Here is a 72,089-nt window from a genome sequence, read left to right as displayed (position 1 = left end):
AGAGGTCAATGCTAGGAGAACACAGTGTGGATGGGGTGACGGGCATTTGCGAGGAGAGCAGCTTAGAGATTGGGCTATCGGCTGTCGTTAGGGGAACATAGTGAGGATGGGTTCACATCCTGCTGGTATGGCATCAGTCTCCAAGGCAGTTTCTGAGGAAAGACCGGGGATGCGTTCACAGGCCGTTGCGAGGGGAAGAGAGTGGGGATGGGGTCACAGGCAGTTGCTAGGAGGACAGAAAATGTGTTCACAGGTCGTTGCGAGGGGAACATTGCAGGGATACGTTCACATGCCGTTATGAGGGGAACACAGTGTTGATGGGTTGACATTAGTTACCAGGGACAAGGGGAACTGCTCGGCCAGGGGCAGTTGATAGGAGAACATAGCGTGGATCGTTTCACATGGCATTGCTATGGAACAGTTCAGGGACTGGTCACAGACAGTTTCCTGGAGAACAGATTGGGGAATGTGCCAAAAGTCGTTGGTGGTTGAACAGTGCGGGGATGGGTTACCCGGCTGTTGTTGAGAGAACAGTGAGGGCCCGTGTTTACAGGTTGATGTTCAGGATACAGAGAGGAGATAGGTTCGCAGGTCGTTTCTTTAATAACAGAGTGGGGATGGGGGTCACTCGCAGTTGGAAGGATTACAGTCGGGGATGGTCTCAAAGGCTGTTGCTAAGACAATAGCATGAAGATGGGGGTTATAGGCACTTGTTTGAAGAACAGAGCGGGAACGGTTAAAAGATAATTGCTTGGAGAACAGATTTGGGATGGTTTCACACAGCGTTACTAAGTAGCAGACTGGGTATTGGGTCACAAGCAGTTGCTAAGAGAATGGATTGGGGATGCAGGTCAAAGGGTAATGCGAGGTCACCAGAGTTGAGATAGCTCCGCAGAAGGTGCCGGGAGAACAGAGTGAGGAAGGGGTCACAGACCGTTACTAAGCGGGCAGATTTGAATTTGGTCACAGGCAGTCTCTAAATGTACACAGGGGGCATGGGGGTCACAGGCAGTTGCTCGTAGAACAGACCCGGAAAGTATTTATAGTCCGTTACTCAGGAACAGTTCAGGGATTGGGTCAGAGACAGTTGCTTGGAGAACACCGCCGGAATGAGGTCAGTGACAGTGACTGGAAAAATAGAATTCAGATGAGGTCACAAGCCGTTGCTAAGGTACATGTGTGTGATTGAGACACAGGTCATTGTTCGGAGAAGAGAGTGAGATAGTTTTCAGGCTGTTGCGATGAGAACAGATTGGGTCCGAGGTCACAGTCCTTTACTCGGGGTGACAGGCAGTGTTTTGGAGAACAGAGTTAAGCATTAACATGCCGCATGAGGAGAACAGTCGTGGGGATTGGATTGGACATCCACTCCCTGTACACAAAGTTCCACCGCGACCAACGTCTCCAAACCCTGCATTTCCTTCTTTCACTGCATCTCAACCAGTACCCTTCCACCGACACCGTTATCCACCTGGCTGAACTGGTTCTTACCCTCAACAACTTCTTCCAATCCTCCATTTCCTCCAAATCAAAGGGGTCGCCATGGACCCCTCATGGGACCCAGCTATGCTTATCTGTTTGTCGGATACGTGGAATAGTCCATCTTCCACAGTTACACCGGCACCACCCCGAACCTGTTCCACCGTTACAGCGATGACTGTATCGGCGCTGCCTTGTGCTCCCACGAGGAGATTGAACTGTTCCTCATTTTTATCAACAACTTCAACCCCGACGTCAATTTCACCTGGGCCAGCGTAGGAAACCACGTTCTCCTTCCTGAACTTCTCCATCACAGTCACTGGCGACCATCCAACCACAGACATGTATCACAAGCCCACTGACTCCCAGAGCTGCCTAGACTACATCTCCTCCCACCATACCTCCTGTAATATCGCCATTTATTATTCCCAATTCCTCCAGCTCAGCCGCATCCGTTCTCAGGATGACCAATTACACCTCAAAACTCCAGATGGCCATCTCCTTCCACGATCACAACGTCCCTTCCCACGTAATTGACGATGTTCTCAAACGCATCTCCTCCAGTTCATGCACCACCGCCATTGAACTCCATCCCTCGCAATGCAACAAGGACAGAACCCGCACTGTTCTCACCTTTCATCCCACAAACATTTGCATCCAACGCATCACCCCCGCCACTTCCACCACCTCCAAACAGACACCCCCAACAGAGACATATTTCCCTCTCTATCCCAGTATTCCAAAAAGATCATTCCTTACACGACTCCCTCGTCAGGTCAACACCACCCCCACCCCCAAAACCAATCCACAATCCATTCCTGGCATATTTCCCTGCCACCAATGGAACTACAAAACTTACACCCACACCAGTCCCCTCACCTCCAACCCAGGCCGCATGAAATCCTTTCACAACCGTCAGACACTTACGTGTACCTCTGTCAATGTCATTTATTACATCCGTTGCACCCGGTGTGGTCTCCTCTAATCAGGGGGACAGGATACCTTCTTGTGGATCTATTCAGAGAATTCCTCTGGGAAGAAGCTGTTGTTAAGTGAACAGAGGGGAGGATGAAATAAAGGCTGTTGTTAGGAGTAAAGCTCAGGATCGTGTTTAGAGATAGTTGCTAAGATAGCAGATCATGCGTGTGTTTATAAACCTTTTCGAGAGAACCGAATGAGAATGGAGTTTGACATCGTTGCTCGGGGAGTAGACAGAGGAAGGTTTCACAGGTCTAGGAGATCCGACTCTGTTTGGTGTTACAGACTGTTGCCAGAGGAAGATAAAGTGGATAGGGACAAAGGCCGTTGCGAGGGCATTGAAGTGGAGATGGGATCACAGGCTTTTGCGAGGGATACAGAGAGGGCATGGGTGGACATTTGTTGCCAGGAGAAAAGCTTGCATATGTGTTCAGAGACATTTGCTGGGAGAACAGATTACAGAGGCGGTTTGAAACCATTGCTAGGAAACAAAACGAAGATGGGGCGACAGGAAATTGTTCGGAGAACAAGGAGTAGTTGGGTCATAAGTCATTCGTAGGATAACAGAGACGGAACGGTGTTGCAGGCTGTTGCTGTGGGAACGGAATGCGGATGGATCACCGTCTGTTGCTGCGACAGCCGGGTGGGGAAGGGTTCACAGCCCGTGGCTGGGAGAACAAGAAAGAGGATTGCGTCACAGACGTTTGCGAAGGTGACAGAATGAGAATGGTTCAAAGGCCACTGGAAAAGAACAGATTGAGAATAGGTTCACAGGACGTTTCTCGTGGAACCGAGTGAAAATACGTTCACAGAATATTGCTGGGGGAGCAGAGTGGGAATGGGGTCACAGACCATTGTTAGGGAAACAGAGTGACGTTGAGCAAAAGGTCATTGCTTGGGGAACAGAGTGGCGTTGCAGTTACAGGCCATTGCTGAGAGAACAGTCTGTGCATGTGTTCACAGGCCGTTCCCAGAAGAGCAAATCGAGGAATTGGTTCACAGACTGTTACTCAGACAACAGAATGGGGGTGGGTTCACAAGTCGTCGCAGCAGAACAGAGATAGGATGGGGTCACAAACAGTTACTAGGGGAACAGAGTGGGGATTGAGTCACAGATCGTTGCTCGGGGAACAGAGCGGTTATTGGGTCATAGGCTGTTGTTGGGGAAAAGAAAGAGGACGGTTTCCAGGCCTTTGCTGGGAGAACACAATGAGGATGGGCTAACAGACCGTTACCATGGGAGCACAGTGTCGATGGAGTCACAAGCAGTTGCATAGGAAAAAGAAAGTCGGATATGGAATCACAAGCAGTTGCACGGGTACAGTGTGGACATGAGTTCACTGCCCGTTTTTTGGAGACCAGTCAGGAGAATGGGTTCATAGGCCGTAGCACTGAAAATAGAGTGGGGATGGGTTTACAGGCATTTGCAAGGAAAACAGTGAAGGGAGAGGATGCTAGGGAAATAGAGTGAACATTGAATCACGGGTAATCGAGAGTGTTTAAAAGTTCACAGGCTAATGCTAGTTGAACCGAGTGCAGATGGGGCCATTGGCTATTACTACCAGAGCAGCGTAGAGACAGTTTCAACAGTCGCTACTCAGGGAAAACTGTGTAGTTGGCTTCACAGGCCGTTGCTCGGAGAATAAAATGGTGTTGGAGCCATAGGCTGTTGCGAGGTGAGCAGGGAGGGGATGGAGCCACACGGTGTTGCTAAGGATGGAGTTCTTTGCTATAGAACACAGAGGGGATAGGGTCACATGCAGTTGTGAGGCAAAAAAAGGAGGAGACAGGGTCACATGCATTTGCCAGGCAAGGAAAGTGGAGTTGGTTTCAAAGGTCTTTGCTGGAAAACAGAGTGGAGACTGGATGACAGTCAGTTGCGAAGAGTTAAAAGCAAGGATGTTGTCAAGGCAGTTGTCAGGAAAACAGTGAGACTGAGGTCACAGGTCGTTTCTAAGTGAATATTGTAGGAATTGTGTCCCAGGACTTTGCTTGTGGAACAGAGAGGGGATGGGTTCCAGCCCGTTGCTCGGGAAAACTTCGAGGGGATGTGTTGACAGGTTATTGCTCTCAGAACACAACTGGAATGCGCTCACAAGCAGTTCTGAGGAGGTCACAGCAGAGATGGGGTCCCAGACAGTCGCTAGGGGAACAGAGTGGTGTTGGTTTCACAGGCCGTTACCCGGGGAACTGTGTGGAATTGTATTCACAGGCTGTTCAGACGGTTTGGTTGCTCTCTCACTGTTTGGTTTGCTCTCTCACTGGGATATATGTGAATACACTAATATGAATGAAGAGTAAGTCAGTTCAGCAAATCTGCTGGATTTTTTTGGGGACAGCGTGGGGATGGTTACGTTCCATTGCTAGCACAGCAAAGTGATAATGGATTTAAAGGCAGTTGTTCGGAATACAACATGGAAATGGGGTTCTCGGCCGCTGCCATGGAAACCAAGTGGGCATTGTGTCACATTGTTGGAGAAACAGGGCAAGGATGTGGTTTGCGACAGATTTTAGGAGAACAAAGTGCGACTGGGTTCACAGTTCATTGGTCGGATAACAATTGGGGGAATGGGCTGACAAGGCATTGTGAGGTGAACACATGGGGATGAGGACACAAGCCATTGGGAGGTCAATACAGTGGGGAAATATTACTGGCTGTTTCTATCGCGAAACAGCAGGGTTGGGGTGGCAGTCAATTGCTAAGAAATCACAGCGACGATGGGTTCATAGGCCATTGCTTGTGGAAAAGAGTGTCAATGTAGTTACAAACCGTTGCTACGAGAACACAGTGTGAATTATTTCTCAGGCCGTTGCTCGGGCGAGAGTAGGGATGGGTATCACAGGCCGTTCCGAGGGGAACCGAGTGTGGAAGGGTTCACTGACCGTTGTTATCGCAAAGTAGCAGGTTTGGGGTCCCAGGCAGTTGCTCAGAAATCACGGTATGGGCGCATTCAAAAGCAGTTGTTTGGGGAAAAGAGAGGAGATGCGTTTACAGATCGTTGCTGGGAGAATACAGTGCGAGTGCGTTCACAGGCCGTTTCTCGGACAACAGTGTGGGAATGGAGTAAAAGAATGTTGCTATGGGAACACAGTAGGACGCAGGGGGTTGTTTGAACAACAAAGTACGAGTGGGTTCACAAGTGGCTTCCAGCGGAATCGAGTGGTGATTGAGACACAGGCTGTTGTCAGGAAAACAGAGTGATGATTGAGTCAAAGATCGTTGCTTGGCGACCAGAGCGGAAATGAGTTCACAGGCTGATGCTAGGGATCAGATTGCAATGTGGTTGCACGCCATTGTCAGTGGAAGAGAGCAGGAATGCAGTTAGAGGTCGTTGCCAAGAGAACATTTAGTGAATGGGTCCACAGGACGTTGCTAGAGGAACAGAGCAGGGTTGCAGTTACAGGCCGTTGCAGAGAGAACAGTCTGAGGATAGGTTCACAGGCTGTTCCCAGGAGAGCAGTTCGGAGAATGGAGTCGCAGGTCGTTGTTCAGACTACAGAGTGGGGTGTGTTTACAGGTAGCTGCTCATATGACAGTGTGTAGATGGTATCACAGGCTTCTTCTAAGGAAACAGAGTGGGGATTGATTCACAGGTCACCGACAGCAATACAGAGCGCGGATGGGGATGCATGCAGTTGCGAGGAGAACAGAGTGGGGCCGCGTTCGCAAGTAACAGTCGGGGTGATGGATTCACAGGCCATTGCGAGGGGATAAAAGTGAGCATGAGGTCACAGGCCATTTCCAGGGAAACAGAGCAGGGGTGTGGATACAGGAAGTTGCAGAGAGAACAGATTGAGAAGAAGTTTACAGGCCGTTGCTCGGGGAAACCCGTGAAAATTAGTTCACAGGATGTTGTTGGGGAGCAGAGTGGGGATGGGATCACAGGCCATTGCTCGGGAAATAGAGTAGAGAATTGAGTCACAGGTCGTTGCTAGGAAAGCAGAACAGGTATGCAGTTAGAGGACGTTGCAAGAAAACAGTCTGAGGATGGGTTAGCTGGCTGTTCTGAGGAGAATAATCGGCGGAATGGTTTCACAGGACGTTGCGAGGACAACAGAATCGGGATGGGTTCACAGGCAGTTGCTGTACACATGGTGTGAATGGTGTCCCAGCACATTTGTAAGGAAATTGATTGTGCATTGTGTTGCAGGTTGCTGAAAAGTACAACAGAGTGGGGATGGGGTGACAGGCAATTTGGAGGATAGCGGTTGGGTGTATGGATTCACAGGTCATTGCTTGGAAAACAGTCGGGGGGTTGGGTTCGAATATCGTTGTGAGTGGAACAGAGTCGAGATGGGGTCATAGGCCATTGCTTGGAAAACAGAGTGGGCATTCAGTTACAGGGGATAGGGGAACAGAGCAGGGAAGCGGTTACAAATCATTGCTGAATGTACTGTCTGGGAAACGGTTCACAGGCCTTTGCAAGGACAAGAGAGTGGGAATGGGTTCACCGAAATTTGTTCATAGAACAGTGTGGGGATGGATTTCCCTGGCCATTGCAAGGGAAGCAGCGTGGTCATAGATAGCACAGTGGAGCGGCATTGGGTTACAGACCGTTACAAGGAGAACAGAGTGGGTAAGGGTTCACAGGCTCAGCTCACAGTCGGGGGATGGGGGCCACAGGTCGTTTCGAAATAAACAGAGTGTGGATGGGATCACAGACAGACGCTGGGAGAACGGAATGGGGACGTATTCACAGGCTGTTGGTTGGGAAATAAAATGGAAATGGGTCATCAGGCAGTTGCTCAAGGGACCAAGAAGGAAAGCGTTAAAAGATCGTTTTCGGTCAGCTGAGTCGGGAACACGGTGAATGGCCGTTGTTGGGAGAACAGAGTGGCGATGGAAGCACACATATTTTCCGGAGGATCTGAGAGGGATTGGTACACAAGCAGTTGTTTGTGGAACAACGTGAGAATAGGGTAACAGGCCATTGCGAGGAGAACTTAGTTGGGATGGGTTCACATTCCATTGCTCCTGGAACAGGTCATTGCAAGGACAATAGAACATATTGGGTTCACACACCGTTGTTACAAGAATAGTGCGGGATGGCTTCAAAGACCGTAGTTCACGCAACCGGGTAGGGATACCGTGAAAGACTGTTGAGAGGAGAACAAAGTGGGTATAGGGTTACAGGCCTTTGCTGTGAGAAAAGGGGGAATGGGTTCACAGGACGTTGCTCAGGGAACTGGATGGATAACAAGTCACAATCAATTAGTCGGGGTACAAGTGTTCGAGACAAGTGCGGGGATGGGTTCAAAGCACATGTCCAGGTAAATAGATTTGGGATGAGTTCTCAACCTGTTGCTCGGGGAACGGAGTGGGGTATGTTTATAGTACGTTGCCAAGATAACACTTTGATGATGGGATCACAGTCATTTGCTCGGAGAAGAGAGTGGGAATGTATTCCTCGGCAGTTCCTGGTGAAACAGAAAGAGGATGGCGTCACGGGTCGTTGGTCAGAGAACAGAGCGAAGATGCAGTCATAGGCCGGGGATGGGATCACAGGTTGTTTTCAGAAGATTATTGTGTGGATGGGGCCACAGGCCGTTGCTAGAGAAGCAGAGTGGGGATAGGTTCACAGATTGTTTCCAGGACAATAAAGTGGGGATGAGGGCAAAGGCTGTTGCCAGCGGAATAACGTGGGGATGGGAACACAGGCCAAAGCAAGGTGAACAGAGGGGGGATGTGTTGACAGACTGTTGCTTGGAATACACATTGTTGATCGTCCTCAGACAGTTTCGAGGAAACAGTATGGGGATGTCGTCACTGCTTATTGCTACTGGCAGAGAGCGGGGATGGGTTTACGGTCTATTGCAAGGAGAAAAGTTTGAGAATGTATTCACAAGACATTGCTGGGAAAACAAAGTGGGATCGCTTTATGGGCTGTTGCTGGGCAAACAGATCAGGGATGGGTTCATAGGTGATTTCTATGGCAACAATACGAGGATCAATTCACAGGCCGTTGCTCAGAGAACAGAATTGGAATGGTTTCTTTGGCTGCTGCTTCCGGGGAAAGAGAGTGAGGATGGAGGTCAGAAGCTGTTAATGTCGGACCAGTGGATGGGTTCGGATGCCATTGTTAGTGGAACAGACTCAGCATAGGTTCATTCTGGAGGCAGAGGCTGCGACGGATATGAGTTGCAGGGAAACAGTTACTCCGAGGCACGAAGAAAGTTGAGTAACTGTTCGAAGAGGGAAAAGAAAAACAGTCAGTGGCGGGATCCCCTGTGGCAATTCCTCTGAAAAACAAGTATACCGTTTTAAACAGTGTTGGAGTTGCGGGAACCACTTACCAGTGGGATGCAGTGGAGTGCAGGTCTCCCGCACAGAGGATGTCCCTGTTGCACAGAAGGGAATGAGGTAAAGTGACAGTGTTTCCATTGGGAACTCAACAGTTAGAGGGTCAGATAGACGGTTTGTTGGGAACAAACAAGACTCACGTTTGGTGTGTTGCCTCCCAGGTGCCAGGGTCCATCATGTCTCAGATCGTGTCTTTGGGGCCTTGAAGGTAGAGGGTGATCAGCCCTTAGTCGTAGTCCACATGGGTACCAACGACACAGGTAGAAAGAGGGATAGGAATGTAAGGAAGGATTTCAGGGAACTCGTGGGAAGCTGAGAGCCAAAACAAACAGCTATTATTTCTGGATTGTTACCAGTACCACGGGATAGCGAGGCCAGGAATAGGGCGAGATATGAGCTGAACATGTGGTTGCAGGGATGGTGAGGAAGGGAGGGTTTCAGGAATTTGGATAATTGGGGCTCAATCTGTGGAAGGCCGGACCTCTCCAACAGGATGGTCATCATTTGAACCAGATGGGAACTAATCTCTTGGGTAATTAATTTGCTGGTGCGATTCGGGTGGGTTTAAACTAGCTCAACAGCGCGATGGGAAGCTGAGATGTAGTTCCAGTGTACAGGAGGATGAGAGTCGGGTGGGGTCGGCCAGAATTTCACGGTCACAGGGAAGTGGAGGCAGACAACAAGCTGGTTTGGAGTGTGTGGGCTTCAACGGCTGAAGTATTGAAGTAAGGTAGTTGAGCTTGCAGCATGGATTGGTACCTGGTACTTCTATGTGCGGCAATTTCGGAGACATGGATAGAAGTGGGTCATGAATGGATGTTCCAGGTTATGAGGCTTAGATTTTTCATTAAGAACAGACAAGTCTGTAAAAGAGGGAGAGTTGTGGCCTTCTTAGTAAAGGAAATTATAAAGGGGGCTGAAAGGACTTCTGACGAGGACTCGTCTACTGAGGGAGATTTTATATAGGCCTCGACAGTGTTTCAGGGAGGTGGAGGAGAGGATTGGCAAACTTATTCTGTTGAGGAGTGAAAGGAAAGAGTGATCATTATGGGGACTTTAACTTCCCCAACATTGACTTGAAATGCTACAAATTTAGTATGTCGGGTGGATCAGTTCTATCCCATATGTGCAGAAGGGTTTTTGGCACTCTATGTCGAAGGGCCGACAAGAGGGGAGGCCACATTGGATTTGGTGCATTGTAATGAACCAGACTAGTTGTTTGATTTAGTGGTAGTTGAGTGATTTAAGACCAGTGAGCCTGAAGTGCGTTCGAAGTACATTTTAGTAAAGCATTATAAAAGACAGGATTTATAATTAGCCTTCAAGCAATAATTTGATTGCAGATGTTCAACATGGTTTCGTCAAGTGCTGGTCATATCTCACAAACCTCATTGAGTTTACTGAAAAGGTGACCAAACATGTGGATCAGGGTAGGGCAGTTGATGTACTGTACATGAACTTCAGCAAAGCTTTGATAAGGTTTCACATGGTATGCTGTTGAAGAGGCATGGGATTGAGGGTGATTTTGCAGTTTAGATTAGAAACATACTTTTTGAAATGGTGGTTGTTGGAAAATATTCAGCCTGGATTCCGGTTCCGCGTGGTGTGCCACAAGGATCCGTTTTGAGAACACTGCTGTTTGTGATTTTCATAAATGACTTAGACGCAGGCGTAGGTGGATGACTTCATAAGTTTACAGATGACACGAAAGTCAGTGTAGTAGTGGACAGTACCGAAGAATGTTATAGGTTGCAGGAGGGCTTGGATAAACTTCAAAATTGGACTGCGTGTTGGCAAATGAAGTTCAATGCAGCTAATAGTGAGGTGATTCACTTTGGGAAGAGTAACAGAAAGGCAGAATAGTGTGCGAAATGAACGATTCTTAGTCGTATGGATGTGCAGACGGATCTTGGAGTCCATGTTCATAGATCCCTGAAAGTTGCCACCCATTTTGCTGGTGCTGTTAAGAAGGCACACGGTGTGTTAGGTTTTGTTGATGGAGGGATAGAGGTCTGGAGTCGTATTGTCATGCTGCAACGATAAAAAATGCCAGTGCGGCCACACTTGAAATATTGTGTACAGTTCTGCTCGCCATATTACAGGAAGGATGTGAAAGATGCAGAGCTGAATTACAAGGATGTTTTCCTGGTCTGGAGGGAATGTCTTATTTGGAAAGAGACTTGGGTCTGTTCTCAATGGAAAGTAGAATGCGAAGAGTTTGTGAAAGAGACATACAAGATGATCAGACGATTGGATAGGGTAGACAGTGAAAGTCTTCTTCCTATGATGATGAACGTCAGCTTGTACGAGGTCACATAACTACAACTTGAGGGGAGATAGATTTAAGACGGATGTCAGAGACAAGTTATTTACTTAGAGAGTGGTAAGTGCGTGGAATGCCCTCCCTGCAAATGTATTTAACTCAGACACATTAGGGAAATTTAAACAATCCTTGTAGAAGAAAATGGATGATAATGGGATCGTGTAGAGGGATGATCTTAGAGGAGTTCAAATTTCGGCAGAAGATCGAGGGCTGAAGTGCGTGTTCTGCGTTGTATTGTTCTCTGTTCTATGGTCAAAGTGCATTGCTACGAGAATAGAGTGAGCATGGGTTGAGAGGTTGTTGGTATGAGTACGAAGTGGGGATGAAATCCCATGTTGATAAAATAAGCATCTACTACCTGTCTGTGTCTTCTGTCGTCAAGGCAATTTTTATGCAATTGGCGACCTCTCCATGTACCCATAAGATTTAATGTTATTCAACAACTGACATGCAACATCTTGTGAACGGCCTTGCTAAAGTCCAAGTGTACAGCATCTATCGCACTGCCTCCATCTATTTTCTTCATCACCCCATCAAAAAATGATTCGAAATAGTGAGACATGATTTACCATGCACAAAGCCATGCTAACGATCCCATATGAGTCCCTGACTTTCCAAATGCCTGCAGATCCTGCCTCTTAGAATCCCCTTGAACAACGTACTCAGCATGGACTTGAGGGTCACCTGTCTGTAGTTTCTTCGCATTCAGTTCTGGAATACACTTGATGTTTCACAGGGATTTATGTACCTTAATGTCCTTCAAGAGTTCCAGCACCAGTAGCAGAATGAGCTGCAGGAGATATGTAGGAAGCAAACTTTGTATGACTGATCATTACGCAGAAAGGGAACGTTTTCGAGATTGGATTATTTTTGTGTGGTGAGGGAGGTATTTGTAGGCTCCCAGAGAAGATACGCATCATCAACATGGACGAAATGCCTGGAGATTGGAGGATGGTTAATGTTGAACCATCATTTAAGAAAGGGTCCAGGAATATGCCAGGGAATTAAACAACAGTGAGCCGAAAGGTGGACAAGTTATCGGAGGACAGTCTGAGAGGTGTTGAATGCAGTCTGAGATATGGAAGGTTTTCAGAGGTAGAACGGTTACTATGGTCGGTCTGTTTGGTAAGACTGAACCACATTGCAGATCAAGGGAGTTTTATCGAGGCGTTTGGTGGTCATGGAACAGGGGAATGGTATACGCCAGTGGACAGCAACAGGAACAGGGCAGGTTTTCGGAACTGACCGAGGATGTACAGTGGGGACTGTAGGAAATAACAGACATTGAAAGAGTACTAGGTGCTGAAGAATACTGCAGGAATCGTGTGTTGTGGAAATGGTAGCAGGTTACAGAGATAGCATTGTCAGGACTGGGGAAGATTGGTGACACAGTTGAGGTTGTAGAGATAGGGAAGGTTGAAACGATGCAAGAAGTCTTCAGAGACAGGGATAGTGTGTTGCCTCTAGACTAAATAGAGATGGAGAGGCGTGTTCGATGGGAAAGAGGTTACATTGATAGAGTTCGATGCAAAGACTGGAAGAGGTAACACCAATAGGAACGATTGTGGTAGTTAGTGCACTTAAAAAACAGACATAAAAATAAATAGGCATAGCGTGGAAGAGAATAAAACACAAAGTACAGGAAGATCCCAGGCTTCATGCTCACCCTATCGTGAGAGAGCTGCTTCACCTCTGGTCGACGGAGCCTCACTAAGACTGCACGTGACGACATTCCATCATCAGCCCAGGTCTGTGCTGCCTTAAAATTGTACTCTGTCCTCTGTCCACTGTGGGTTTTATTGAAGGCTGCAGATCTCACTCTCTATTCCATTCCCTGTCTCGATGGTCGATTATCCTCAATGAGGTGATGGAAAAGGTATGAGTGGAGAATTCTGCTGAGTCAGTAAGTACTCGAGCAGCTGCCAGAGACAGAGAAAGTAATTAGACCCTCACAGTGAGAATGCTTCATTCTGAAGAATACAGAGGCCCACTGAGATATGGAACATCCTACTATCCATCACTAACCTATGATACCTCATCTCCATCCTCTCCTCTCTCAAGTAAAGAATTTAGCTGAACCAGGAACTTTCAGAGTCAGAGCAAGGTGAAGAGATTCAGGCAGTACAAACATGTGAACCCACCTGATCAGTAATAACACGAGCTGTGATTCATGTATAAATCACAGGATGATTCCAGGTTCAGACACACAGTCGTGTGAGGAGAAGTGATTCCAGTTTATGGGGCACTGGCAGCAGTACTCAGGGTACAGCGATCTCTTCCACTTGTATGGGATCCACGGGAACCGTGCTGGGACCAGTCACCCAGTCAATTATATAATCAGGGTATTGGACAGCGATTCCAACTAAAACAGGGGCAGGCGACAAGTGACTGGAGATTTCGCAGACCAACGGGGCATCATGGTGGTTCAATGGTTAGCGAGGCTGCCTCACAAAATTGTTACGTTCTCTTAATGTCACCAGCGGTTTCTGCCGGGTTTTCAGGTATCCCACAACGGTCCAAGGATGTGTGGATTATGTGGCTTGACTGTACTAAGTAACCCCGTAGTGTCCAGGGATGTATTGTTTAGGTGGTTGGGTTACAGGGATTGGATGGGTGTGTGGGCGGGCAGTGTGTTCTTGATAATTATATAGTTGTTCAAACAATATTAAAAGATTTTCTTTTAAAGTGTATAAAGCATTTGCAACAAAATTGACGAATGACGCAAAGAACAAAATGATTGATGTCAACATCAGCGAGACAGGGTAACAGGGTGATCAATAATGGATAGCAGTAACCCAAATTAAACAACCTTGACGACAGACAGACACAATCATTAAGCGAGAGGCATAACTGGGCTTTATACAGAGGCAGAGACGCAGGTAAGAAAGGATATGACGATCAAAGCATTGGCGTGGCATCAGACTTAATGACAGATACAATGAACAGAGACCAGTTACTAAGCCTCCTAACAGCGTTTCCATGTGAAGGCAGTAATCTGGAAGGATAAACGGGAAATTCTGAAGGACGTCAGCAGGTCTGACCCTATCTGTGGCCTGATACTTGTTGTGACCTTCACGTTCATCCATGTTAGGTAAATCACATGAGCAACAGTGCATTTGCGGAAATATGTATTGGGTTAGGAAACCCCTACTCCCGACTGGCATTGCCCCCATGAAATTCAATGCAGTTTTTTGCTCTCCTAAGATTACAGACATGTCAGAGTGTCTGTTGCAGATGCAGTGGTCACTGCTGCCATATGGCATAGGGGGTAGAATGATGTGGTACACTGATAAACAACAGGTACACATGAACCTGACTGAGGACAATTACACAATACGATCGGCAGACTGGTTGTGCGCCTGTACCAACTGTTGTCAAAAGGTATTGGCAGGGCGAGGGAAAACGGGCTGTGGGCATGTTGGGAGCAGGGCAATGCACGTTTAAAGAGGAAGGGATCAGTTCTGAGAGGCAGCCTGATTTGGGATGTGAACTGGTTATCTTTTTCCTCGGCAGTAACTGCATGCCATGCACCCATATTTTCCGAGTGACTGGTCCACTTTCCCCTACAAGAGAGAGAGGGGGTAGAGGTGAATATGGTGGTCATCACCAAGGAGGAGATGCTAGAAGTGGCTTGAGGCTGGAAAAGACCCCGGACCAGGTGGATGACTACCCAGAGTTCTAAAGGAGTTAGCTGAAGTGATACTGGTGTCGTTAATGGTTGTCAAACAGGAATCAGTAGATTCAGGAAAGTTCCCAGAGGACTTGAAAATCACTTCCGTGACACTCTTGTTAAAAAAAAAGGAGTAAAGCAAAAGACAGAAAATTGCAGTATGATTACACTAACCTCAGTCATGGGTAAGATCCTGCAATCTAGTGTGAGGGATGAGATTTTTGAATATTGGAAATACATTGTAAAATATGGCAAAGTCAAGATGGTTTCATCAAGGTAAGGTCATGTTTGACCAATCTACTAGAGTTCTTCGAGGATGTAGCAAGCAGGATCGGCCAAGGAGAGCCCATATATACTGAGCACCTGGAGTTCCAGAATGCCTTTAACAAGGTGTCACACAGGATGCTAATCAGTAAGCGAAGGGCCCAAGGTATCAGACGCATGGAGAAAAGCTTGGTTGTCTTATAGCGAGCAGAGAGTGAGCATAAAAGTGTCTTTCTCAGATTGACAGCTGGTGACAAGTGGTGTTATGCAAGGCTTACTATTGGGTCCACAACTTTTCACTTTTTTATATAATCACGACAGTGTGGAAACAGGCCCTTCGGCCAATCAAGTCTACCCCAACTCTCCAAACAGTGAGCATGCAAACGAGTCAGACCAGGAGGGAGGGATGGTGCAAGCCTGATTGAGAGAGAGCAAGTGAACGGGTGAGACGGGAGAGAGGGAGGGAGGGAGCCTGTGTGGGAGAATGCGAGCAAATAGGCGAGACCAAGAGGGAGAGAGCGAGTGAGCCTGGGTGATCTACAACCAGTGAGACTGTGTGGGAGGGAGCAAGTGAGTCTTGGTCGGCGTCAGCAATTGAACAAATCAGTCCAGGAGGAAGGGAGTGTGCGAGCCAGTTTGGGAGAGAGTGAAAGCGTGTGTGATAAGGTGAAAGGGAGGGAACGAGCCTGCATGAGAGAGAATGGGCAAACACGCGAGACCAGTAGGGAGAGAGCGAAATGAGTTGGAAGCTAGCGAACGAGTCACATCAGGAGGCAGGGTTCGAATCTGGGTTGGAGAGAGCTAACGAGCGAGTGAAACCAGGATGGAAGGAGGGAGGGAGAGTGTGAGTGAGACCGGGAAGTATCAAGTGAGCCTAGGTTGGAGAGACTGAGCTAACGAGTGACATTTGAAGGGAGGGAGCGAGCGGGAATTTCAGGTTAGTTCCTCCCCCAGGGGCATCTTGGTCCGAATCAACTTTGCCAGGGCTGGCACACAGCGTTTTGGATTGCGAGGGCGTTGATATATACGACTTCACCTGCCAGCTGGATTGTATTTCAGTCTGGTTCTGCCATTCAATAGAAAACTACCGTTAACTTCATTTGCTAATATAAAATCCTAACCTTCCTCATACTTTTATTTTCTTAATCATATCAGTGACATCAGAAGGAATACACAGCAAAAACATAGGATAAAGCAAAGGTGAGTCAGCTTTTCGATTATTTTTCACACGTGGGCTGTATTCCACTTCTGTCAGACAGATGGTCACTTATTTCAACCTTATAACACAAGCCATTCGTGTTCAGATCACGAGAGAATTTTGCTGTCGATACATCTGTATCATCCTTTGAACACATCGAGCAAGATGGACCAGTTTGTTCTTGTGGTCGGGGCATGTTTCATTCACATTACCCTGATTCCCGGGGTGGTCCCTCGTTTAGGATGGTTCAGGCCACTCATCCCCAATATATCGGCTTTGAAGACTGGACGTTTCATTTTCAAAATAAGGAAAGGTTTCTAATGGGATGGTTTGCTGGGGAGAATCAGAAAGTGTTCGGGGCTAAGTAGGTATCCTAGAATAAAACCAACTTCAGTGTCATCCCCGTCCTCAAATAGGATAGGTGTACCAGACAAAGGCTCAGGATTTTGCAAATATCTGAATTATTTTTTAAAGTGTCGTTGTTTTCATGTTTATTCACATTCCGCAGCCGTACTGGGTTTCCACTGTTTCTCCAGTTCCCTTTCATTTCCATCTGGCCATTCGCACTCAGCTTTTAACTTCTCCCAGCTTTGGCGAGTTCCATCTGGTGTACAAGCCTCTATTACCCTCTCACATGCAGACTTCCTTCAACTGGCCAGGAAGTTTTTTTTCGTTTACTATCCGCTTTATCCTTCACTTTTGAAAAATTAATAATTAATCAATGCAGCCATGCTTCAAGGTAACCCCGAGACAATGACACAGGTCAATACTAATGTGAAAAGGTATGAAACCAGTCAACCTGCCAATGATTTCTGGTTTTGTGATTCAGGGGCTAATACAATTGGGTATTTAAAAATAATAATTAGGTGTAACTCAGAGGTGGAAACTGAGCCAGTGAATAATACATTTCTGAAGTGATCAATAAAAAGTGGAAAATTATTTATAAAAACCATTACAATTACTTGGTTCTAGTCCCATAATTTCAAACCCAGATAAGGTACCTTAAGCGGTTTTGACCAGTCATTGTACATTTTCAATGTTAAAAAGCTGTGAAATGACTGCAGCTGCATGAAGACGTCTTGTCCACTCACATGGTCACAAAATACTTCTCATGCACAAATAATGGTCGAATCCAAAGACAGAGATATTAAAAATAAGGTATTACGTTTTGTTAGTGATTTTCATAACACAATGTTCAAACAAAACGTCAATTCTCAGTGACGGAGAGGAATTGATATAGAATAATGCTACAAATGGCAGTCCATCATCACGAAGGAGATGCAATAGACTTAAGACTGAGTGGAAACATACGGGTCCGAAACAAACAAACAAAAAAATCTGCCAGTATCATTTTCTGAAAACAATATTGGTCGATTTGGATATTTGAGATCTATCGTTATACTTTCAGCTCCATGTTTTTTAAGTAAACTAAATTCTATAAAGCTCACGTGATTGTCTAAGGTGATGTTTCTCAATGTTACTTCTGGATTATTATTTATGAAAAAAGAGAAGGCACCTGCTGAGGCCAGGGTTTACAGTGCTACTGCGTTTAATGCCCTTAGTCAAATCTTTGATTAATCCAATGAAATAAAAAATGGGTGAACTTCAAATTTGGCAGTCGCTTGACACAAATTGGGTTTTTAGAGCAGGTTCATACCAGCGTCTAATCGGAAAATCGTCACCCTCCATACTTAACTGATTCAAATTTAAATAAGGTTGGCTTTCATGTAAACATAAATTGTGACCAGTTAGAAATTAACAGTACTACGGTCACGGTCTGTAAGAAGAAATGGTGGGTTAATATTTCATTAATATTCTTTTATCTTGCATTTTTTTATTTCATAATCACCCATGGTTAGTTAAAAAAACGTTAAAAAGATACCGCCTTAAATTCCCAAAGTGCAGATTAAATTCAAAACACTTCTGAATCTCGAACTCCAGTAAATAAATCACAAACATTCAATCACCAACAATCAAATATGCATTCTAACTAGAGCGCAAAGGGTTAAACATTCGGCAAGCTGCAGGGAATCAACGCTGAGTCAGTCTTTCTGTCTTTCTGTCTCTCGCATACACACAAGAACGTTTTCCAACATTTATTCCGTTCTACAGTTCCATCCACCCTCATGTATAGGGGCAATGCATTGGTCAGCCAGTCAGATCCTGGTAGCGAATATATTGCGATTGTCTGACACACTCCCAGTTATCTTATGAACGAAAGCACCATTCTTTTTACATGTGGGAGCTCTTTGTCCCTGCTATCCTCCTCATCCAGGGAGTTCCCTTCGGATCCTGATCCTGATTCCATCTCCATTTCATCCGATCAGTCTCCAGCTGGTCGCCTTATTGTCCTCCTCCGAACACGCTGTCCTACTTCATTTTGCTACTTCCATGGGCCACTTTTCCTCTGACACCATTCAACACTCTGTTTATTGTTGAGAATCTCCTCATACTGTTTTTGTTCGTGTACTGTCCGAAGTAACCTGAGTTCTTCTTCAAATTTCTCTCTTTGTGTTAATGATTTTTTCCACTCCCTCTCGTAATATCTTACACTCCTTCTGCCATTCCTTTAATAACCCCTTCACTTCCTCCTTTCTCTGGTGCAGTTTATCCTTATCATGACCGTCCTTAATCCCTGCAATCGATGTTTCTTTTTGGGACCGTTGCGTATATTCAGAACTGTATAATTAAGTCTATGTTGGTAGACGGAGTTCTGTAGGGGTCAGTTATTCTGTTCTTTGTGTTTGATTGTGCAATTTTGGGAACACATTTTGTCTCTTTTAATATCTAGACTTCAACCTCGCTGACTTACTCAAGGTAATTTTCACTGTACACTTGACGAAACAAATTGCAAAGTAATGGCCTCGGGCTGCCGACTGAAGAATGTTTCGAATGGTCTGGACTAGTCCATGACACTTCCTAGGGCTCCTCCCAGATTTTAATCAGAGCGTGGCAGATGCTAGAGTTCTTATTTCAGGTTTTGATTCGGTTGGGTAGATAGAGCTTGGGATATTAATGGCTCTTTTAGTCCCCAGAATTTTTCTGTATATGGATGCGGTGAATAACAACGAGTTGGAAGAATTAACAGAGAAGCTGCAATTGAAACTGCCTGCTTTTGTGAGGAAACGAGAGATAATTACAGCAGTACCATAACATGAAACTTGCTGGAGCAACTATCAGAATCTATAGATTTGGCAAGAATTCAATTGTAAATGAAGCAGATTGAGTCGGAGATGATAGATAAGGAAAAAGGGGTAGAAATAAAACAAGTTCAGTTACAGTTTAAAAGGAGAAGGGAGGGAATTACAGAGAGCAGTAGCAGAACAGAGAGAAAAAGAGACCAGCTGAACGAGGGGAGAAGAGAGAACAGAGAAAGAAGAAGACAGAGCTTTTGAACATCAAAAACTGATACTTAAAAGGAAAGTCAGCTTAAACGGCTGGAGGTTAAGGCTAATGGTAGGCTTACTGAGGAGAAGAGTGAGGATGAGCAAACCCCTGGTAGTCAGAAGCCTCGTAAGTAAGTGTTCAGGTATGTTAAAGCGTGGTCTAAATTTGGTGAGAAGGACGTGGGTGCCATTTTCACTTCAATTTAAAAGATGGCTAAACAAATGTAGTGGCCGCGGCAATGTGGGTTTTGTTGATCCAAAAGAGACTTGCATGTAGGCTTAGTGATGTAATCGCAGAACTATTAGAAGAAGAATCTGGGGATTATAAGGAGATGAAAAAAAGCCATTTTAAGTGCAGATACGTTTGTACCAGAAGCCGGTAGGCAACGCTTCAGGCATCTACGTAGGGACCCAGGTCAAGCAAACATTGTGTTTGAAAGAACCGAACAGAGTAGTTTCGATAGATTGATAACAGTTTTAAAGATCCATGATGCCCTGCGAATGGTAATTCTTTTGGAGGAATTAAAATTATTTACTGTCTGAAGTAGTGCGAACTCATGGGAAACAGCACAAATTTATAACAGCAAGATTAGCAGCTGAAGAGGTTGATGATTATGAACTGGTCTATAAAACTCGGTTTGGCAAACAGAAACATCTTCAGCCAATGCAAGACAGTAATTGGGGCAAAGAGACATTCTCACGTGGAAAGGGTAAGGTAGGTATCAGTGAAAAACATAATGATTACTTACCACAGGGTAAGAAAGAATGCCTTGAGGGGGACAAATAAATTAGAAATCTCCGGTGTTTTCATTGTAATAAAGTGGACCACACGAAATTGCAGTATTAGTGGGCTAGGAGAAAGTCTGATGTCGGAAAACCAGACAAGCCTGGAAGTTTTGTATGACTGGTAACAAGAGACACAAGGGAAGTTAGACAACTGCCTCAGAGTGTACAAGACGATCAGAGGTCGATGAGGGAGGAAATGATAGATCCACTTTTAAATACACATGCAAGCTTAATGTTTATTCACATAGACTCGGAGTCATAGGTAAGGAGGTTACAATATTAAGGAACACAGGATACCCCAGTCTGTAATGCTGAAAGATGAGGGGATATGTTCTTCTGAGTAATTCTTTCTAGAAAATGTGCTGATCACATTAATTCATGGTGAGACAAAAAGTGTTCAGTTATATAAAGTGAGGCTAGAGATTCGAGAGAAGTGTGAAGAATTTATGGTTGCAGTATTGGAAATACTGTCAGATACAGGAATACAATTTGTCCTTACATAATGATATAATTTCCTACTCTAGTTGCAAAGCCAGTGCAGGCGCAGGAAATTGAAGACATGGAAAATGTTTATCCATGAATTTTCATTGATTGTGTGTTTACAAGATCACAGACGCACAAGCTGAAGCAGATGGTTTCAAAATGCACAAATAAGGAAGCCGACATAGCTTTACCGAGAGATTTTTGACCAGACAAGTGGGACAGAGAAAGAACAAATAGGTAAAAAAAAAAACAAGTATCTTTAGCTCGGCTAAGTTGATTGAATTACAGAAGAAAGATGAAAAGTGACAACATTTATATTAAAAAGCATATGCAGAGAACGAGAGTGAATGCTTCCTGTGTGTTATTACTTAACAACTGATGTCTTAACGAGGAAATTGAGACAATGGACCATTCAAGCAGAGGAGAAATGGGTAGATATTTGTCAAATAGTGTTGCCTTTAGTCATAGGGAGGAAGTGCTGCAAGTAACGCATGACCTCCACTTGGAGATCATTTAGGGGTGTGGAAAACACAGGCTAAAATACAAAGACATATTTACTGGTCTGGACTATGTAAGGATGTCATTGAATTTTGCTAGAAGTGTCATACATGTCAGCTAATCGGAACACTAAGTCAAGAATAAAACTGGCTCCGTTAATACCGTTTCCACATTTGAGGAATCTTTCACAAGTGTCCTGTTTGAATGCGTAGGTTCCGCACCTCGAAAAAAAAGTGAGAACAAGTATGTATTAACAATATTGGATGTTTAGACGAGATTTCCAGAGGCAATTCCATTACACAATAACCCAGCAAAAACAGCTGCAGAAGAATTACTTTTTAACCGGATCCGAATAGAGAGCATTTAAAAGTATAACGGCATAGAATGAAACAAGAAGCGAATATGAAAGCACAAATTCGCAATTTTGCAATTCGGGATAAGGTATTGGTGCTCTGTCCAGTAACACGTGAGCCTTTAAAAACAAGGTTTAATGGAACTTATCAAATCGAGAAGAAATTAAAGTGAGGTGAATTACTTGATAAGGACTCCCGACAGGACGAAATCTCACATAGTATGCCACGTGAATATGCTCAAAAGGTATTTTGATATGGAAGGAAATCAAGAAGAGAATATGCTAATTGCAACAGCACAGAAGGAAAAACCAAGTTCAGAGGATACTAAATTCGGCATTCTGCAAATCAAATTGGGTACTGAGGAAGTTGACAAAAATAGAATATAGAACATAGAAAAATACAGCGGAGTACAGGCCCTTTGGCCCTCGATGTTGCGCCGATCCAAGCCCACCTAACCTACACTAGCCCAAAATCCTCCATATGCCTATCCAATGCCCGTTTATATGCCCATAAAGAGGGAGAGTCCACCAATGCCACTGGCATGGCATTCCATGAACTCACGAGTCACTGAGTCAAGAATCTACCCCTAACATCTGTCCTATACCTACCATCTCTTAATTTAAAGCTATGCCTCCTAGTAATAGCTGACTCCATACATGGAAAAAGGTTCTCATGGTCAACCCTATCTAAACCTCTACTCATCTTGTACACCTCTATTAAGCCACCCCTAAACCTTCTTTTCTCCAATGAAAACAGACCCAAGTGCCTCAGCCTTTCCTCATAAGATGTTCCTAACATGCCAGGCAACATCCTAGTAAACCTCCTCTGCACCCGTTCCAGTGTCTCCACATCCTTCCTATAGTATGGCGACCAAAACTGCACACAATACTCCAGATGCGGCCGCACCAGAGTCTTATACAACTGCAACATGACCTCAGGATTCCGGAACTCAATTCCTCTACCAATAAAAGCCAGTACGCCATATGCCTTCTTCATCGCACTATTTACCTGGGTGGCAACTTTCAGAGATCTGTGGACATGGACACCAAGATCCCTCTGCTCATCCACTCTACCAAGTATCCGACCATTATACCAGTACCCCATCTTTTTGTTACTCTTACTAAAGTGAATCACCTCACACTTACCTACATTGAACTCCATTTTCACACCATTCTGCCCAGCTCTGCAGTTTATCTATATCCCGCTGTAACCTGACACATCCTTCCTCACTGACAACAACTCCACGGACTATCGTATCATCTGCAAACTTGCTCACCCAACCGTCTAGCCCCTCCTCCAGGTCATTTATAAAAATGACAAACAGCAATGGTCCCAAAACAGATCCTTGCGGAACACCGCTAGTAACTGCACTCCAAGATGAAGCTTTACCATCAACTACTACCCTCTGTCTTCTTCCAGCCAGCCAATTCCTAATCCAAATCTCCAACTCAACCTCAATGCCATACCTCCGTATTTTCTGCAGTAGCCTACCATGGGGAACCTTATCAAACGCCTTACTAAAATCCATATAGACCACATCTACCGTTTTATCCTCGTCTACCTCCTTAGTCACCTTCTCAAAGAATTCAATAAGGTTTGTGAGGTACGACCTGCCCTTCACAAAACCATGCTGACTAACCTTGATCACATTATTCCTATCCAAATGTTCATAAATCCTATCCCTTACAATTCTCCATAAGACTTTGCCCACAACAGAAGTGAGACTCACCGGCCTATAGTTACTCGGGTTATCCCTACTCCCCTTCATGAACAAGGGAACCACATTTTCTATCCTCCAGTATTCTGACACTATTCCTGTAGACAACGAGGACATAAAAATCAAGGCCAATGGCTCTGCAGTCTCCTCCCTCACACTTGCCTACATTAATTGCTAAATTATTCTTTTATCAATTGATAAATTGATAAATTATTGAGTTAACTTCACAAAAAAGATCGAAATGACCTGAAAGATTAATTATTATCACATGAGGAGATACGCAGAAATAAACTGGGAAGTATTAAGCTTGTGCGAAGATTTGTAGCTCGGGTGCTCGTTGTTGTGGTTCTGTTCGCCGAGCTGGAAGTTTTTGTTGCAAACGTTTCGTCCCCTGGCTAGGCGACATCATCAGTGCTTGGGAGCCTCCTGCGAAGCGCTACTTTGATGTTTCCTCCGGTGTTTATAGTGGTCTGTCCCTGCCGCTTCCGGTTGTCAGTTTCAGCTGTCCGCTGCAGTGGTTGGTATATTGGGTCCAGTTCGATGCATTTGTTGATGGAGTTTGTGGATGAATGCCATGCCTCTAGGAATTCCCTGGCTGTTCTCTGTCTGGCTTGCCCTATGATAGTAGTGTTGTCCCAGTCGAATTCATGTTGCTTGTTGTCTGCGTGTGTGGCTACCAAGGATAGCTGGTCGTGTCGTTTCGTGGCTAGTTGATCTTCATGTATGCGGATTGTTAGCTGTCTTCCTGTTTGTCCTGTATAGTGTATAGTGCAGTCCTTGCATGGTATTTTGTACACTACATTCGTCTTGTTCATGTTGGATATCGGGTCCTTCGTTCTGGTGAGTTGTTGTCTGAGCGTGGCTGTTGGTTTGTGTGCTGTTATGAGTCCTTGTCGTATGAGCCTCACAACACACTTCACATTCAACAACCAGATGTACGAACAAATCAACGGAACACCCATGGGATCACTAATCTCGGGACTCATAGCAGAGGCACCTATGCAAAGGTTAGAACAAACAGTCCTACCACAAATTCAACCCAAACTCTGGGTAAGATACGTCGATGACACGTTTGTAATCATTAAAAACATGGAAATAGAAAAAAACACACCGGATCATCAACGCCACATTCACAGGAATCCGATTCACGAGAGAAGAAGAAAAGGATAGCCAACTCCCATTCCTAGACGTGATGGTACAGAGAACACCAGACGGAGAATTCACTACAAGAATATACAGGAAAGCCACACACACAGACCAAGTCCTAACCTATGAAAGTAACCACCCCAACACACACAAACGAAGCTGCATCAGGACACTATTCAAAAGGGCCACAACACACTGCAGTACACCAGGACTGCAAAAAGAAGAAGAGGAACACCAATACAAGGTATTCGCCAAAAACGGATACCCGGGCAACTTCATCAAAAAATGCCTCAGAGAAAGACCACGGAACGAGGACATACCACAACCAAAAGGACTAGCCACACTACCATATATCAGGAGCATCTCGGAACTGACTGCCAGACTACTGCAACCCTTAGGACTCATAACGGCACACAAACCAACAGCCACGCTCAGACAACAACTCACCAGAACGAAGGACCCGATACCCAACATGAGCAAGACGAATGTAGTGTGCAAAATACCATGCAATGACTGCACTAAACACTATATAGGACAAACAGGAAGACAGCTAACAATCCGCATACATGAACATCAATTAGCCACGAAACGACACGACCAGCTATTTTTAGTAGCCACACACGCAGACAACAAGCAACATGAATTCGACTGGGACAACACTACTTTCATAGGGCAAGCCAGACAGAGAACAGCCAGGGAATTCCTAGAGGCATGGCATTCATCCACAAACTCCATCAACAAACACATCGACCTGGACCCAACATACCAACCACTACAGCGGACAGTTGAAACTGACAACCGGAAGCGGCAGGGACAGACCACTATAAACACCGGAGGAAACATCAACGAAGCGCTTCGCAGGAGGCTCCCAAGCACTGATGATGTCGCCTAGCCAGGGGACGAAACGTTTGCAACAAAATCTTCCAGCTCGGCGAACAGAACCACAACAGATATTAAGCTAATTGTGCATGTTGTGCATGTATGGGATGCTTTTCCAATTAAGCAACATCCTTATCGACATAACCCTCTAAAGTTGGTACATCTTCAGAAGGAGATAGAGCACATGCTCCAAGATGCATACTGGAAGTGAGGTACAGTGACTTGAGCTCACACATCGTCATGGTGGCGAAGCCAGATCGTATCTGAGGATTATGTGTGAGGTATCGCAAAGTAAACACCGTAACAAAGACTGATGCCTGTCTAATTCCATGGTAGGAGGATAGTATCGAAAACTTTTGACAAGCAACTTTCATTTCTCAGTTGGATTTGCTTAGAGGATACTGGCAAATATCTCTGTTAGAGATACCAAAGGAAATTTTGACTATTGGATCACTATATGGACTTTTTCAGTTGAGTCATGCCATTTATTAAGAGAAACACTCCAGCCACATTTGAGAGACTGGCTAATAAGGTCATTGGCAGATTACCCAACTGTGTGTTGTATTTTGATGAACTGGTGTTTTTTTTGTCAGTTGTGGAAGGAGCATCGACAGCATTTATCAGACATGTTCGATCGACTTTGGAAGGCAGTTAAACTTAACTGTCGGTGAAATTCGCCCAATAAAGCAGAGATCACAAAACACAGAGCAAAGAAAAATTAACAAACCGTTTATTAACACAGTGATATCGTGGAAAAGAGAATAACTGAGCTGAAACAGCGCAGACAGTCTGTTCATGCAGACGAAACACCCTTCCAAGAGCTGAGAATCAAGCTGTTCAATGATGCTAATTAAAATAGGGAAAGTACAATGGTCCTGATAATCAAGGAATCCAATTAGTGGTAGTCGCAAAACAGTTATCAGAATATCTTGAATATAGATATAATGCAGCATCCTGGCAGCATCAATCAGGTCTTAACGGGATCAGGAGATCTCAGTGCTTTTCGAGGGTAGATGAGAATATCCCTTTTAAAGCAATAAGGTGTTTAATTGCTTCTCTCCTGTGAGCAAGGTAATCTGGTGCCAATCCTTTGTGTGGCTTTGGTATCACTTGGTTATGAGCCTGCCCTTAAGGCTTTGAGACAGCTGTGTGATCGATTCCAAGAAGATTATTGTTAGGTTCTCTTTAGAAGTGTATTCGTTGGACTGAGAGTGACTATGGACATGTCTGGTTTGCCGTGTCAGCCTGCTTTGTCAATGCTGAGGCATTCCAGGAGTTTATATCATGGTTGGGCCATGCTTGATTTTCTGTGTTTTGTGTCGCCATGCTGTGGGTAGGCAGGGTACCAGACCTTCTCGCCACGATTCCCCCTTTTTTATGGGACGGAATGAATAGGGTGCAACGTAGCCAGTTCAAGGGGATTGTCGCGTGGGAGGGATTGTTCGTTATTATAGACATCGCTCTCGGTGCCTGAGCACAACTCAGCAGAGGTTTTCTTGGGGGACGGATGATCCCCCATTTGTTCTGTACTAGCTGATTGGTGACGGGGGCAGAGGGCAGTAGTATGACACACAGGGGTGAACAGCAGAGTCGGATGGCCATGGTCAGTGCTACACTCCGGGCAATGATAGCAAGGATGGCAATCAGTCCCTGTAGCAGGGATGTACCCCATGAGTCCAGCCAGGCAGCTGCCCAGTCCTATAACTCCCTGTGGTATTCCGGCTCATGCTAGAGAGAAGGCATCTGCTGGATATGCTGGGCCAGATCCGTGATATCCTCGCGGCGATCAGAGCTTTAAGTGTAGCAGTCAGCAACAATGAGGGCGCATGTGCCCCCTTTTGCAGCGAGCAGGGAGTCTAAGGTCATCCTATTTTTCAGGGCCACAGTGCGAATGGGAATATCCACCGCATTCAGCTGGGTGAGCACCTCAGCTATGGAATTCACCAACTCCTCTATTGTGGTGGTGAGTCTGTGAACTTGCATGTGCAACCGCACGGTTGCATGAGAGATGTCTTCACTTAGAGAGCTGCATCAAAGAGCATAAAGGGCTCGTTTGCAACAGGAAGGGGCTTTGGGAAGATACGGGACTTGGAGTGATAGATGAATGGTATCACGCACCTTACATACCAACTGCAACCGGGGATCACGAATATGGGGACGACATCCCTCAGGAGGCATTTTACCACTGTGTATGCATCATTCTTTCTTGTGGAAAACGCTTCCTACCGTTTAGAGAACATGTCGATGATGACAAAGATGTATTTGTAACCCTGTTTTGGGAGCATGTGAGCAAAGTCAATCTACAAGTGGCTAAAAGTCCCCAAGTAACTGGCAGTCACACCTGGCAACAGGCTTTTATGCATTGTTGTGCAGGCATAGGAGGCACTGTGACAGCAAGGCTTATGCAGGGGCAGCAAATACCAGTGCATACCAGGATTGTGTGACAGCGTGTAACGTGCCCCTCTTGTCTGCGTGTCCAGCGCTGTGGTCTGCTAGGACGAGTATATGCAGGTGGGCTCTTCGACAAATGATATGGTCTTCGGGGTGTCCAAGCAGCTGTAGGGAATGAGACTGCCCCAATTCTGACCCAACTGTCCTGTTTCTGCGGTAGAGCAGCCTGTTCGTCAGTTCGCACTGCTTCCTTGGGATCAGGGAATGCAGACACCTTCGTTATTCTGGAGGCCTATAGCACGTAAGTAGTGGAGTGCAGTGCAGCTTTCCGGGCTGCTGTGTCTGCTGAGGCATTCCCGACGGTGACAGGGACAGTGGCAGTGATATAAGCAGCACATGTTGAAATCGCTGGGGCTAAGGGTAACATGACTGTTTCGAGGAGGTTGGAGATTAGCGCAGCGTGTTACAGTGGCCTCCCTGCTGAAGTGATTAGCCATCTCTGTTTAAGACTGTACCAAAGTCGTGAAGGAAACCACAGGCATAATTGGAGTCAGTGTCAATGTTGGTTGTGTAACCTTTTGCTATGATGCAAACCCGAGTTTGCATGAACAGTTTTGCAGGCTGTGCAGCTGTGCCATTTGGTAATGCAGCGTATTCCAGGATAGTGAAAGAGGTGCAGGCGGCATACCCTGCCCGTGTGCGGTGGACCGAGTGCCTGAAGTAGGACCCATCGCAAAGGGCATGAGGTCAGCATTGTCCAACATTGTATCAGAGAGGTCAGGGCGCGGGGTGACGATCTGTTGCACGGTGTCGAATCAGTCATGGTCGTCCGCAGTGGAGTTCTGACTGAGTGGGAGTAGCGTGGCCGGGTTCAAGGCAAGAATATCCTGTAGGGAAAGGTTAGCTTTGGAGATTCAAGCGAGCTCATAGCCAGTTCTCCGAATGGCAGTGAAATGCAGCGTTGCTGCTGAATTGAACAGCAGGGATACCAAATGGGAAACCAAAACAGTGCATGGGTGATACAGTACGATAAGGGGTGGCCTTTTCTATTGTTACAACAGCTGACGGGACAGCTCTCAAATATGCCAACATTCCTCTTAGAACAGGCGGCACGTGTCCAGGGTTAAAGGCAACAGGGCACCGGAGATCTCGAGCTATTTAACAAGCGTTAAAAAGCTGGTTGCAAACCCGTCAGACTCATTAACTTGGAGGTAGAACGGCTCAGTATAGTTTGGGACCTGCAGGACAGGAGCAGAGAGTAGTCGCTGTTTAATTTCGACGAATGCGTGTTCCTCCTTAGGCATCTAGTGCAGTTTCGCTGATTGCCGTAGTGGATCGTCAATGGCAAGAAGGTCAGTGATCCAGTGCCTGCAGTAATTTGCCATCCACAGGAAATCCTGCAGCCATGTTCCTGTGGCTCCTGTGGCTACGATTCTCGCTCTCGTTCGTGCTCTGAGGCCAGATAAGAGTTGGTATCCCAAGTACCGTATTTTATACTGGCAGAGTTGCATCTTTTTTTTCCATTGAAACCCTGTATCCATCTTTTGTTCGACAGCAGCGCAACGCTACAGTGTCCTGCATGCATGTTTCAGCGCAGGTGGAGGACAGTAACAAATGGTCCACATATTCGGGGAGGGTGCTGCTGCACGGCAGGTATAGAGTGAAGATGGTATGATATACTGTAACGACATAGACTGCGGTGCTCTCTGTGGAACACTGGGACAGCCATCGTATATAAAAGTGAAAAGGTACCGGCTCTCGGGGACAATTTAATGGAGAAAAAGCATGAGCAGAGGTCGATTACAGAAAAACTACTTGGCGGAAGCAGGATGCTTGTGAGTATGGCGTTACTGTCGAAGACCACTGGGGAGAAATGGCGAACAATTGCATTTACAGCCCTCAGATCCTGGACAAAACCCCACTTTTCTGACCACTTGGGTTTTGGATGTGATGGATGGGTGCATTACAGGAACTTGTTGTAGCAACAGGGGCACACTGTTGTAAGATGGAGTCACTCACCGGCTTGCATCAGATGGTATTGCCATAGAAACAGCAAGATGGCGCCCTGCTGGAGCGTGGCAGGGTGTAGTGGGAGGAACTCACCTGGCCTGCATGGTGGGGGTGCTGTGCCGACAGTGACGTGGGAGGATCAGCTAGCAACAGAGGTCTTCGTAGGAGAGTATCTCCCAGAATTTGCGTGTTACAAGCGGACTGGAGTGTTGCAGGAGCATAGCGCACACAAAACACAATCTGCCCAAGTTGTACAACCCCTAACAGGGCAACGGGGGCGGATCTGAGGGACGTGAAGTGAAGGAGTCACTGTCGTAAAAGTATTATCATGAGGCCGAAATGATGCTGGCAATCAATTTATACAAGGTCTGGCCGGCACAGAAGGACGGCTGGGCTAGAGATGAAACTAATGGGAGCATCAGGGACAGTGGAAGGTCCAATACTGAAGTAGATTATTTGGGAGGGTCGCCCCATTCTGGCACTCCAGAAACCACTTAGTTGTGTACAGTTTTGTAACTCGGGAAAAATTCTGCAGAGGGAGATTCAGGCCAGTTGGTGGCCCCAGAGTCCACCAGAAAAGAAATGATATGTCCCCAAACCTCCACATCCATCATAGGATTTATCAACGGGGAATTAGAGAAGTGTATCGCGACCCATTGCAAAACTCCCTCGCGCTGCAGCACAAATTTGTTTCTGGGAGATGGGGGAAGGGATCATTCATGGTTTAGGCAGTCTGCCAACGTTACTACTGTGGTGTGGTGGCCTGCTGTCGTCCTGTAGGGGGTGGGGGAGGATGGAGGAGCCTGGGCGCCCCTGCCTGTGCGTTGACCAGCAGTGTTTTGTTTAGTGTGCCGATTACCATATTTCCAGCACCGTCCTTCATGTAATCCCTTAGGTCTCTGTCCTGGCCTTGCGGTGTATTTACAGCAGTCCAGTTGTGCATTTCAGAGAATGCCTGCGTCTGTTTTGGCATTGTCAACAGCCCTTTACTGTCCAAGTTACTTAGTATGGTCAAAGAGATTCCAAGGTATGCCAAATGAGATTATGCAGAACATATGTTGGCAGCACGCAGTTCAATAGGATCTGCACAGCCATCTTTTCATTTTCTGCGAATGGAATGCCCGCCAAGGAGTTCCACACCTCAATAAAGCAGGCAATGAAATCGGGCAAGTGCTCGTCTGCTCTCGTCGTTACAGCACCAAACTCGGCTTGCTGTCTTGCCCTGGCCTTCATTGCATCTTTTTGTACGAGGCTGTCCAGCCATTTCTCCCGGTCAGCAGTGGTGTCCCTGGGTTGTGTGGGAATTTCAATAGCAGGGCGAATTGTCGTCCAGTGGCTTCCTTACGCGAGCTGCAATAGGATCTGCACATTTTGGGCAGACAGTTGTCAATGGTTTAAATTTGGAATAGACAATTGTAGACTGGTAGTGGGTGTTTCGACGGGTCTTGCAGCATGCATGGGTCCCCACTGCATGAGCCCAGGTCTAATCGAGGGGAGGAGAGCCAATCATGATACGTGTAAACTGGCAGCCGGTGCCCTGGATTTTCTGGGCAGCTTCCACGCTTTGTTCTGAGTTTGGGGCTACCATTCGTGCTGGGCAGCTATGATGGTTCGGACCAAGTGGCGTCTGCTGGTAATTGCTGCGAGCTTCTAGTTGGTTTGTGCGGTGAGAAATATCCCTCCCCACTTCATTGACAGTGGGTCTTGCTGTGCAGCTGTTAGGGGACGTTTTGGAGAAACGGCGTGGGGCCGTGTCCAATGATATTGGGATCTCCAATATTGCGGCGGTCTTTTTCGTTCGTCGGCTGATGCTGTTTGGTATTTCCTCCAAAATTTTCAAGACACTTCAGCATATACAGAGTGTCGTGGAGGGCTCCCCGAGCCATCCCGTATTGGTCATGACCCAGTAATCAATCGTATCCAATTTAAAGGTTCATCCACATGGACAATTCCCTCGGGACCAGATGTAAAGATTTCCTGTGCAGGGGATACATAATGCCTGTCATCTGTCTCTTTTAGCACGGTGTCTCCCGGTGAAGCAGGTGTAACAAGAGCAACTCCAACCTTCGTCTTGAAATTCACGCAGTTACCATGGCTTCTTTGCATCTTCTTGCTCATCTTCGGACCAGGCCGGTCTCATCACGTGTTTGGGGTCACGCAGCTCCCGTAGCTGGCACCTTCCGGCAGAGGGTGGATATCTTTGCACCATGGCGTCTTGGTCGTCCTGGGTTGAGTGCTAAGTGTTGTTTTTGGCTTTCGAGGAAACAAGAACAGAGAGAGGGCTCATTGAACACACAAGCAGCGAGTGATTGACACGTTAAGCAATAAAGGATAATCGAGCATGTCCTCACTGAACACAACGTAAACAAACATTTTACGGATGGATTCGGACAAGACACCTGAAATTCACAAGTCAAGCACTGAGTAACAGCAAAGCAAACAGACTCACACAAAACAAACACTCAGAAACCACAGAATAGAAAACAGTAAACAGATAGGTCCCCTGCCAATTTCAATTCAAGCTGAGGATCTCTCAGTCTTAAAGCAAAATTTTAATCCGCAATCTCGCCTTCTATCTTGCCCGACTTCCGTTGGCTGACCGTGTTTCTCCTGGATGGATCAGCTTGTTGGCACAAGCCCTGGCTCAGGTTGGATCACGCGTCTGCCAAATTAGTTAAAATTTAGTTGATCAATTTAAGACCTTAACCGACTACCTCCTCAGAACAAGTCAGTGGTTGCTGAAAGCTAAATTGTTGCAGTTGTTGGATTTGAATTGTGGCTAACTTCCTGAGTCATCCAACCTTTCACTCGGTCTGACCCGCTGTGGCAGAGCTAGCCGCCAGGTGTGAATTGGGATAACTTTAAAATGTAATTTTCACTTAACCTGTTGAGAGGAAAGGGGCTACCGACTACGCCAAATGTTTTGGATAAATATGGAAGGATGTCTAGATCTAAGTGAGGACTGCAGATGCTGGAGATCAGAGTATAGATGTGAGTGGTGCTCGGAAAGCGCACCATGTCAGGCAGCATTCGAGAGGAGCAAAATCGACGATTTGGTCAAAATAACTTTGTCAGGAATGAAGGCAGGGAGCCTCCGGGGTGAAGAGATAAATGCAAGGGGGCATGGGGCTGGCGAGAAGGTAGCCAAGTGTCTGATAGGTGGATGGGGATGGGATTGAAGGAGACAGGTCAGAGAGGAGAGTCGAGCGGATAGGTGAGAAGAAAGATTGGCAGGTCGGACAGTTCATGAGGATGGTGCTGAGCTGGAAGGTTGGAGCTGGGGTAAGGTAGGGGGAGGGGAAATGAGGAAACTGGTGAAGTCCACATTGATACCCCAGGATTAAAGTGTTCCGAGGTGGAAGATGAGTCCATCTTCCTCCAGGCGTCGGGTCGTGGGGGAGTGGCGGTAGAGGCGGCCCAGGACCTGGAGTTCCTCGGCAGAGTTAGAGGGGGAGTTGACACATTGGGACACGGGCGGTGGGGTTGTTTGGAGCGGGTGTCCCGGAGATGTTCCAGAAAGCGCTCTGTGAGAAGGCGTCCAATTTCCCCAATGTAAAGGAGACTAAGTTGGGAGCAACAGATACTATAAATGACATTGGTGGATTTGCAGGTAACAATCTGATGGATGAGGAAGGCTCCTTTGGGACCTTAGATGGAAATGAGGGGGGAGGTGTGGGCGCAGGCTTTGCATTTCCTGCGGTGGCACAGGAAGGTACCAGTAGGAGAGGGTGGGTTGTTGGGGGCGTGGTCCTAACCAGATCATCATGGAGGGAAAGGTCTTTGTGGAATGTGTGAAGGGTTGGCGTCTCTGTAGGTCACCGAATCTCTTCTTCGAGTTAAAAATTAAGCCAGGTTTTATAATAAAGTTGCACAATGAGGTTGAGTAAAATGGGGAAATTACAATGTATTTGAAAAGTAACTAATCCAATTACAATGATGCTAATTACAAAGTCGCTATCAGAAGAATGTTCTGATTGCCAATGCAATGTAAATTCCTAGCAGCATCAAACAGTTCTTGATGAGATCAGTTAGTTCCAGCTCTCTTTGAGGTAGGTGAGATTTTCTATTTTGAAGGAGTAATGTGTTTCCATTGTTTCTCTCCTGTGAACGAGGTATTTGGGTCTGACCTGCATTTTGTGTGGTTTTGGTATCATTGGTGTACGAGACTGCTCTTTGAGTTTTGGCTCAGCTGTGTTGATCCGGTCCAGGAAGCTAATTGCTGGTTTGATAAAGGGAGTGTATTCTCTGGTCTGCGAGCGACTATGATCATATCTGGTTATCCTTGTCAGACGCTTTGTTCAATGCCGAAGCATTCTGGGTATTTCTTGTCTGGTTTGGACAGGCTTGATTTTCTGTTCTGTGTGGGCAAGTTGGGTAGGCAGGGTGAAAGATCTTTTCCCACATCTAGGATATAAGACGGGGATGGAATTGAACACTTGAGAGAAGACCTGCCAATAAGCTGGTTTAAAAAAGTCTCTCTTCAAAGTACATTTTCGATCAGTAACATGTGATACAGAAATTCCTAACAAGTTTTAAAGAAGACATAGCAAGTTCCGAAGACAAGAACATACGCCTGTCTGGTTTTGACATAAGAAGTGTTGTTTCGTAAATCTTAATTGGGAGTTTTATCGGACTAGTATTTGGAAGGGAAGGTAAAAGATAGACTAGTGAACGAAATTGTAGATAGTGGTTAGGTAATTATTCTCTGCTATATTTTAAGAAATAAAGTTGTTATGATTTACTTTTCATAGTTCTTTACAGATTACTGCACGGGGACTAATCTTTTCTGTGTTGCTGGTTTTAAATTAAGCAGGAGAGCTGACCCCACATAAGTGATGGCGAAAGAAAGTTCTGCATTTGTAACACCAATGGGCCATATCAGCTTAAGGTGATGCCTTTGGAATGATAATCACGCCCGATACACTCCAAATACTCAAGAACTCGGTTACAAACGGTATAGTCTGTCTGGGCGAAGCAGTGATTTTTATTAATCCTTGGAAGATTACATGATGCAGTTTACAGAGCTCTTTGAACGAGTTTGAGAAGCAAAACTGGTGATAAACAAAAATAAAACGGAATTTGCAAAATCAGAAGTGACGATATTGGGACATTACATCGGTCACGGAAGGCTAACCCCACGAATGCAAAGACGAAGTTTATCGAGCAATTTCCACGACCAACCTCAAGCAAAGAGGTGATTTGATTCTTCAAACTCACCGGATTCTTTCAGAAGTTCCTTCCATAATTCAGTAATGTAGTGGCACCATTAAACAATTTGCTGGAGAATAACACGACGTTTCGGTGGACAGAACTATGCCAGGAGGCATTCGACGATTTGAAATCGAAATTAAACAACAACCAGATTTAGCGACTCCAAACGTTTCAACACCTTTTAAAGTCGCTACTGATGCTACTGACATTGGAGTTGGAGCGGCACTTCAGGAAACTGTGGATGCGATTGAACTTTTTGAAGAAGATCAACAACCAAAGTGGAAATACTCCTCAATCGAAAAAGAACTATTGAGTTTGGTATCGCCTCACAGCATTTCAATGAAAATGTCACGAACAATATGTTGAAGACCACAATACACTTACATTCCTGGAACGTTTGCAAGATCAGAATGTGAGTCTATATCGTTGTAGTTTTATGCTACAGACATTTAGTTTAAAAACAATACACATGTTGTGGGTCAGAAGAATGTGATTACGGCGGATATAACTGATAAAGTTTAGATGAGATTTGTCTTTATTTATTGATTTATGTGTATATAGACATGTATATTGGAAGAAGTTAAGGTGGACTTATGTTAAATTTATCTGTATGATAGGGTAATGCGTTTAAAATAGGAGTGAAAAGAAATGAAAAGCCTCATTTCATTCCAATATTTCTTTTTTTTTTTCTTAACGTTGGATGTATTATGAAGATGTGTGTATACCTTTAAATGAGTTATAAGCAGGAAAACTACCGGCTCCAGCACTAAATGTACCCCAAAGAGTAACAATGTAACACTGAGGCAAACTACTTAATTAGAACATAGAACATAGAACAATACAGCACAGAACAGGCCCTTCGGCCCACGATGTTGTGCCGAACTTCTAACCTAGATTAAGTACCCATCCATGGACCTATCCAAATGCCGCTTAAAGGTCGCCAATGATTCCGACTCTACCACTCCCACGGGCAGCGCATTCCATGCCCCCACCACTCTCTGGGTAAAGAACCCACCCCTGACATCTCCCCTATACCTTCCACCCTTCACCTTAAATTTATGTCCCCTTGTAACACTCTGTTGTACCCGGGGAAAAAGTTTCTGACTGTCTACTCTATCTATTCCTCTGATCATCTTATAAACCTCTATCAAGTCACCCCTCATCCTTCGCCGTTCCAACGAGAAAAGGCCGAGAACTCTCAACCTATCCTCGTACGACTTCCTCTCCATTCCAGGCAACATCCTGGTAAATCTTCTCTGCACCCTCTCCAAAGCTTCCACATCTTTCCTAAAGTGAGGCGACCAGAACTGCACACAGTACTCCAACTGTGGCCTAACCAAAGTCCTGTACAGCTGCAACATCACTTCACGACTCTTGAATTCAATCCCTCTGCTAATGAACGATAATACTCCATAGGCCTTCTTACAAACTCTATCCACCTGAGTGGCAACCTTCAAAGATCTATGTACATAGACCCCAAGATCCCTCTGTTCCTCCACCTGACTAAGAACCCTACCATTAACCCTGTATTCCGCATTCTTATTTGTTCTTCCAAAATGGACAACCTCACACTTGGCAGGGTTGAACTCCATCTGCCACTCCTCAGCCCAGCTCTGCATCATATCTAAGTCCCTCTGCAGCCGACAACAGCCCTCCTCACTGTCCACAACTCCACCTATCTTCGTATCATCTGCAAATTTACTGACCCACCCTTCGACTCCCTCATCTAAGTCATTAATAAAAATTACAAACAGCAGAGGACCCAGAACTGATCCCTGCGGAACTCCACTTGTAACTGGGCTCCAGGCTGAATATTTACCATCTACCACCACTCTCTGCCTTCGACTGGTTAGCCAGTTTTCTATCCAATTGGCCAAATTTCCCTCTATCCCATGCCTCCTGACTTTCCCCATAAGCCTACCATGGGGAACCTTATCAAATGCCTTACTAAAATCCATGTACACTACATCCACTGCTCTACCCTCATCCACATGCTTGGTCACCTCCTCGAAGAATTCAATAAGACTTGTAAGGCAAGACCTACCCTTCACAACACCGTGCTGGCTGTCCCTAATCAAGCAGTGTCTTTCCAGATACTCATAAATCCTATCCCTCAGTACCCTTTCCATTACTTTGCCTTCCACAGAATTAAGACTAACAGGCCTGTAATTCCCGGGGTTATCCCTATTCCATTTTTTGAACAGGGGCACAACATTCGCTACTCTCCAGTCCCCTGGTACCACCCCCGTTGCCAGTGAAGACGAGAAGATCATTGCCAACGGTACTGCAATTTCCTCTCTTGCTTCCCACATAATCCTAGCATATATCCCATCAGGCCCGGGGGACTTGTCCATCCTCAAGTTGTTCAAAATGTCCAACACATCTTCCTTCCTAACAGGTATCTCTTCTAGCTTACCAGTCCATTTCACACTCTCTCCTTCTACAATACGGTCCCTCTCGTTCGTAAATACTGAAGATAAGTACTTGTTCAAGACCTCTCCTATCTCTTCCGACTCAATACACAGTCTTCCACTACTGTCCTTGATCGGACCTACCCTCGTTCTCGTCATTCTCAGGTTTCTCTCATACGCATAAAATCCCTTGGGGTTATCCTTGATCCTATCCGCCAAGATTTTTCATGCCCTCTCTTAGCTCTCCTAATCCCTTTCTTCAGATCCCTTCTGGCTATCCTGTATCCCTCCACTGCTCTGTCTGAATCCTGTTTCCTCAACCTTCTTCCTCTTTACCAGATATTCAACCTCTCTCGTCAACCAAGGCTCCCTCACACGTCCATTTCTTTCCTGCCTGATAGGTACATACATATCATGGACACGTCGTATCTGCTCTTTGAAAAAGTTCCACCTTTCCACCACATCCTTCCCTGACAGCCTATGCTCCCAACGTATGCTCCTCAAATCCTGCCTTACAGCATCGTAATTTCCCTTCCCCCAATTATAAAATCTACCTTGTTGTGCGCACCTATCTCTCTCCATAACCAAGGTGAAAGTCACAGAATTGTGGTCACCATCACCAAAATGTTCACCCACTAACAAGCCCACCAATTGTCCCGGTTCATTACCGAGTACCAAATCCAATATGGCCTCCCCTCTGGTTGGACAATCTACATACTGCGTTAGAAAAGCTTCCTGGACACACTGCACAAACACCGCCCCATCCAATCTATTTGATCTAAAGAGCTTCCAATCAATATTTGGGAAGTTGAAGTCGCCCATGACTACGACCCTGTGGCTTCTGCACCTTTCCAAAATCTGTTTCCCAATCTGTTTCTCCACATCTCTGCTGCTATTGGGGGGCCTATAGTAAACACCCAACAAGGTGACTGCACCTTTCCTATTTCTGACTTCAGCCCATACTACCTCTAGAGGCAGATCCCCCTCAAACTTTCTTTCTGCAGCCGTTATACCATTTCTAATTAGCAATGCCACCCCCCCTCCTTTTTTCCCACCCTCCCTAATCTTACTGAAACACCTGTAACCAGGAACCTCCAACAGCCATTCCTGTCCCTCGCTGCTTGGAGAATAATACTAATTCGAATTTGGACAAGCAGTTTAAATTATACCAGACATATGTCAAACTCGAATAATATTTGAAGTGAATATATCGGAAATCTTGAAAGTCAATGACACAATTCGATGCTCTGGAATATTATAACAGCGAAAATTGAACAGTTGAGAGAAAAGGTCATGTCCAAGCATGTAAGATCTGCTTGAAAATAGCTCTCTCTTAAAAGGACCTATTCCATAAGTAATCTGTGATGCAGACATTCCTAACAAAGAGTAAAGAAGAGCTTTGAAATGTGTTGCTGGAAAACCACAGCAGCTCAGGCAGCATCAAACGAACACGAGAATCGACGTTTCGGGCATAAATCCTTCTTCAGGAAGAAGGGCTTATGCCCGAAACGTCGATTATCCTGTTCCTTTGATGCTGCCTGACCTGCTGCGGTTTTCCAACAACACATTTTAAAGCTCTGAACTCCAGCATCTGCAGTCCTCACTTTCTCCAAGGAGTAAAGAAGACACAGGAAGATCCGGAGACAAGAATTTTGAACCGGGCCACCTGTGCAAGGAAAGCAAACACTTTTCCTACGATAGCAAATGCACGATAGCTGCACTCTTAAACACAATGGCCATCGGTGCTGTACACATATGCGTGTGTGACTCAGTATGTTTTACTAAATTCAATGGTACTTATTAGAGATGCACAAAAGGCAGTTTCTGCACATATTAATAAAAAGCAACCGGCAAGCTCCCACGCCCGCCCACACAAGATGTCAAAGAGGTGCGAACTAAAAGTGAATGTTCTTTGGTCTCAATGTAAAAAGCTCTCGCAGCTGTGTCACATTCACGTCACTTGTTGCTGAATGAATCAGAAAAAAGGAGTATCACCAGATCAGTATCTGTCTCGCTTTGTTATTCCGCTTCCCAACACCCGGAAGCCTTTTACATTTTCCTGCTCTTTTGTGACTAAATGGAAAGAGACTGGATACAATGTCATTAATAGCCTGTCTGTCATTTCCCCAGCTTCTCTTTCAAACTGGCTTAGGTATGAGGGTACGCATTAATATTAGTCACTCCATGACAGCGCACGTCAAAGGTTCATCTGATATTTTGACAATCTTTTATTCCTGTTGCTGACTGATTGAAGTCGCTAACATGCAGACTACTCCAAAACATGACTCAACACTTCCAGTGATGATTGTCGAACGTTGAAAAGCCGCAGACAGCATCCAGATGAGACCTTTCAGAGACTACTTCGGGATAAATTTGAGGGAGAGTCTACATTAGGATTCTGCAGTGCACTGTGACACCAGCAATTCAGCCTCTCCCTTGAATTGAAACAGCCGCCTGTGCAAGGTAAGCAAACACAGTACAGCTTTTATGGAAGGATCAGAGCACGGGAACTACTCTCTTTAAGGGAATGGCTGTGGGTGGTATACACATCTGCGCATATTCAGAACCAGTTTGGAGATAACAATGTTTCACACAGTAATTAATTGGAATTGCATTCCTTTTCAACTCTACAGCAGGTATGGGCGAGCAAATTCAAAGCTAGGGTTGCTGATGAGCGAAACAAGGAAGAAAACTCCGTTCATATCAAACTAAAGAACTGCCGTCGGAAAAAAGGCTGTTGCTGCCCGTTTCAAACAGGGAACGTTCGCGGGTGAGGCAAAAGTAATGCCCACTACACTACAGAAACAAGCTCCGCTACCAGTTGTTACTCAGAGCACTGAAATTTGCAGCTGTTGAACGCTTCACTTTCTGTTTCCAGTAGCTCGTTGTTGTCCAACGTAGTTGGCAGCATTGAAAGATTAAGAAAATCACGTGGAATTGCTCGCAAACGATAGACAAGGATGTTGTTAGCGTGGCATGATTTGCACTGTAGTGCGATTCTGAATAGGATGGCACAACATTCTCTGCAGCGTAGGGCGGAGGCGTGACATTCTGGAATGTGTATAAACTGATTATGTAAGCGTTTTTTCTCAGGGATGAGCAAATTGAAAACTAGATACCATTGGATTCAAGTGAGAGGGGTAAAATTTAAAAGGGCCCAGAGGCACATTTCCCACGCAGAAGGTTGTGCATGTATGGAATGAGCTACCAGAGGAAGTGGCGGAGGCTTGTACTCTCAGAAGATTTCAAAGGCACTTAGATGAGCCTGTGGATAGGAAAGGTTTATAGGGACATGGACCAATCCTGGTAAATAGGACATAATTAATTTAGACAATATGGTCAGCATGTACGAGATGCGCTGAAGAGTCTGTTTCTATGCTGTGTACTTCAGTGACGCAATGTTGCTTAACCGACTTTAATAGATTATTTTTAGCGGCACTTGCCATCTGTCTCGGTGGCGTAATATTTTAATCTGTTCGACTGTTCACCGGAAAGGTAGTATTGTGAAGCACTGCAGAACCGAAGGACTTCTGTACTTTTGCCCCCTGAAATAATCCTTGAAATTATCCCAGATCTTCAGTTGATAATTTTTGCTGCCGGGAGTTACCTCACAAACCGTCTTATCTCATAATATATTGAATGAGTCGGAAAACAGACAACACATAAAGAGTAACACTATCAAAAATAACAAACTAAATGCGTTTTCAGTCAAATCAAATTATGAATGCTGTCCGTGAGACTGTCCGAGGGCAATGACCCACAAATTAATCGCACACCTGGCAGCAGGGCAATTCCAAACAGCTTTTCCAAACACACTGGAAGCTTAGTGCACCTCAGATTCCCAGAAAGTGCTGAAATGAGATAAAAGAAAGAACAATAAGAATGAGGTATGAAAAGTGAATTTTTCCAATCACAGTCTTGATTTGATGAGCTTTCTCTTCCGATTAACAATGCGGGAGTCCGTGTAGCGTATCAGCAGCATCCGTCTCCTGGACAGAAATTTAAGAACAAATGACATTGCAATTAATTGGAATTCTTTTCACATTCATCAGAGCACCAAATAACGACGATTCGAGTCACTGCAGGATTTTGTTGCACAACAGCGATGAAATAACAATCTCCTTTCGTTTTCAGTGAACACATAACTCGCCTGGAATATGAAGCAGCAGTGGAACTGCTGAAACAGGGGACTTTTCGCGTGGAAGGCGAACGTGATCGAGAAGCGCAGACGCTGACCAAATGGAGAGTCTGCACTCTCCCACAATACAGGTCGGTTTCCAAGAAGGAAATCCAACCTGTTGTGTTGAACTTCAATGGTTCAGCACGCTGCAGCATGATATATGACCTGCACAAATGGCAGCCGTGGTGCTCGCACCCAAAGTGCTTAGAGACTGGAACCTAAATCCAGCACTGTAAAATGCTCGGCCACGCCACCAGCCACAGTGGTAACGCATTCTCGTATGGTTCCTTTGGTACTCCTTCAAAACAACAGAAGCAAAGTCACAGGGGAAGAGTTCCACGATCCCTATCCTGCTCGCACTGCTGCTTGGATGTGCCCGGCACAATATCAATTTTGCAGCAGATAATGCTGTCCCTTCAATCCACACAAAAATGAATGCAGAGCTGAACATACCTTCTGAGACTCGATCGAGCTACAAATGTAATGCGGATGTAAGTGAGCGTCTGAAAAATGAATACAGGGTGAGTTAGAACATGGAGACTCAAGACCAATGCCTATGTGACTCTTGCAGCTCGAGACAAAGTGGTTCCCTGCGCATACATGTCGAACTGCAGCTAGTCTCGAAAGGTACATAAATGATTTGCAACTCGATAGCAGAACTAGACCGATAAAATGATGAAGTGCTAAACAGGCTGCACAGCCGCAGGTCTTTGTAACACAAGATAAGTACGATCTAATCGTTATGATCTAAGTTGTTTACCAGTTAATATCATTGGATCAAACAAATATCATGAAGTGATACCATGTATTGATAGGTAATTGTCTGAATAAACTATGCGATTATGCCTTATGTTCTGCTTTATGAAAAGTATAAAAATGCCTCTGTATTAAACCAGTATGTGCAGTTCCTCCGAGGGATACGGAAGTACATAACTTCTGTGTTTCTAAACGTTCTATCCCGGGCAATATTCGAAACAAAGAGTGAAGTATTAAGATTAAGACAGATTGCGTGTGTATATTGACCGATCACAGAACTGAGAGAACGCCTCCGGGGTTCAGAACTTCATGAGAAAGTATATTCGGTAAAGTTTCGTTAACAAAACCATGAGCTGCGTTCCATTACTGGAATTTAGATTATTGATTTGGGAAATGATATCACCCATTACTCGAAACAGAATACCATTCGCGTTTACATGTAACAAGGAAATCACCAGACACCGACAAAATGTACAAGCTGATCAGGCCGTATACCAGCTCATACCATGTAGCATATTGACAGTTACCACGGTTGTTTTGCAAAATAAGCATCCCAAAGCAGGTTCTCCATCTGAAAAGCTGAGTTAGCATTCAAATCTGAGAAGGACAGATCACATTTTGAGGCTGTTCGATCGTCGGTGCCTGTGTCATAAAGCTGTTTTCTTTTTATCTAACAGCTGTTCTTTGATTCAAGGATGAACTGTCCTTGATTTTTTTTTCAGGGGGGCAATAAACCGGACTCCTATCAGACCTATTTGGTACAGTGATGAAAAGGATATTGAGAGGCCTTCAACACAAAGTGCTCATGCTTTAGAGTGACCTGTATAAAGAAATGGGAGTGGTCAGTTCTTTAGTTTGATAGGCGGGGGGGTTTTTGTTAAGTTTGAACATGGATGTTCAACAGGGAGCTGTGTGGAAACTCTTCTATTTTCTGTCCTTCAACATCAACCTGTAAGTACGTCTTCCACTTAAACTAGGTATTAAAAGGAGTTTGATTATTGGGAGTGTTGTGTGCATTCCGAACAGCATAATTAAGTCTAACTGGATAGGTTGCATTCGGTCGGGTTTCTTTATTCTGTTCTTTGTTTTACATTGTGTAATTTCGTGAATAACATTTTGTGTCTGCTTTTAAATCCAGCAGTCAACATAACGACCTTACCTCAGGTAATTTTCAGTGTGCACTTATGAAACAAATTACAAAGTTAGTACTAGGACTGCCTCTTAAGAATGTTTGAAGCGGTCTGGACTAGTTCAGAACAGTTTGGGGCTCTTTACGTTATTTTAGACAGCGAGTGGTAGGTGCTAGTGCTTTTATTTTGTGTGTTTGTTTGGTTGGGTAGACAAAGCTTCGGGTAGTAATGGCACTTTCAGTCGGCAAACGTTTTCTGGATATGGATGTGGTTGCTTTTGAAGGTGTGGAAAAATTGAGAAAGACCGAGTAACGAGAATTTACAGAGAAACTGGAAGTGGAACTATGTGCTTCTTTGAGGGAAGCACAAGGAACTAAAGCAGTAGCTCACTATTTAAACCTGCTGGAGAAACCATCAGCATCTATACAGATGGCAAGTTATCTATTACAAATGAAGTAGCTTGTGTTCCAGGCGAGAGATACGGAAAGGGCAGAAGAAATGAAACAGCTTCAGTTACTATTAAAAGCAGAACAGAAAGAAAAGGAGTGAGTTTTTGAATTTCAAAACTGACACTTGAAAAGGAAAGTCAACTTGAAAGGCTTGAGATAAAGGCTGATGATATAGTAATTGCAGAAGTGCTGAAAACTCATTTGAAGAGCAGACAGCTAAAACAGCAATAGTCTCAGTTGAGAAGGCTGATGATTATGAGCTGGACCCGAAAACACGGCTTGGCTTACAGAATCTACGTCAGTCCATGAGGGGACGAAATTGGGCAAAAAGATAACATCACGTGGAAAGGGAAAGGTGGATCTCAGTGAAGATCATAAGGATAATTTAACACGGGGTAAAAAAGAGACCCTTGAAGGTGATAAGGAAGTCAAAAGGCTCCAGTGTTTTCATGGTAATAAAGTGGGCCACACAAAAGAACAATGTTGGTCGGTTCGGAAAAACCCAGATATAGGAAAGCTTGGAAGTGTTTTTGGATTGTAACAGAAAGCACAGGGGAAGTTAGACAACTGCATCAGAGTGAACACGATAATAAGAGTTTGGGAAAGGAGGAAATACCGGATATCCTCAAAAATACATGCAAGGGTAACGTTTATTCACATAGGCCGGGGTAGTAGTTAAGAAGGTTACAATATTTAAGGACACAGGATCCTCCCAGTCTGTAATGCTGAAGAATGAAGAGATATGCACTCCTGATAGATGATTGCCGGAAAGGGTGCTGGTAATAGGGATTCATGGTCAGACAAAATGTACTCAATTATGTGATGAGAGGCTAGGCAGTCCAGAGAAGAGTGGATAATTTGTAGTCGGCGTACTTGACAAGTTCTCAGCTCCCGGAATACAATTTGACCTTGCACATTCTATGGCTGATTCACCGGAAGGCGTGCTGCCTACTCGAGTTGAAAAGCCAATGGAGATGCCGGCAACTGAAGACATGGAGAATGTTTATTCAGGAATTTTCTCTGGATGTGTGATCACAAGATCACAGCGGCACAAGCTGAAGCAGAATAGATCAAAAGGCCCAGACAAAGAAGCTGGCATAGTGTTATCTGAAACTTCCTTTCATCAGATAAGTGAAATACAGAAGGAGCAAATACGTAAACATGCCAGTATTTTAGCTCTAATAATCTGATTGAATTACAGCAGAAAGATGAGAAATTAAAACAATTACATCAAAAGGCATTTCTTGAGAAAGAAAGCGTGTATTATCACTTAACAAATGATGTCTTAATAAGGAAATGGAGACCATCACACATTCAAAGAGATGAGAAACGGGCAGAGGTTCATCAAAATATTTTGCCAGTGTGATACAGAAAGGAGGTACTGCGAGTGGCGCATGAGCTACCACTTGGAGGTCATTTACGTGTAAGGAAAACACAGGCTAAAATACAAAGACATTTTTACAGGCTTAGACTACCCAGAGATGTAATTGAATTTTTCCAGATGTGGCAGATATGTTAGCTAATCTGACAACCACAGGCATAAATAAAGCCTGCTGCTTTAATACCTATTCGAGCATTTGAGGAAACTTTCACAAGAGTCTTGATTGATTGCGTCGGTCCCCTACCTCAAACAAAAAGTGGGAATAAGTAATTATTACAATAATGGATTTATTGGCTCGATTTCCAGTGGTAAACCCATTATGCAACATCATAGCCAAAAGGGTTGCAGAATAACTACTTAATTTGTTTTTACTAGATATGAACTACCAATAGAGATTCCAGGGAAATCAAGGAACAAACTTCACATCCAGACTATTCAAGAAGGTTATGGATAATTTGGGAATAATTCAATTCAAATCTACTGCATGCCATCCAGTAAACCAGGGAGTGTGACAGCCATGGCATCAAACACTAAAGACTATGTTCACATTTTATGTTCAGGATTATGCAGATGATGGGGAGAATGGAATTCAGTGTGTATTTTTTTGCGATCAGAGATGCACAGAATGAATCGACCAAGTTCAGTCAATTTGAATTAGCTCTGGGGCATGAAGTAAGAGGACTTGATTAAGTTTGTTAAAAGTCCGTTATAAATGATTAAGGAGAAATTAATAAGCCAGAGTTCAGACACCACCCATTTGAACTATGTGTCAAATTTTAGGGAACGTTTAATTTGAGCTGGAGAGTCGGCTGGAAGGAATTTAAAAGCATCATGCCATACAATGAAATAAGAAGCTGATAAGAAATCACAAATTCGCAACTTTGCAATTAGGCTCTGGATGTTGGTGGTGCTTCCATTAACAGGTGAGCACTTAAAATAACAAACTAAAAGGAAATTGAGTGAGGTAAACTACTTGATAACGACTCCAGGCAGGAAGAAATCTCACAGAGTGTGTTACGTGGATATGCTTAAAAGGTATTTTAATTGGGAAGGAAAGCAAGAGGAAAAGGTGTTAATGATTACCGCACAGAAGGAAGAACCAACTTCAGAGAATTCTGAGTTGGATATTCCTCAAACCAAATTGGACAATGAGAAGTATGTCAAAAATTGGAAGAGACTACTAAGTTTCCTTTCACAGGAAAATCGAAATGACCCGAAAAAGATATTACTATGACTTTGTAAAAAATGCGGAAATAAACTGGGAAGTAATGATCTAATTGTGCAAAACATAGATATCAGAGATGCTGTTCTGATTAAATAACATCCTTTTCGGCATAACCCTCTAAAGTTGGAACAGGCTCAGAAAGAGATAGAGTGCATGCTTTCAGATGATACAATCGAAATACGTTAGAGTGACTGGAGCTCACCCATAGTCATAGTGCCAAAGCCAGACGTTATCCAACGTTTTTGTGTGGATTTGCGGGAATCAAAGCTGTTACAAAGACTGACGTATAGCCAATTCCGTGGTTGGGAGACTGTGTTGAAAAGGTGGAACAAGCAACTTGCATTTCTAAGTTTGTCTTGCTCAGACGCTCCTGGCAAGTACAATACTCAGACAGAGCAAAGGCGATTTCAGGTTTGGTAACTCCAAATTGACCAGATCAGTTCAAAGTCATGCCATTTGGTATGAACAGCGTTCGAGCCCAGCCATATTGCAGAGACTGACAAATAAGGTTTTTACCAGATGTATTGTGTATATTGCTGATTTGGTGATTTTGAGTCACTCATGGAAGGAACACGTACAGCATTTATCAGATTGTTCGATCGACTTCAGAAGACATACTTGGTAGTAAACCGAGCTAAAAGTGAATTTTCCAAAGCACAAGTCACCTTTCTTGGTTCATGTTGTGTGACATCGACAAGTGGCTCCAGGGAGATGCTAAAATGAATGTAACTGGCGAATTTCCCCACACTGTCAACAATAAAAGCAGTAACACCGTTCCTGGGGTTGAGTGGATTTTGCCAACGTTTGTGCCGAAACTTTGCAGTGTCACTGCTCCACTCACCCAATTGCTATAAAATGGCAAGAACTTTCGGTAGACAGAGGACTTTCAAAAGGCATTGATGGCCTAACAACTGTTGTTCACCACTGGCCAAGTATTTGCCATACTGGATTACATGAAGCCTTTCAAGGTGGCCATCGATGCCAGTGATGTGGGTATTTGTGCGGTGCTCCTGCAGGAGGATGGCGAGGGAATCGAAAGATCCAACAGATATTTTTTTCAAGGAAGTTGAACGTTCATCAACGGAAATATTAAACAATGAAGAAAAAATCTTTCAACTTGGAGTTGGGGCATTAAAACATTTCAGTGTTTATATCACGAGCAACGCATATGAGACAAAAATGTACACTGATCATAATCCATTGACATTTGTGAAAACAATTTAAGGACAAAAATGCCAGCCTGCTTGAATGGCTTGTTGGTCCAGCCATTCAATTTCAGAATTGTGCACGTGGCACGTCGCGAAAACGTGATTGCCAATGCATTATCGAGACTCAACTGAGATGCGGAGGTGTACATTGGTGGGTGTGCCGCGGCCTGAATTTGCATGTGGTTGTGCATGTTTGCATGCTTATAGTCAGTGCAACGTATATGTGTGTTCAGATTACCTACCGGGTTTTGAAGGGTTAAAAATGAAGCCTTTTTTGGTATTGATGGTTCATTTTTTAAGGGTGCAGGTGTCACAAAGCTCATCCTTTTTTTTTACTAAGAGCTGTTCCTTGTCTCAAGGAGACACTGTCTTTTGACGTTTCTTTTAGAGGGGCAATAAACCGATCAGACTGGTTTTCTACAGAAGTTGAGAAGCTGTTTGTTGAGATGTAAACAGGTGAGACTTCCAGCCAAAGTGGTCATGCTTTAGAAGTGACCTGTATACTGAAAGGGGAATGGTCAGCTCTTTAGTTGGCCATGCTGAGCAGTTTTATTGTGGTCTGAACTGGGAAGTTCAGCAGGGAACTGTGTGGAAACTCTCCCTCTTTTCTGACTTTCAACTTCAACCTGTAAACCTGTGTTCCATTTATACTGGTTATTAAAATGAGTTTGCTTATTTGGACTGTTGTGTTTATTTGGAACAACATAACTTTGTCTAGCTGGGCAGGTTGAGTTCTGTCAGGATTCTTTATTCTGTTATTTGTGTTTCATTATTTAATTTTATGAATCATGTTTTGTCTGTTTTATAATCTGTTCATTATGCTATTTTACTCCAGGTAATTTTCATTGCACATGCACAGGAACAAATTGCAAAGTTAGGCTCGAGGGCTACCTGAATAAGAGTGTTTTGAGTGGGTCTGGCCCAGGCAATAACACTGGTACAGATTATTATTTTCCTTCAATTTCACTTTAACTGTGCGTTTTCCTGCAGAGATTTTCACACCTGAATATGAACAACTGCCACATGTCTGCCAGCTGAGTTGGAAACCTATGTGGGAATCGATGAGAAGCGACACAGTTATCTTTTTCTAAATTCCACGGTGCTTATTTAGTGATGCAAAATAGCAGTTTCTAAATATATTGACAAAACATAAAATGCCCTACGCGATGACAAAGCGCTGCGAACTGTACGTAATACCCTTTTGAGACGTGAAAAGCTCTCCCGCCTGAGGTGCTGTCATGTCTCTTTTAGATCATTTTTAAAAATTAGAATCCCTACAGTGTTGGAAGAGGCCCTTGAGCCCAACATGTCCAAACCGACACTCCGAACTCTATCCCACCCACAAACATTATTGTTGGTGACTGCATCAGAACGAAAGGGTTTCTCAAGATCTGCATGTGCCTCGATTCGTTGTCTGAGCACAGCCAACCAACACCCGTTTAGGTTTCTGCTACTCTTTGATATTCAGAAAAGAAAATGGATTAATTGTCATGCAGTAGCCTGTCTGTCATTTCCTCAGTTTCAGTTCGGACAAGGCTTATATTTAAGAGTACTCATTAATATTCAAAGGTCTATGAGGTGGAAAGTCAACACGTTTTTCTGAGACTGTAAACTGATTCATTCCTGTTGCTGACTGAATGAGATGCCGATATATGAACTACTCTAAACCATGATGCAGGACCGCTGGTGTTGATCCTCGCACATTGAGAAACAGTTGAGAAACATACAAATGAAGCCTGTCAGAGATTACCTTTGATTACATTTCATTGAGAGGGTACATCAGGATTGTGTGGCGTACCAGCAAATTAGGTTTTTCTCTTGGCTTTGAATCGGGCCACCTTCGCACGGAAAAGAAATGCAGTGCTACTGTTACACAAAGGATTATGGTACTGTAACTGCACCCTTAAACAGACTGGCCATTGGTGCTGTAGACATCAGCCCATGTTCAAGAACAGGGAGTAAAGAAACATAACAAAGTTTCACAGAACAATTAAATGGAATTGCATTCCTTTTCACCACTAGAGCAGATATGGGCGAGCAAATTCAAAGCCAGGTTTACTGATGAGATTAGCATGCATGAAATATTTGTTTATGACAATCCATCAGATTTCCGTTCGGAACACAGCGAATCTGATAATCACAACAGTACGGAAACGAACCCCACCAACTCTGGATGCTCAGAGTCATACATCACTGATATTTTCAGCCATTCAGCACACCATCCTTCTGTTTCATGTCGATTTATACATTCCAGCATTATTGGCATGATTGAGAAATAGAGAGAATGAAGTGAATTTGCTCGGGTAATATTTAGTCATTGAGTCATAAAGACGTACAGCATGGAAACAGACCCTACGGTCAAACCCGTCCAAGCCAACCAGATATCCCAACCAAATCTAGTCCCACTTGCCAGCACCCAGACCATATCCCTCCAAACCCTTCCTATTCATAAACGCAAACAAATGCCGTTTAAATTTTGCAATTGTACCAGCCTCCACCCCTTCCAATGGCAGCTCATTCCATACACTTACTACGCTCTGTGTAAAAAAAGTTGCCCCTTAGGTCTATTTAATATTTTTGCCCTCTCACCCTAAACCGTGCCTCTAGTTCTGGACTCTCCGACCCCAGGGAAAAGACTTTATCTATTTATCCTATCCATGTGCCTAATAATTTCTAACCCTCTATAAGGTCACCCCTCAGCCTCCGTCGCTCCAAGGAGAACAGCCCCTGCCTGTTCTGACTCTCCCCATAGCTCAAAACTTCCAATCCTGGTAACATGCTTGTAAATCTTTTCTGAACACTTTCAAGTTTCACAACATCTTTTAGAACATAGAACATAGAACAATACAGCACAGAACAGGCCCTTCGGCCCACGATGTTGTGCCGAACTTCTAACCTAGATTAAGTACCCATCCATGTACCTATCCAAATGCCGCTTAAAGGTCGCCAATGATTCCGACTCTACCACACCCACAGGCAGCGCATTCCATGCCCCCACCACTCTCTGGGTAAAGAACCCACCCCTGACATCTCCCCTATACCTTCCACCCTTCACCTTAAATTTATGTCCCCTTGTAACACTCTGTTGTACCCGGGGAAAAAGTTTCTGACTGTCTACTCTATCTATTCCTCTGATCATCTTATAAACCTCTATCAAGTCACCCCTCATCCTTCGCCGTTCCAACGAGAAAAGGCCGAGAACTCTCAACCTATCCTCGTACGACTTCCTCTCCATTCCAGGCAACATCCTGGTAAATCTTCTCTGCACCCTCTCCAAAGCTTCCACATCTTTCCTAAAGTGAGGCGACCAGAACTGCACACAGTACTCCAACTGTGGCCTAACCAAAGTCCTGTATATCTTTTCTATAGGAGGTAGACCAGAATTGTATGCAATATTCAAACAGTGGCCTAACCAATGTCCTGTTCTGCCGCAACATGACCTCACAACTCCTATACTCAGTACATGACCAAGAAAAGAAAGCATACCAAAAGCCTTCTTCACTATCCTATCTACCTGCGACACCACTTTCAAGGAGCTATGAGCCTGCACTCCAAGGTCTCTTTGTCCATCAATACTCTCGAGGACCTTACAATTAAATGTGAAGGTCCTGCTACCATTTGCTTTCCCGAAATGCAGCCCCTCACATTTATCTGAACTAAAATCGATTTGCAACTTCTCGGCCCATTGACCCATCTGATTAAGATTCCGTTGTAATCTGAAATAACCTTCTTTGCTTTCCACTACGACTCCAATTTTGGTGTCATCTAAAATCTTACAAACTGTACCTATTTTGCTCGCATCCAAATCATTTGTGTAAATGACGAAATGTAGAGGATCCAGCACCGATCCTTTTGTCACTCCACTGGTCATAGGCCTCCAGTCTGAAAAACATTACCCTCCAGCACCAACCTCTGTCTTCTACGCTTGACCCAGTTCTGTATCCAAATATCTAGTTTTCCCTGTATTCCGTGAGATCTAACCTTGCTCACCAGTCTCCCATGGGGAACCTTGTGGAACGCCTTACTGAAGTTCATATAGATCATATCTACCGCTCTGCTGTCCTCAATCCTCTTCGAAGAAACTCAATCAAGTGTATGAGACAAGTTTTCCCACGCACAAAGCCATTTTGACTATCCCTAATAAATTCTTGTCTTTCCAAACACATGTACGTCCTATCCCTCAGGATTCCCTCCAACAAATTGCCCACCATCGACGTCAGGCTCACTGGTTTATAGTTCCATGGCTTGTCCTTACCACCCTAATTAAACAGTGGCACAACGTTAGCCAATCTCAAGTCTTCCAGCACGTCACCTGTGACTTTCAATAATACAAATATCTCAGTAAGAGGCCCAGCAATCAATTGTCTAGCTTCCCACAGAATTCTAGAATTCCAGAGAGATTCAAAAAAAGGAGGAGGATGCGGCAGAGGGAGGCGGATGTGGAAGAAGAGTCTTCACTGGCCACGAAATATTAACTCTGCTTTCATTTTCCATATGCTTCCGGACCTGCTGAGATGTTCCAGCAAATTCTGGATTTGTTATAGTTACAGAAGTTGGGAAAGCGACCTTGGACCAATCAGTGCTCTCTGCTCTGGCAATGTTTGTCTTCCCCGTTCCCTCAGAACACTTCTTCCCCACACTGAAACCTGACAATACTGCTCCTCCATTACCAAGAATAAACTGTTCATTGAGTAAAGCGAAATGGTCACGCAAGAAAATAATTCTCCATGCGAAATGAGTAATGTTCAGGGAGAGTTCCCTTATGTTTCCTTTGGAACATTATGAATCAGTTAATTCTGGTTCAGCTCCATTTGACATCATGCCGCCACTGTCAATCCTTCCAGGAAGTGGCCATTCTTATTCTGTGACACTGAAGAGTTTGATTGGTGCAGGGCTGGATTCGACTGCACCTACGATCTTGTCTATGGCACTGCCAGTGAAGTGGATACCGTTCGGTGTCCGACTGAATTATGGATGAGTTCTCGCGATTGCTACGGTCATATGTTGATCTGAAATAGCTGAGATTCTGTCGCTGGGTGGGCTCGAATTATCAAACATTCAGCCTAAGGCACTGACCAATTGAGACACAGAAACTGACATCAGTATGCCATGTAAAATCTGCTAAAGCAGGTGTCAGGATGGATTTGAAGGGCCGTAGGAGGCTGGAGCTCTCACTGTTTTCAAAACCTGCCGCTAATTTTCGCGCTTTCACCACCGACTCTGTCTGAGCAGCCTGAAGAGCCACCAACATCCAGAAGGAAAGGGGAAGATCACAATCTCCCTCGATCATTGTTAAGCAACTATCCAGAGTACTTCACCTGTGACTCTGATACCGGTGGGTTTCAAATCCACGTTTCGCTAGATTGTGGAGCTTAAATCCAGCACCTTAGAATGCCAAATTTGTCTGGACCAGTATTTTCACAAAATTAGAACACAAATCAGCCAGATTTTGCAGAAAGAACCTTCGATCTTGTCTTTTTTAAAATTCTTTACTAAGGTGTGAGAACTTCAGCATTTGTTCCACCTTCCCAATTGCCACTGCGAAGCTGGTGGGTGTCTGTTTGGTGCAATTGCTTCAATCTGACCAACTGCCTCGATACTCACTGAAGGAGCTATTAAGTCAATATTTCAATCATCCTCCACTGGACACCTGCAGAGGGATACAGAGATATATCCACTGAGAGCGACAAGTGCCCAAGAAGAGGCAAATACCCACAAACCAAGGGAGTTCTCACATGGCAAATGACTGAACGATTTTGGAAAAGCAACACTTATGCATGTTGCCAGTTGAAGCGAGTTCTCATTGTTTAAACTGGATTGCTGTGCGCTTCCATTCAAATGGAAGGCAGAAGAATCTGTCCAATTAGCACCAGACATTGAGACGTCGAGCACCATCTCTTTATGCAGTTCCCATTTGATGTTCTCTAACGTTTCCTGTCCCTCTTTCCATCCCCTTTCACTCCCAAGCCTCTCTTCCGTGATGTTCCTTGATTGTTGTCTGACTGGGATCTCCAGTTCTGCTGTGAAAGTTGAACTCTCACTCCACTGATTCTGCCAGAGGTGCTGTGATCTGTTAGTTTCAAACATTTTGTAAGTCACCTTCGATGAGAAACTGTGCACAAAGTAAAAAAGACATCGTCCGTAGGGAACGCACTCTGATCGAAACGAGGACACTAGACCATCAGGAACATTGTTCGAACTCACTGGGTGAGTTATGAAAATTTCAGCATCGCTTCACTTCAATCACTTTCCGTAACGTACAATCAATGACTAACGTGACGGAAGTGAATATACATTGTCAACATTGGATAACGCAGCAATAACTGGGAATTCAATAATGAGTCAAATGTCACAGGAAGCCACGTTTTAATCCCAACAGATGTATTTAAAATCACAAGCTTCTGAGCACTGCTCTGTCATCAAGTGAAGTACTTAACTGATGAAGGAGCAGCGCGTGGAAAGATTGTGATATTAAAAACAAACTATTACACAATAAGCTGGTGTCGTGTGACTTCTGACTTTGTCCACCCCAATTCAACACTTTTCATTTTGGGAATCCCTTTTCTCTCTGGTGCAATGAACCTGTGAAATACTTTACTGCAGGGAGCTGAAAAATGTTTTGCTGTAAAAGCGCAGCAGGTCAGGCAGCATCAAAGGAGCAGGAGAATAGACGTTTCGGGCATGAGCCCTTCTTCAGGAAGCTGTCAGGTTGGGTCGACAAGTATAATCAAGGCTCAATCAGACAGTTTTTTTTATCGTTAAGGCCATCAAGAATTATGTGGATAATTATCCATTAGCTCGTGGAATCTGGCCGATATGATGGGCTGTCTGATGTATTTTGGCTCCTGCATCTTATTGCCTTATTTAGTGCGTCAAACTTATCCGCACTAATTATTTATTCTCCTCATTGTCATACCTGATATCATTTTATCCATGCTCTGATTCTCAGACTGCTTTTGTTCTGAGCTTTAATTGAGTTCCCTCTGCCTGTGCAGTTACCAGATTGATTCGCTGCTTGGTGTAATTACAGATGAATGGTAAATCCAAGCTTCTCGTGAAAATGAAGGAGTTGGAATGGACGACACAATGTGATATGTATTTAGATGGCAGTGTATATGACAGAGGACGCTGATTTTTTTTCTGAATCTCCAATGTTAGTTACTAGTTACACGAATTGCACAGTCCCCATTTTACCTTCCACTGTTCCCAGTTTTGTGCATTTTATTAACCTTGGAATGCTGCATACTTTAACACATGTTCGAACTGACATCAATGGTGATGAACTTATCCAACCGCCAATGCGCTCAAAGACACATAACAGGCTTCAGCTAAAATCTGGACGGTGTGCTTTCAACTGTTTGATTGACTTTCTACGAGTCTGGTTCAAATTCTGTGGTGGATTTGACAAGAAACCGCACTGAAGTCTGAAAACAATAGCAAATAGATAATAATAGTTGATGAGTATTTTTCAGTATGGGGTAGGATTTGTGTGAGAGTTGGTTGCTATTCCCATCCGGAATTAAATTATATTTTTGGAGTTGTTTCTGTTGCTGTTAATAGAGTACAGGTCAGTTATGAGTCAAACGCATTCGATTTTTGTTCAATACGAAATGTTTTGAAGCTCTGTGATATCTCGAAATCAAGCTAGTTCCTTTCATTGTTCATTTTCTCCACAGTCAACCTCTAATACCGTGACTGTAATTATAGTGTTGCAATTTCTGTGTCTTCCCGCATAGTGTCTGCTGAATAATGAAAAAGGAAATCAAATACTACATGTGGTGTCAATCTGAAATTAAAGACAACATCCTAGACCTGCAGAGTCGTGCGATGGGCAGAGGAGGAGAGCTGTGGTTCATGCTTTCAACGAAGTCAATGTGTTCTACAAGTCATCACCCAGTCTGTTTTTGACTCCCCAGTGCAGTGGAGACTGACTTTTGAGGAGCAAATAGAGTAAATTTGCCGAGTCTGAAGTTCAATTAAAGCAACAATTTACCCGATAGCATTTTTCAAACACTGCTCCCCGGAATGTTACTTCTGTCTCTCGATTAATAGTTCAAAGATAATACCGTCTACCCTCAAGATATCCCCTAAAAAAAACTTAGGAAAGGATCAACAACAAATTCAGCGAAAATATAGACAAATATGGCGATTCATGTACACAGGATCCCGCAAGATTCCGAATGTCCGTCATCTATAATACAGTGAGCAGTGCACAGACGTACTGTGGAATGCTGAATGGAGCATGAGTCGATTGAACGACAAAAATGGACAGGCGGTTTCTTTTCATTCCACCAACGGTGAAAACAAAGCGAATCACAGAATGCAGTGGATACGGTAAGTGCATGAAGTCAAAGACAGAAGTGGGAAATTGAATGTGGAACCTGTGGAGATCTGACAGCTGCTAAGCGAACATTTCTCATTGGTTCTCACTCAGGAAAAAGAGAATAGTGTCGAGGAAAAGAATGAGGTACAAGATACTAGACTGGAAATGATCTAGCTGAAAATGTGTTGCTGGAAATGCACCAGCAGGTCAGGCAGCATCCAAGGAACAGGAGAATCGACGTTTCGGGAAGGGCTTATGCCCGAAACGTCGATTCTCCTGTTCCTTGGATGCTGCCTGACCTGTTGTGCGTTTCCAGCAACACATTTTCAGCTCTGATATCCAGCATCTGCAGTCCTCACTTTCTCCTGGAAATGATCTAGGTTAGGTACGAACAGGTGTTATCAATTCTAGAAGGAGTGAAAGTCGACAAGTTCCCTGGGCCAGATGGGATTTATCCGGAGATTGTTTGGAAAGCGAGGGAGGAGGAAGCAGAGCCGTTGGCTTTCATATACGAGTCGTCATTGTCCACAGGTTTAGTACCAGACTATTGGAGGATTGCAAATATTGTGCCCTTGTTCAAGAAGGGCAGTAGAGATGACCCAGATATTTATGGACCAGTTAGCCTTACTTCTGTTGTGAGAAAAGCTTTGGAAGGGATTATAAGAAATAAGATTTATAATCATTAGCAACAACAATTTGATTTCAATTAGTCAACATGGTTTCGTCAAGGGCAGGTCGTGTCTCACAAACCTCACTGAGTTTTTGAGAAGGTGACAATGTATGTAGATGAGGGTCAGGCAGTTGACGTGGTGTACATGGACTTCAGTAAAGCATTTGATAAAGATCCACATGGTAGACTGTTGGAGAAACGCAGATGCATGGAATTGAGGGTGATTTACCAGTTTCGATTAGAAACTGGCTTTCTGATTGAAGGCAGCGATTGGTGGTTGATGGATAATATTCCGCTTGGAATCTGGTTTCGATTCCACAAGAACCTGTTTTGGGACCACTGCTGTTTTTCATTATTTATAAATGATTTAGAAAGGGCATGGGTGGATGGATTAGTAAATTTGCAAATGGCAGTAAAGTCGGTGGAATAATGGACAGTTTGGAAGAATGTTACAGTTTGCAGGGGAACTTGGATAAACGGCAGAATTGGGCTGAGAGGTGGCAAAAGATATTCAAAGCAGCTAAACGTGAGGTGGGAAGAATAACAAAAAGGCAGAGTACAGGGTCAATGGGCATATTTCTGGTAGTGTGGATGTGCAGAGGGATCTTGGAGTCCATGAACATAGATCCCTGAAAGTTGCCACCCTTGTTGATAGCGCTGTTAAGAAGGCAGATGGCGTGTTCTGCTTTGTTCGTAGAGGGATTGAGTTCCAGAACCGCAATATCATGCTGCAACGGTACAAAAAGCAAGTGCGGCCACACTTGGAATATTGTGTACTGTTCTGGTCGCCATATTTCGGGAAGGATGTGAAAGTATTGGAAAAGGTGCGGAGGGGACTTACCATGACGTTGGCTGGTCTGGAGGGAAGGTCTTATGAAGAAAGACTGATAGACTTGGCTTTGTTCTCATTGGTAAGAAGAAGGCTAAGATGGGATTTGATAGAGACATAAAATATTATCAGAGGTTTAAATAGGGTCAACAGTGAAATTCGTTTTCCTAGGATGATCTGTCAGCTTGCCCAAGGGGGCATAACAACAAATTGAGGGGTGTTAGATTTTATGCAGATGTCAGAGGCACTTACTTTACTCAGAGAGTGGTAAGGGCGTGGAATGCCTACCTGCCAATTCGGGAGATTTAAACAATCCTTGGATAAGCGCACGGATGATGATGGGATAATATAGGGGGATCACTCGAGAATAGCTCACAGGTCGGCGCAACATCGTGGGCAGAAGGGCCTGTTCTGCGCTGTATTGTTCTATATTCTATGTTCTATGATTGCTCAAATGTTAAAACACGAAGGGGAAACACGTGGGCTCCTGTTTGCATCAAACGGGACGGCGGCTTCGGGATTTATGCCAGGGACTGGTGTCACTACCACCAGAGATTCTCACCAGTAGCAGTTGAAGGCCCAGGTGCTGGCGGGGAGGCATGTGTGGTCGCCATCTTTGTGAGGAGCAATGCGTCGAAAGACTGGTAGGAGCTTGTTGCACATTGTTCAGAATGGAGAGAGCTTGTCCATCAAAAGGCATGAGTCTTTCACACCCCAATGAGACAGAGCATCTGAAGACAAGGAAAGAAAATGTAGCAAATTCTGTCATTCCGATCCTGTGACCTCATGCGATAAACTGCCTGATGTACCCAAAGAGTTTTGGCTCTGGTCAGTCACATGAAGACCGACACCAGTTACTCACGACTTGATGAGACCTCACCATCGAATTGAATGTTTGTTGATCACATTTCCGGGCAGTGTGCAACAAGGAGTGAATGTGGTTGCACTGGTAAAGAAGCAAAGGGGCATTATGATTTTCGGAAGTGAAACCGAAGGTGCTGGATAAACTCAGTAGGCCTGGCGTCCTTGGTGGACAGAGACGAAGAGTGTCATGCTGGAATAGCATAGCCAGTAAAGCAGCATCTGGGGAGCAGGAGAACCGACATTTCGGGCTTTAGCCTTTCATCACGAATGAGTCTGGGCTAAATGCGGGATTAGTCGGTTCTGTCGGTAGGCGTTAAGGAAGGAAATAGAGGCTGTGGTAACGAGTCTGCATCAGGACGTGGATGAAGAGCTTCAGGGTAGAGGAGGTAGCCGGGGTGGTTCAGGGACAGAGAAAGATTCAATCATATCCTTGCAGAGCGAGGAAGAAAATGTCTTCAAGGTCAGCATCATTGAAAAATGCTTCGCCAAATGTTAAAATCAACTTAGAGAAAGTGACATCTGCAGATGCTGGAGATCGGAGTCGAGGATTGTGATGCTGGAAAAGCGCACCTAGTTCTGGCAGCATCCGAGGTGCAAGAGAGTCGAGGTTTCGGGCTTAAGCCCTTCATTAGGAATCAGGACGGACAGAGAAACAACATGAACATTTGCAAGTTGATGTTGGTGTATTCTGTCCTGAATTGATAATGATAGATTTCGGATCATTCTTTCATTCAGGCTTGGAAAACCTTCCATTCACACAGAAAATCAAACAAAGGGAATAATTTGCCTTAGTTCTTAACTTGCATGGCACTGTCTTCTTTAAACTTATTTTCCAGAATATTTGAAGAGGTTTCACAAACTGGAGGCTCAAACCAAACATCCCATAAGAATCTATCAGATTCAGTGCATTCATCAGGTAATGGATTTTATTGGCCTTTGAGCGGAAGTGATTACATACCCATCATTCGCATACACTGCATATAATTTCTCCATCACCTCCTCCTTGTTAATATTATCCGAAATCTCAACTTTTTACCACATGATCAATTTTCAATCAGGTGATATGAACATCTTGTGTATATCTAAATTAATGAAACCAAGCAGAAATTATTACTGCTCTGTCAATTCTCACTCAAGCTTCAGTTTCTTCCACACCTGACATATTCTTTAGTCCTGAACTAATCTGTTGAATGAATCAACCCAATGCTCTGGCTGATCTCTGATTTACACAGACCCAGATGCTCTGTGTTCCTGAAAGTGATAGCACCGTACAGGAGCAACAGATGACATCAGCCGCGCCTTGAGATATCCTTAACGGTAATGTTTTTCCCTAACTCCTGTGTTTCTGATTTCTTTCCACCTGTGAGGACTGAAGATGCTGGAGATCAGAGCTGAAAATGTGTTGCTGGAAAAGCGCAGCAGGTCAGGCAGCATCCAAGGAGCAGGAGAATCAATGTTTCGGGCATGACCCCTTCTTTAGGAATGAAGAAGGGCTCATGCCCGATTCTCCTGCTCCTTGGATGCTTCCTGACCTGCTCCGCTTTTCCATCAACACATTTTCAGCAAATACATTCTGCAGGCATACCAGAACAATGTGGGAAGTGAGGGTGGAAATTATGACCCTTGCAGAATTATGTGCATAATATATAACTACAAGTGAAGTACCTGATGACTGGAGGTGGCTAACGTTGGACTTTTTTTGAAGAAAGATGTACAGGATAAACTGGGGAACAATAGGCCTGTGAGTCGCACTTCGGTGGTGTGTAAACCGTTGGAGCTGGTTATAAAAGATAGGATGTATGAACTATTATGGAGGAAGTTACCCAGAAGATGCATATTAGCAGATCCGTAGAAATTGTTTATTTGAATTTTACTAAAATTTGACACCGTTACGGATTGACAAATAATTATTAAAGTTAGGTCACATCGAACTCAGGGTGAGCTTGCCAATTGGATGTATAATTGGCCTCATGGCAGGAGACAGGAAGTAACGGTGGAGGGTTTCTTTTCGGGTGGAGGCCGATGACAAGTGGTTTTCCACAGGGATCAGTTTCTTTCCTTTTTTAACATCTCTTTTATAGAAATGATTGGAATGGTTAGTAAATTTGCAGACGTCACCAAAATTGGTGGCACAGTAGACAATGAAGAAGACATCCTAAGATTAGAAAGTGTTCTTGATCCAGTGGAGCAATTGGATGAAAAATGGCAATTGGAATTCAACCTGCTCTGGCAAATGTGACGCATTGCATTTTGGTGCAATAAACGAGGGTGAAGCAGTTGCAATTAATGGTGGGTTCTTGGGTAGTGTCGTACAACAGAGGGACCGAGGGTCATAGTTACATAATTCTTTGAAGTTTGTGTCATCTACAGACAGGGTGGTTAAAAACGCATTTGGCAGACTTACCTTCACTTCTCAGTCTTTGAGTTGGAAAGTCATGTTGATGTTTTGAGGGCATTTTCGAGGCCAATTCTGGAACTAGTTATGACCACCCAGTTATGGGAAAAATCTGATCAAGCTGAAGTGGGTTCAGAAGAGTTTTACCAAGATATTGCTGAATATGGAAGGTTTGAGTTTGAAAAAAAGGTTGAACGAGCTAGTACTGTTTCTACTGGAGTGCAGGAGGTTGAGAGACGACGTGATATAAGATTATTACAAATTAAGATGTATAGATAGATCTCATTTTAGTTGTCTTTACTTTAGGATAGGGTATTTCACGATAAGGGAGCGCATATTTAAGGTGAGAGGGGAGAGATTTAGAAAGGACGTCAGAGGCAATTCGTTTACACTGAGAGACGATGTGATATAAGATTATAGCATAATACGATGTGTAGATAGAGATCATTGTAGTTGTCTTTATCCTAGGATGAGGGATTTCACGATAACGGAGCGCATATTTAAGGTGGGAGGAGAGAGATTTAGAAAAGACGTCAGAGGAAATTCATTTACACTTCTTCCAAGTGTGGAAAAAAATGTCCTCAGAGACTGGTGAACGTTTCAAAGACATTTAGATAAGTACATAAACAGGCAAGTCTTGGAGAAATATGGGCAAGCAACAGGCAGGTGGGACTAGATTAGTTTGGAATTATGTTCGCATGGACTCTTAGCAACAAAGTGCTTGTTTCCATGATGTATGACGTTGTATTATCATCTCATCCCGTCCCATTTGCAGCATTCGACCCACATACCTCGAAATCCTTCCTTTTAAGATAGTCATGTTGTAATCGTATCTGCCTCCACTACTTCCTCTGGCAGCTTGTTGCCCATATGCAACAAACTCTTAGTCAAAATGCTGTCCCTCAGCTCCTCCTTCTCACCTTAAATCCTTGCTTTCCAGTTTTAGACTCGCCACTCTGGAAAATGCTCTTGACTATTCGCCTTTTCCTTGTCCCTCATAATTTTACAAAACTCTATAACGTAACCGTCAGCCTCTGACTCTTGATGGAAAATAGATCCAGATCATTCAAACTCTTCCGGTGGCACAAATCCTCCTGTCCCAGCAACAGTCTGATAATTATTTTCTGCACCCACTGAAGATTGAGATAGGGTCACCCCCTGACCATATGCTATGGATTTATCTTCCCAGAGTATATTTCTCAATGAAATAGTGTCCTTTCTGCACTACAGTTCTTCTCCCCTCTGCTTCTGAGCTTGTATTAAATCCATTAGAACCATGTTTACTCTCCGTAATTCATTCAGTATATTCTGAAACATTAAAGTTGTAAATCCCCGCAAAGATATTACTTACTATTGCCAATGCCATGTAACCTGTGGTAAAAGCAATGTTTGACTTCCCTAAACTGCTATAGTCTGTATTGTGAAGGTGATCCAGCTGCTGGTTAATTAGTCAGCAAATGATACTGAAGTACCAGTGATATTTGTCCAAAGTAACAGCAAGAAAGTGGAGTTGAAAAATCAGGAAGATTTAAGCAGAGAATTCAAGAGCAAATGACCTTGAAAAGTAAAGGCAAGTTGACAGAGGTTGGACATTTAAGATTAGGAATGCTCAGGTGTTCTAAATTTAGAATATTCTGTATCTTAGCGGGTTATGAGGCTGGAGGAGATTATCAAGGGACGGAAACGGCATGTAAAAGTTCTGAATGAAGATATAATTTCAGTATCCTAGTGCTTTGTCTCTGAGGGAATGTGTAGAACTGTTAGCACAGGGTGAAGGCAGGGTGAACACGCGTAGGTGGGAAGAAGCGCTCTGGAAGCAGTGTCTTGGATATCTTCAAAATTACAAGGAGGTTGAAAGTATGTGAGAGTGTGTGAGAATAATTAAGACTCGAATTGGAACAGGAATGAATGATTTTCAGCAGCAGATGGTTGAGACTAGGTGATGATGGGGATATGTGGTTGGAAACACTTATGAATATTAAACACATTGAAATATTTCCCATGGTAGTGAGCAGTGTGGTTCAGCTTCAGACAGTTACCAGGGAGAGGGAAGGAATCAGTACTGAGAGAGTGCAGTGTGTAACGGGGTTGATGACAATGGATTCAATCTTCTCAGCATTTAATTGGAGAAAATTTCTGCTCACCAATTACTGGATTTCAAACAATTCAGCACAGTGTGCGACTGGGAGACGATGGCTGTCACATACACCTGATGATATTGTCTTTTTAGATTTTGGAGGTTGGGTTTTTGTGACAGTGAGGGGTGGGGAGATTCAGACACCTGTCTCGTAGAGTATCAACTATTTAAGCTCATTTTCCTTCCTGTTTCTTCTACCTGTCACTTTGTGCTATCAGAGAAACCAGAGCCTTGTGCAGACCCAGACTCGCTGACGAGATCCCACCCCGAAAGGACATTAGTTAATCAGCTTGGTTTCATAGGGACATGCAGCATAGAAACAGGTCATTCTACCCCACAGTTTATACGCTGACCAACAAACACCAGAGTTACTAATCCTATTGACCTGCATTTAGTTCACAGCCTACTTGACACTGGCATTTGACGATCTAATCCTGATTGTTATTGAATATTGTGAGAATACCTACCTGCACCACTCTCTCAGGCATCTTCTAGCCTATATCTAGCACCCTTTGTGTGTTTTTATTTTAACTAGTCTCTCAGAACTTCTGTCAATCAATAATCCCTTCCACTTTGCTCTGTGGTCTTAGATGCGACTATCATGGAGAGGGGATTTTCATGACGAACCTTGTCTATGCCTTTCACACTGCTATATATTTCAAACAGATTCACCCCCAAAACCCCACCCAACCTATTCTCCTCAGATCCAAGGAAAATAAATACATCCTGTCCAGTCTCTACTCATAATTGAGACTATTCATCCCAGGCAACATACTGGTGAACCTCCTCCGCACCATCCCCCTTACAATCACATCCTTCCAGTAGTGTGACAATCTTAACTACTCGCAGTGACCTAACCAATGGTTTATAAATTTGGAACAAGATGCCTTTCGCCTCGTTCTCCTGCCCAAATAGTATTACTTCTTTAACAATCTTTCTCCATGTGCTGTTCCAGTCAGTGATCTATGGACCTCTGTACTATGATATCGTTATTTCTTAATAGTGGCCATATGTCATACATGTCCTTCTCTTTTCAGACGACCCAAAATGCATTTCTCCATATCTTTTGGCACTAAAGTCCAACTGCCGTTTCTCTGCTGAATTTACCACTGATCATTGTCAGGCTGTACCCGGAGACTATCCCTCTCACAATCACAACACCAATTTTGCTAACTGTACCTTTTGCATTCGCATCCAAGTCATTGTGTATACACAAACAACAAGAGTCGAGCACCAATCTCCATGATACACCACTGTTCACAGACTTCCAATGACGAAAATACAATCAGCGCCATAACGCTTTGATTTCCATTTGTAAGCCAGTTTTGCGTTCCGTTGACCACCTTGGCTTGGATCTCACATGTGCCTACCGTTTGGACCATCCTTCCAGGTGGGACCTTGTGAAGCACCGCATTGAAGTGCACGTAAACTATGCAGAATCCTTATCAATGTATGTTGTCACATTTTCAAAAATATCAATTCAGGTTTTCAGACAGGATGTCACACTAATAAATCCATGCTGACTCTCTCTTATCAATCCTTGCCTTTCCATGTTGAATAATTCTATCCTCCAGAGTTTTTTGCAATAATTTCTCCATCACAACATTAACATGATTTAAAAGGCATATGAGCACATCCTGGAGATGGAAGGATGAGAAGGATACGGGATATTTGCATGGAAATGGTATTAGGCTGGATGGACCTTTTGATCAGTATGGAGCAGTTTATGCCAAAGGGCCTGACTCCATGCTGTAGGACACTGACACTGACATCAGACTAACTGGTCTGGAAATGGATGCCTTATCCCTGATGCCCTTCCTGAATAAAGGAACCACATTAAATACCATTAACCCAACTGGCACTTCAACTCTGTTTAGTGAAGCATTAGCTAGCCCTGCCAGAGCCCCAGAAGTCTCCTCCCTTGTCTCCCATTTCAGCCCAGTATAATGATTGACATTAGGCCGCATGGAATCCAGGGAGAGCAAGTCATTGGATACAAACTGACCTGAAGTTAGGAGATAGAACACGGTGGTAGAGGGTTGATTTTGGACTGGATGCCTATGACCAGCAGAGTGCCACAACGATTTGCACTGGGTACAATGTTTTTGTCATTTAAAAAATCATTTGGATGCGTATACAGGATGCATAGTTTGTAAGCTTGATAATAACACAAAAAATGATAGAAACCATCAAGAAGTTTCTTTCAGCGGACCTTGATCAGATGGGTCAATGGGTCGTAGAGTGGCAGATGGAGTTTAATTTAAACAAATGAGCAGAGTTGTATTTTGTTCCGATGGATCAGTGCTGATCTTTTTCACATAACGGTCGAACAGTACAGCCAGAAATAGGATTTTTGACGCATGATGTTGAGCCAACCATGATGCCAAATTAAATTAATCTCTCTGCCTGCCTTTAATCCATATGCCTCCATTGTGTGCACCTTCACGTGCTTATCTAAAAGCCCCTTAAACTCCCTTATCGTATCTGCATCCACACCACCCCTGACAGTGCGTCCCTGACTCACAGAAGTGTCTGTGTGATATAAATTGCTCCTCACGTCTACTTTGAACTTTCCTCCACCTTCGTATCAGACATTTCAACTCTGGGAGGACTATTCTGACTGACAACCCCATCTATGCGTCTCATCATTTTAGACAATTCTACCAAGTCTCACTTCAGCCTCTGCCACTCAAGAGTAAGTAAACTGAGTTTTCCAGCTTCTTCTTGTCGCTCATACTCTCTACCCCAGGCAGTACCCTGGTAAACCTCTTCTGCATCCTCTCCAAAGGCCTCCAAATTCTTGCTGTTATGTGGTGACCAGAATTGAATGCAATACTCTATGTGTGACTTATAAAGTCTTCTCAAGGGGCAACTCAATTCCCTGACATAAAAAGGCAAGCATGCCATATGCCTTCTTCCGCACGCCTTGCGGGGCCACTTTTAGAGAGCGAAAGACTTGAACCATAGATACTTTTGTGCATCAATACTGTTCAGAGTCCTGCCATTAACCGTATACTTTTCCTTAAAACTTGATCTCTCGAAGTCCAGGACCTCACACTTACACGGATTAAACTCCATCTGTCATTCCTCTGACCATATCTGCAACAATATCCTGGTTTAACCTTTGGTATTCTTCTGAACTGTCCATAGTTCCACCAATTTTTGTATCATCTGCAAACTTACCAGACACCCATGTACGTTTTCATCTAAGTCGCAAATCTATATTACAAACTGCAAAACACCACTTATCACTTCAGCCTGAAAACGCCTTTCCGCCACTACCCTCTGGCTTCTATGTGCAAACAAATTATGAATCCATGCAAAGAATCCATGCACTGTGGATCCTATGCATCTGAATCTTCTGGCTGAGCCTACCACAAGGGACCTTGTCGAAAGACTTACTTAAACCTTTTATCATCTCCTCGACGTGTCCTGCACAAAGCCACACTGATTATTCCAAATTATGCCATGTGTTTTTCATTTTCTGCTATTCTTATCCCTAAAATAAAATCTCCAATAGCTTCCCAAATACCAAAGTGAGACGTACCAGTCTAGTTTCCTGGATTGTCCCCGTTTCACTTCTTGACCAGAGAAACAAAATTAGTTACTCGCCAATCCTTTGGAACCTCGCCCGTGGTTAGCAGGGATATAAAGATCTTCGGCATAGCTTCAGCAGTCAGCTTTCTTACCTTACTCACTAACCTGCATTCGATATTATCGGGAGCCATCCACTTTAATGTTCTACATGAGATCCAAGATCATATCTTTCTTGATCTAAACATGCGTTACATTTTTGCGTGCTCCACACAAATCACGTTATCCTTCATATCATTCTACTGCGTGAATACCAATGCAAAGTACTCATTTCGGATCTCACCAATATCCTCTCTGCCTCCAATCATAACTTTCCTCCTTTATCCTTGAGTGGTCGTATTTTCCATAGTTATCTTCTTATTTTTCGTGGATCTATTGTTCTGGTCCAGCAAAACAAATGTAGCATTCCCATTAAAATGCTTATGTTTAGTTGCAAATTCTCCAATTTCTGAACGACTACATGATGCCACAAATTATAACAATAGACGTTCCAATGTAACAACAAAGACGGCTGGAAAAAATGGACAGGTTTGGCAGCATCTTTGGCAACATCTGCTGCGTTTCTCCAACAATTTGGTTTTACGTTCTGATTTCAAGCTCTCATGCTTCCTTGTTTTATTTAAATTAAATCTCCATATTGTTTTTCATTATGTATTATCCTTTGGTATGAATGCACCACTGGGTTGCCTTCCTTTTATTCTGTTGCTCCATCCCTTATTTTCATTTCCAATTCACTATAATCTGTACTACTTTACAATACGTTAGGCCAGTTTCAGGCCAGACACTCAGTTATGTCAATGTCACATCATCAAAATAGCATTCTGAGCTTCAACGTCAGGTTATTTGTATATTTGACTCTGTCAGTGCATAAACCTCCAGGTCAGGCATGAGACTTTACCTTGTCTTTGTGTACGGAAGCTGTTTTTTTTTTCCATACTGTTTGAATTCTCAATTTTCTTGTGTGTTACTAGCATCTCGATCCTCTACCTTCACTCCGGGTGTGATGATATGCTGATTGTGTGTTCGAAGGAGCCAGTTGCAATTTTCCTCATGCTGAGGAAACAGAACATTCCCTTTGGTTCCTTCAAGAACAGACTGAGAAAGGAAGAGAAAAGAATATATTTCGTAACTTGAGATCTGGTGAGGTGAAATATTTCCAAATGTTCATTTCTCCATATGTAAATGTCTATGTAAGACATCTGAAGTATCTGCCAGATTCGCTGCTTTACTGGTGATAAATATTTGACGCTTATCTACATAAGTTTCTAAAGTTAAAATACTGCTTTTTGAATTACTCTGTGATCCTACTTTCCTTTACATTCTTGCCCTGTTTCCATAAATTGACTGTTCAAAACCACTGATGCCATTTTGTCTGTCCAACCACCTTGTCAAATCATAATACATATGTTTGACTCCATTACCTTAAACGTCTGCATACAACATAGATTCGCAGATAAATCAGTTCTTACAATGGAATCTGAATCATCCTTGATACTACTACTCGTGTCTTTCTTCTCCATTCCACGTTTTTCTCTGCCCAACTCATGTTCTCCAATTTCCTTATCTCTGGGGTTTCGTTTTTTTTTAAAAACATTCATCTCCTTTTGGATTTGTCTGCTTTTCTCCCCCACCACCACCATTATTCGTTGTCTTTCTTTGTCTTCTCATTCCATTATGCTCCGTTTTTCATTTTCCATTATTTCATACCTTACTTTTATTTCTATTTCTCCAAGTCCTTTTAAAAATAATTTATAACCGTATATCAGCCAATTCCAACTGTGCTATCCTCCTTCTGAGTTTCCTTCCCTCTACATGGTACACTGTGTTCGTGAAGTATCTCACCCTCACAGGATTCTATTCAGTCTTCCACCTCCAATTTATCCGCTAACGCTCTCAGTTTAGTTTGCATCAAAGATTTCAGATCAGCCACACTTCTGTCTTCCACTTCCAGAAGACACTGGGCGACATCTAATGTCATTGTTAAGTCTTGTGCAATAAAGGTCCCCATAATACAGTTGCTTCAAAATTTTGGAACCATTCTGTAGCTGTAACTTTAACAAGAAAGACACTGATCCATTTTTGTTGTGGTTCTGTTCGCCGAGCTGGGAATTTGTTTTGCAGATGTTTCGTCCCCTGTCTACGTGAAATCCTCAGTGCTTGGGAGCCTCGTGTGAAGCGCTTCTGTGATGTTTCTTCCGGCATTTATAGTGGTTTGAATAAATTCCCAGCTTAGAGAACAGAAACACAACAACGAGCACCGGAGCTACAAATCTTCTCACAAAATTTGAACATACATTTTAAATCTAATGAAGTCAAACATTCCATCAAGAGGCCCCAGTGATCCTCCAGCTGTTATGATTCCAGTTGATGTAATTGTTGGACAAGCCAGACAGAAATCTGATGTTTTCATTTGTTGTTTTTAACAATGTGGTCTCTCACTGAAACAGAAATATGTAGTGCTGTAAATTCGGAGAAGAGTTTAATATAAAATAGAATAAACTAAACCATTTACCTATAATACAAATTCAAAAGTTTATTTTTAGCATCTTAGTGTAAGTATGATGCCATCAATGCCACAAACTCGGTTTTAAGTTTAAAAGTAACAAAACAGCTTTTTGTATGATACTCAGCACAATATTCATTGAAACCTAGAAACTAGCAGCAGGAATTAACCATTTAGCCCTTGACACTTCTCTGTCATTCAAGAGCACGATGACTATGATCATTGCATATTCACCATCTACTGGAATCATACCAGGTGATTCAACAGTGGCAAATGTATTCCCTTGCTCAAGAAAGAGAGTAGCGATAATCCTGGGAATTAGAGACCAGTCTAATATCAGTGGTAAGCAAATTGTTAAAGAGAATTCTGAGTACTGGATTTATGATAATTTGGAAAAGAATAACTCATTAGAGATTGTCAGCATGGCTTTGAGAGGGGCAGGTTTAGCCTCACAAGCTTTATTGATTTTTTTGAGGATGCGACAAAGCACATTGATGTAGGGAGAGCAGTGGATAGTGTTTACATGAATTGTTGCAAGGCAATTAACAAGATTCCCCACGGTAGGCTCACTCAGAAAATAAGGAGGCATGGGATACTGCGAACACTTTCAGTATGGATACAGAACTGGCTGGAACACAGAAGGCAGAGGGTGACAGTAGTTAGAAAGTGTTCAGCCTGAATTATGGTGATAAATGGTGTTCTGCGGGGCACTGTTCTGGGACCTCTGCTCTTTGTGATCTTTTATAAATGTTTGGATGAGGAAGTGGAAGGTTGTGTTAGTAAGTTTGCTGACGACTCAAATATTGATGGAGTAATGGATAGCTTGGAGGACTGTTGGAGGTCGTAACGAGATGTTGACAGGATGCAGAACTGGCCTGAGAAGTTGCAGATAGATTTAATCCTGGTACAGTGTGAAGTGGTTCATTTTGGAAGGTCGAATTTTATTGCAGAATACAGTGTAAAAGCAGGATTCTTGGCAGTGCGGAGAATCAGAGAGATCTTGGTTTCCGTGTCCATAGGTCCCCCAAAGTTGCCACCTAAGTTGATAGGGCTGTTAAGAAGGCGTACAGTGTGTTGACCTTCTTTAGCAGGGGAATTTAGTTTAAGAGCTGCGAGGTTTTGCTGCAGTTCTATAGATCGCTGGTTCGACCAAACTTGGAATATTATGATTAAATCTGGTTGCCTCATTGTAGGAAGCGTGTGGAAGCTTTAGACAGGATGCAGAAGAGCCTTACCAGGATGCTGCCTGGACTGGAGTGCATGCCTTATGAAAAAAGGTTGAGAGAGCGAGGGCTTGTCTCATTGGATTGAAGAAGACTGAATGGTGATTGGATAGAGGTGCATAGGATGATGAGAGGCATTGATAGCGGCAGAGACTTTTTTCCCAAGGCGGAAATGACTGTCACAAGGGAATCATCGTTTTAAGTTGATTCGAGGACTGTTTCAGGGAGATGTCAGATGTATGTTCTTTACACTGTGAGCGGTGGGTGCTGAGGATGCACTGCCAGCAATGGTCGAACATTAGGGTACTTTAAGTGACTCTTGGATAGGCACATGTATGATAGTAAAATATAGGGTAAGTAAGTTAGTTTGATCTTGGAGTAGGACAAAAGATCGGCACAACAGCGTGGGACGAAGTGTGCTGTACGGTTCTAATTTCTAAGTTCTTGTTTCGCATCACAGAACACCAATCCTGTATTCTCTCCACACTCCTTTACGCCTGCAAAATCTAACAAAAAATTCACCTCTTTCTTGAATATTGGCAGTGACTTGGTTTCACAGCCTTCTGTGGGACTGAATTCTACAGCTTCACCACCTTTTCAATGAATGAATGTTTCCTCATATCAGTCCTCAGTGTCCTACCCTGTATCCTCAATACACACAACTGAGATCCTATGTCTGCACCTTCGTAAGTTAAACGCACTCACGGCTTCAACTTCTGAGCAGAAACCGCAGAACTTTTTCAACGAGCTCTTATTTACATAGCCTCAAACATCATCAGCTTTAATGAACTGTTAAGGGCTATTAAGGAGTGTGTCGGCGTTCACAGGGGGTTTTCGGCGAGAGTGTCAGTATTTACAATGAGAAGTCCCAGGTCGTGTTTCGGTATTTGTAGTGGTAGGTACAGGGGAGTGTGTTGGTACTTACGGGGCGACCCGTGGAAAGTATCTGTATTTAGCGTGGGGGATCCCGGAAGTGAGTCAGTATTTACAGCGGGATCCAGGGGAATGTGTCAGTGTTCAGGGGAGTGGCCTGCGTAGTGTGTCCGTATTTAGAGGGCAGGTCCGGGAGTTTGGGTTGGTATTTACAAGGGAGTCTTGGGGAGTGTACCAGTATTCATTAGAGTGTCTCGAGGAATGTGTCGGTAATTACCGGGTGCTCCTGGGAAATGCGACATGTATTTACATGGGAGGACCAGGGAGAGTGTTGGTATTTGCGGGAACATCCCAAGGAGCGTGTCTGTATTCACAAAAGGATCCCGGGGAGTTTGTCTGAACTTACAGGACAGTCCCGCGGATTCTATGGGTATTTATGTGGTGTACTGGGGAGTGTGTCGATATTTACATGGGTGTCCCGTGGAGTGTGTCAGTATATATTGGAGGTTGCCAGGGTGTGTATCAGTATCTGCAGGGTTTCCTGGGGCGTGTGTTAGTGGATACAAGGGGTTCCCGGGGTGGAGATCAGTTTTTACAATTGTGCTCCTGGGAGTGTCTCAGTTCTTAGAGGGTATTCCCGGGGTGTGTGTCATTAGTTGCAGGGGGGTTCATACAGAGTGTGTCAGTATTTAAAGTGTGTGTCCCAGGCGTGTGTCGGTATTTACAAGTGGTTTTCCAGGACGTGTGTCCTTACGTACAGGACCGTCCCTGGGTGTCAGTCAGTACATATTGGGAAGTTGGGGGTATTGGCAGTATTGCTGGCATTCACAGGGGCATCCCGAGGAAAGTGTCAGTATTCAGAACT

This window comes from Chiloscyllium plagiosum, unplaced genomic scaffold (genome assembly GCF_037043375.1).
Source record: "Chiloscyllium plagiosum isolate Xiang-an unplaced genomic scaffold, Cpla_swu_hap1 HiC_scaffold_14, whole genome shotgun sequence".
In the NCBI taxonomy this organism is placed as follows: Eukaryota; Metazoa; Chordata; class Chondrichthyes; order Orectolobiformes; family Hemiscylliidae; genus Chiloscyllium; species Chiloscyllium plagiosum.
This window is presented reverse-complemented; position numbering follows the sequence as displayed.